Source organism: Nicotiana attenuata, chromosome 10 (genome assembly GCF_001879085.1).
Source record: "Nicotiana attenuata strain UT chromosome 10, NIATTr2, whole genome shotgun sequence".
In the NCBI taxonomy this organism is placed as follows: Eukaryota; Viridiplantae; Streptophyta; class Magnoliopsida; order Solanales; family Solanaceae; genus Nicotiana; species Nicotiana attenuata.
Window position 1 is genome coordinate 10,692,140 of NC_031998.1, and position 72,089 is coordinate 10,764,228.

Genomic DNA, 72,089 nt, shown 5'->3' on the forward strand with positions numbered 1-72,089 from the left:
TCTGAGTCAACTTGGTCAAGGGCGATGCAATGGATGAAAATCCCTGAACAAATCGGCGATAATAGCCTGCCAACCCAAGAAAGCTACGAATCTCTGTGGCTGAGGACGGTCTAGGCCAACTCTGAACCGCCTCTATCTTCTTTGGATCAACCTGAATACCCTCGCTGGACACCACGTGTCCTAATAAAGCCACTGAACTGAGCCAAAATTCACACTTGGAGAACTTTGCATAAAGCTTCTCTGCCCTCAATCTCTGCAACACAACTCGCAAATGCTCCGCGTGCTCCTCCTGACTATGCGAGTACACCAAAATATCATCAATGAAAACAATAACGAACGAATCCAGATAAGGCCGAAATACGTTGTTCATCAAATGCATGAACGTTGCTGGAGCATTAGTCAGCCCAAAAGACATAACAAGAAACTCATAGTGACCATATCTAGTCCTGAAGGCAGTCTTAAGAATATCTTAATCCCTGATCTTCAACTGGTGATAGCCCGAATGGAGATCAATCTTAGAGAACACCCTCGCTCCCTGAAGCTGGTCGAATAAATCATCTATACGAGGCAGGGGGTACTTGTTCTTCACTGTTACTTTATTCAATTGCCTGTAATCAATGCACATTCTTATTGTGCCATCCTTTTTCTTCATAAACAGAACCGGCGCACCCCACGGTGACACGCACACTAGGCCGAATGAACCCCTTGTCCAGGAGTTCCTGAAGCTGATCCTTCAACTCTTTCGACTCTGCTGGTGCATACGATATGATGGAATGGAAATGGGCTGAGTGCCCGGCACCAGGTCAATACCAAAATCAATATCCCTGTCCAGTGGCATGCCCGGCAGGTCTGCAGGAAAAACATCGGGAAACTCCCTTACAACTGAATAGAATCAATGCTAGGAGTCTCAATCCCAACATCCCTCACAAACGCCAAATATGAAAGACAACCCTTCCCAACCATACGTTGGGCCTTTAAGAAGGAAATCACTCTACTAGGAACATAATCAGTCACACCACGCCACTCGATCTCGGTACACCCGGCATAGCCAAAGTGACTATCTTGGCATGACAGTCCAGAATAGCATGGCACGGAGATAACCAATCCATGCCCAAAATAACATCAAAGTCCACCATGCTCAATAGCAATAGATCAACTCGGGTCTCCAGACCCCCAATAGTCACAACACATGACCGGTACACATGGTCTACAACAATAGTATCGCCTACCGGGGTAGATACGTGGACAGGTAAGGCAAGACACCCTCGGGACGTACCCAAATGATGAGCAAAATACGAAGACACATAAGAATAGGTGGAACCGGGATCAAATAAGATAGAGGCATCGCTGTGGCAGACTGAAATAATACCTGTAATGACAGCATCTGAAGCAATGGCATCTGCCCTGCCTGGAATGGCATAAAAATGGGCTTGGCCACCGCCTGATCGACCTCCCCCTCTGGGGCGACCCCTGGCTGCCTGACCTCCACCCCTAACTGGCTGGGCGGGTGGTGAAGTAACTGGAGCAGAAGACGAGGGCTGACCCCTCTGCTGAGATGAACTGGCAATACGACGAGGACACTGCCTCCAGATATGCCCAAACTCTCCACACTCAAATCAATTCCTAGGTGCTGGAGAAGGGGACTGAAGGGAACCCCTCGCACCGGAGTGACCAGCTGATGCGCTCGGCATAGAAGAACCCTGAGCTGACGGGGCACGAGATGAACTCTGGGCTGGAAGGGCGCTAAGTGAAGGCTGACCCTACTGAGAACCATGATAACCACGATCTGAAGATGCCCCACGATACTCTGGACGGGCCGACTAAGCGGGCTTGAAAGAACGGCCTCTACCATGCTGGAACTGGCCCCTAGACGGAGCACCACTAAAACTGCCAGAACCTCGAGGCCTCTTGGCCTCCCTCTCCTCTCTATCCTGCCGGCGAGCCGTCTCAATCTCACGAGCGATATCAACCACCTCCTCGAATGAAATACCCAAAACTCTCTCTCTAGTCATCAAAACACGGAGATGGTAATTAAGGCCATCCACAAACCTCTTGATCCTCTCACGATTTGTCGGGACCATCCAGGAGACATGACGAGCCAACTCAGAATACCTCACCTTGTACTGAGACACAGTCATATCTCCCTGACGTAGCCACTCAAACTGCCTACGCAGCTCCTCCTTGCGGGACTGCAGTACATACTTCTCCAAGAAGAGAGTGGAGAACTCCTGCCAAGTCAAAGGCGCTGCACCAACCGGCCTACGCCTCTCATATGCCTCCCACCACGTGAAGGCAGCCCCAGTAAACTGAAAGGTGGTAAATGCCACACCACTAGACTCAAGAATCCCTGCTGTACAGAGCATCCGCAGACACCTGTCAAGAAAACCTTGGGCATCCTCGCCCTCAGCACCACTCATTGTCGGAGGCTGGAGTCTACCAAACATCTCAAGACGATGCTGCTCATCCTCCGGCATAACTGGAACCCTAAACTCCTGCACTGGTGCAACCGACTGAGCTGGAGGTGCCTCTGGCGTCTGTAGTCCCTGCACTACCTGCTCAAGTGTGCGAGCAGCGGGGGTCTGGGTGCCTCCCCGGCCTGCGAAGTAGCTGCCGCTGTGGTGGCTAAAACTGCCTGAGCCAGGCCAGTGCAAACTGTCAATATCTGTGCCAAGGTCTCCTGAAGACCCGGAATCACGATGGGCACAGCTGGTGCCTGAATTGGTGCTGTTGGAGCCTGATCCGAAGCTAGGGCAGCTGGTGGATCAACAGGTGCTGCCCTCACCGCTCTGCCTCTACCACGACCACGACCGTGTCCACGGCCTCTGGTGGCCTCAGTGGGTGGTACTGGTGGTCGTCCACCTCGTCCGGTAGCGCGGATCCTCGCTATCTGCGAAAGAATAGAATACAGAAGTTTAGTTCTCGGATCAATAAAGTCGCACGACAAGAATTTCAAGAATATGGAGTTTTCCTAAAGGTTCTGCAGCCTCTCGAGGATAGTATCAGCCACTCGGGCTCACTCTCAGATCATATGGGTACCCGCACTCACTGTGGGTGTGCATACTCTGGAGGGGCCCCTTACGGCCCAAGCGCTATATTAAGCCACCTCGTGGCATCATCACTCGGCACTCGGCCTCACATCACTCGGCCTCCCATCACTCAAGCCACCTCATGGCATATAAAGTATCTCATATCACTCAGCATATCCTCACATATGGCCCTCGATCTCAATCAGTCCACAAATCATCACAAGCCCCTCGGGTATCAGTAAAACAGTAGTGCTCAGCCCAAACAACATTGGAAATGTCATTTAAGTTTAAAAATTCAAGTAAAAGTGGCTGAGTTTGTAAAGCAGTATTAATCAGTAGGACTGAGTTCAAGTAATTTGTCAAAATAGTGAGGAAACAGTGACAAAAGTCCACGAAGGATTCAAGTAGTCGGCATTAAGCCCAAATATGGCAATAAACTCAAATCATGATGATAAAAAACAAGTCTCAGTCAAATGCGCGGTAAAAACATCAATCGGGACGGACAACGCCACAATCCCCAATAGTAAACAACCCCGCGCTCGTCATTTAAGCGCCTGTTTCACCTCAATATAGCACTACGTTGTGCAAATCCGGGGTTTCAAAGCCTCAGGACATCATTTACAATCACTACTCACCTCAAGCCGGCCAAAACTCTAGCTCGCTATGCCCTTGCCTCTCAAATCGGCCTCCTCGCGCGTCGAACCTGATCAAAACCACAACGAATACGTCACAATAGTCCAAGGGAACAAAACCCAATCGAAAATAATCGAAAAACATCAAAAATCCCGAAATTTGCAAAACCCGAGCCCCGTGCCCACTTCTCGAAACTCAAAAATTTTCATATCAACGGGTTCCTTATCTTGCCACGAGTCTATTCATTCCAAGAACTCTCAAATCCGAGCTCAAATGACCCTTCAAATCCCAATTTAAAAATCTCAAAATCCCAAGCCCTAGTTCTTCCAATTTTAGCCAAGTTTCCATGAATTTCAGGGTTAATTTCACAATTAAATCATGTTTTTAGTTCATAGGACTCACCTCCAATCAATCCCAGTCGAAACCCTCTTCAATTCCTCCCAAAAAGCTCTCAAGATGCTCAACAATGGAGGAAAATAACTTAGACTCGCGGAGGAAATGTTTTTAAAAACTATTCTGCCCAGGTCCTGTAGCCCTTCATCGCGATCGCGACCTCAGCCCCGCGATCGCGAAGCACCTTTTACTTTTTCTCAGAAATTACCCTATGCGAATGCGCGTCCTCCCCCGCGATCGCGATGCTCTGACTCCTCAAGCTACGCGAACGCGTCCCAATTCACGCGAACGCGAAGAACACTTGCCTCAGGACTTCCAAACCTTATACGCGAACGCGACCTTTCTTCTGCGAACGCGAAGCACAAGCAGCTCCCACTCTGCGAACGCGGTCCCTCAGTCGCGAACGCGAAGCACAAACTCAGACCTACCCCAAAATCCTTCTACGCGATCGCGATCCTACCCACGCGATCGCGATGACCAAGAATCCTCTGCAACAGCTGCTGAATTTTCTGCAACATTTTCCAAGTTCAAAACCTCCCGTTAGCCATCCGAAATCACCCCGAGGCCCCCGGGACATCAACCAAAAGCACCAACCCATCCTAAAACATCATCCAAACTTGTTCCAATCATCAAAACACCTCAAACAACACTAAAACCATCAATCTCATCGAATTCAAGCCTAAGTTTTTCTAAAACTTACGAAACACGCATTCGATCAAAAACCTAACCAAATCACCTCCGAATGACCTGAAATTTTGCACACACATCCCAAATTACATAACGGAGCTACAGCAACTCTCGGAAATCCATTCCGACCCTCGGATCAAAATCTCACCTATCAACCGAAATTCGCCAAAATACTAACTTCGCCAATTCAAGTCTAATTCTACACCGGGCCTCCAAAACCACTTCTGATCACACTCCTAAGTGACAAATCATCCCCCGAAGCTAACCAAATCACAGGAAATCACATTCGAGCCCTCTAACATACAAGTCAACATCCGGTTGACTTTTCCAAATCAAACCTTCCTTAAAGAGACTAAGTGTCTCATTTCCTACCAAAACCTCTCCAAACCAACTCGGTCACATAAGATACAGATATTGAAGCATAAAGAAGCTGAAGTATTATTGCCAGGGAATGATACCTGAGCGGTTTGCAGAAGTATCATTGAACGTTGCTCGTCATATATCTGCAGACTTGGAGAGGATATACCGCAATATTGGGGGTCAGCCGCAGGAACATGGACCTTGATTACAGTGATGCTGGTGGATTCTACTGCAGAGATCAAAGTCTTCTTTAGTTAGCAGTCCTTTTGATTATTCTTTTGTTATCTTTGAGTTTGTAAGAGTCTTTTGTTGTTTTGAGTCTTGTTATTTTGCCTTTTATTTTAAAAAGTATGTTTGAGTCAAATCTGGTCTTGTTTAATTGTTTATCTTTATGTAATTCTTGTTTTTGAGTCTTGTATATATATATATATTGAAAAATCAATGAAAAAGATTTTGTTTAGAAAAATTCGAAAATGAACCAAAAAGATGTTTGCTTTGTAAAAAGAAATGGGCCCTGAACTACGTAATGATCTGATTCATGCGGCGACATGATATGTAGGCAACCCCCAAAAGGTTCTATCAAATATTTTTCAATGACTCTAAAATGAGGGATCAAAATAAGGCGAGTGAAACGAAAAAGCGAAAAAAAAAAGAAAAAGAAATAAGAGCGTCAATAAGCAGCAACCTTATAAGCCGGAATGAAACATGAAGCCTTCCAAAAGCATGTTAGAAATGGTGATAATGCAAGGGACATGGCATATTACGTGCGATTCATATATGTAAAATGCTTAACCCTAACACGTTTGTTGTCTCTTATATAGTAAGCTTAAGGTGGTTGGTTTGTGGTGAAACTGGCAACACATCATTACTTCACAAGATCTAAGGGAACGGCAGTAATGGATAACAGTGATGAAATCGAGTTGGTCGGTGACGATCCCCAGGGCTAGTCAGTTGAGCAAGAGTCGCAGGAAATAAGAAAGTTGAGACAGCAACTGTCAGATGTATATCAAGCTTGGGTTTCTGGTCAACCTCCACCCCAGAGTCCCTCGGAGGGAACTTCCACCGCACCACAGGCTACTCAACCACCGCTCCATGCAGCGAGCGATCACATTCTACCACCAGGGTATGTGCCAAACTACAGACTCCATGATACCCCCGGTACCTCTAATATGCGACCTCCAGTCGCACTAGTCAAGAAACACCCCTCTCGTCGTGTCTGGCGCACCGGTATATACAATCCCGCCACCACCTCCTGTGACGAGGACAAACAATGAGCCACCATCTCATGCTTATGATGGCCAATACTATTCTCCAAATATGGCTTTCAGGGTCTCGGCTCCATACAATCAAACTCCTCAATACGAGTCACCAGTGGAAAATGAAAAGCCTGCCACGACGTTTGAGCCAGATGAGATGGCTAGGAAATTGAAAAGTCTTTAACAGAATATAAAGAACATACAGGGACTAGCTGGTCTCAAAAGTGTTTCATTCAGTGATCTATGCATGTTCCCTCACATCCATTTGCCACGAGGGTTCAAGACACCAAAATTTGAGAAATATGATGGACACGGCGACCCTATCGCCCATTTGAAAAGGTATTGCAACCAGCTGAGGGGTATAGGAGGAAAAGAAGAGCTGCTGATGGCTTATTTTGGGGAAAGCCTTGTGGGGGTAGCTTCCGAGTGGTTCATTGACCAAGATATCTCTCAGTGGCATGTTTGGGATGATATGGCCCAGGTCTTCGTCAAACAATTTTAGTACAACATTGATATTGCGCCGGATCGTAATTCCTTGTCCAATATGAAGAAAAAGCCGATCGAAAGTTTTAGGGAGTATGCCATTAAGTGGAGGGAGCAAGAGGCTAGAGTCAAGCCACCAATGGATAACCATGAGTTGATCACTGTTTTTCTAGAGGCTCAAGAGCCTGATTATTTCCAAAACATAATGTCTGCAATGGGCAGACCTTTTGCAGAAGCAATCAAGATAGGGGAAATAGTCGAAAATGGCCTCAAGACTAGCAGAATTGTAAGTCAAGCTGCTCTCAAAGCCACCACCCAGGCGATCCAAAATGGCTCAGGAAGTATGGCAAATAGAAAGAAAAGAGATGAAGGGTCCATGATGACTTTGGGATCCAGAGAAGTTCAAAGAGGGGCATCACACCCTTATGTGCAAATTCAGCAGGGGCAATCCAACTACCCTCAACATTATTATCCCCCACCAATTCCTCAATACTCCGTGCACCCACCAGAGTATGCAGTGTTTAATGCTCAATCCTACACTCGGCCCCCCAATCAGCAGGTACGGGCACCAGCTCCAAGGATCCCCCGACCTCAGCAGCAAAATTTTCGGGCACCCTACAGTGCTCGTCCCAAGCAGGATTATGGTCGAGAGCAGAGGCCGGCGGAAAAATTCACTCCATTGGCTGAATCACACTCTAGTCTATTCCAAAAGTTGAAGCAAATGGGCGTGATTAGACCCATCGCTCCCCACCATATGCATCCTGATTCACATGGACTTCAAGCAAATGCTAGATGTGAATATCATTCAGGTGCCCCGGGGCATAGCACTGATGACTGTTGGACTCTGAAAAGAGCCATAGAGAGACTCATTTCTGAAAAACTGATTGTAGTGACGAATGGCGAGGACCCTTCTAATGTGACAAACAACTCGTTTCCAGCACACAATGATGTTCATTTTGTGGGAATGATCGACCGAGATCAAGAATACAAGCCGCTCGGTCGAGCAGAAATGACAGTGGGTGCAATTCAAGAAGGAACAGGTCTAGAAGTAAGCCCAAGCCGAGATATGATGTTCATTGTGAAAGGTGCCCCGAGCTCAGAAACTTTATTTGTTCCCAAGGTCTCGAGGTTGGAAGTTCGCTCCAATGATCCAAGCCCAAGGTTGTATGTACTTGGAGGCCACCCCATCACTAGGCAGAATCAGGGAGGTACGAAAGGTATAACAGAGCCAATCATAATCAAACCTGCCGTGCAACCCCCTGTGACAAACACGAAAACCACTTCTTGGAACTACAACAAAACTGTGATGACCTTGAAAGGCAAGGAAATCATAGAGGAAGTGGGGGAAACTGGAGGTTTGACTCGATCGGGGAGATGTTACTCACTAGAAGAGTTGAGAAAGGCCAAGCAAATCAGAGATGGCCAATTGCCAATAAAGAAACCAGTCACTGAAGCAGAGGCGGAAGATTTTTTGAAAAATATGAAAGTTTAGGATTACTCAATCATCGACCAGTTGAGAAAGACTCCTGCCCAAATCTCTCTACTATCTCTACTCATACATTTTAAAGAGCATGCCCGTGTACTAATCAAGATCCTAAACGAGGCACATGTCTCAGAGGAGACCACAGTGAATTAGTTAGAGAAGATGGCCAACAAATTTTTCGAGGTGAACAAAATCTCCTTTACCGATGATGAACTTCCCAAGGAGGGAGCCGGGCACAATATGGCTTTGCACTTGATGGTCAAATGTGAGGGGCATTATGTAAAGCGAGTCATGGTTGATAGAGGCTCAAGTGTAGATGTATGCCCTCTCTCTACCTTGCAAAGCATGAAGATCAATACAGACGGAATCTGAACCAGCAATGTTCGCATCCGGGCTTTTGATGGCCAGCGAGAGATACCATTTAGGAGATCAACCTCACCATGATGATTGGGCCGGTTGACTTTGAGATTGTCTTCCAAGTAGTGGACATGGTAACTTCTTATAACTTTCTTCTCGGAAGGCCATGGATCCATACGGCTCGAGCTGTGCTATCCACCTTGCATCAGATGCTCAAATTCGAAAATGACAGTCAATAAATTATTGTTCACGGGGAAGACGAGTCTTCCATATATAAATACCCATTAATCCCTTGTATTGAGGCCAAGGAAGGGTATGAGTCCATTGTCTATCAGGCTTTTGAAGTGGTTGCAGTGGACCATGTTGTGGAAGGAAAACCCATTTTGCATCCTCGTCTTTCCGCCACATCTGTAATGGTGGCCGCACTTATGCTGAGACAAGGTTATGATCCAGGAAAAGGCTTGGGGGCATCATTGCAAGGAATTTCGGAGCCTATTTCTCCGTTCACTAACCAGGGTACTTTTGCCTTAGGTTTTAGGCCAACACAAGCAGACGAAGACAAAACCAAGCACCGCAAAAGCATGGATGGGTCTTGCAACAACCTATCCCTCACATTTTCTACACTTTTGTTAAGCCACGACTCCAAGAGGGTCAAAATTACTCGGTACAGGAAAACATTGATGAAATTAGCCATGGCCGCAGCCAGATGTTTTCTGAAGTGAATATGATCCAGGCTGGTGAAGGCACTAGTGGTGCCGATATGCAACTAATTGGCCCAAAAACCATGCTCAATAACTGGGAAGCAACTCCTCTCTCCACAAGGAAGGAGTTTTGGTAGTTTGCTTTTGCAGTTTCTTTTTTGTATTTTGGGTTACTTTAAGGGTTGTAATCCAAATATCTCAGTATGATTGTTTTATTTTGATATTAACCCTTCTATCCTTTCGAATTCAATGAAATGCAGTTCAGTTTCCTATTAAGTTTTGTATCTTTTCCTTTTCCTAATTCCTATCATTTTATTTCCATTTCAGTTTTGTTAATGCCGGCTTTAATAACATGACATGCCTGTGGAATTCACGCCCAGATCTTAAAAAGTTGTCTAATATCGAAATAATGCATCAAGAGGTTGAATATGATAAAGATGAGGTTGTTGAGGAAATAAAAAGAGAGTTGGAACAATTTGAAAACAAGCCTAAGCCCAACCTCAATGAAATTGAGCCGATTAATATCAGAACTCATGAAGAAGTTAGAGAAAGGAAGATAAGCATTCACACTAAACAAAAAACCAGAGATGCCTTGATTCAACTTTTATTTGAATACAAAGATGTGTTTGCTTGGTCTTACGATGATATGCCGGGTTTAAGTGCTGATCTAGTGGTTCATAAGCTTCCTATGTATCATGGTTTTCCGCCAGTCCAACAAAAGCAACGAAAATTTAAAACAGACATTAGTGACAAAATCAAAGAGGAAATAATGAAGCAACTGAGCGCCAATGTGGTCATAGTTGTCCGATACACCACCTGGGTGGCAAATGTTGTGCATGTGCCAAAGATGGATGGAAAAACTAGAGTCTGTGTTGACTATAGGGACCTGAACCAAGCAAGTCCAAAGGATAATTTTCCTTTGCCAAATATCCACATTCTTGTATATAATTGCACAAAGCATGAGATACAATCGTTCGTGGATTGCTACGCTGGGTACCACCAAATTCTAATGGATGAGGATGATGCAGAAAAGAACGCTTTCACCACTCCATGGGGTACTTATTGTTACAGGGTCATGCCATTCGGTTTAAAGAATGCAGAAGCAACTTACATGAGGTCCATGACCACCATTTTTCACGACATGATACACAAAGAGATTGAAGTGTATGTCGATGATGTCATCATAAAATCAAAGACACAAGCTGATCACGTGTGCGATTTGAAAAAGTTCTTCGAACGGCTTCGAAGGTATGACCTTAAGCTTAATCCAGCCAAGTGTGCATTTGGGGTTCTATCTGGGAAACTCCTTGGTTTTATAGTCAGCCGGAGAGGCATTGAATTCGATCCATCTAAGATAAAGTCTATTCAAGATCTGCCACCCCCGAAGAACAAAAAGGAAGTCATGAGTTTTTTTGGGAGGTTGAACTACATCAGTAGGTTCATTTCTCAGCTCACAACCACGTGCGAGCCCATCTTTAAGTTGCTGAAAAAGGATGCCACTATCAAGTGGACGGACGATTGCCAAAAAGCTTTTGACAGGATCAAAGATTATCTATCGAAACCCCATGTACTGGTCCCACCTGAACCTGGTAGGACTTTGTTTTTATATCTATCGGTGATGGATAATTCCTTTGGATGCGTTCTGGGGCAACATGATGCAACAGGCAAAAAGGAACAGGCAATCTATTATTTGAGCAAGAAGTTCACCAATTATGAGGTTAAGTACACCCTTTTAGAAAGGACATGTGTGCCTTGACTTGGGTCGCTCAGAAGCTGAGACATTATCTTTTGGCCTACACTACATACCTCATATCCAGAATGGATCCTTTGAAGTACATCTTCCAAAAGCCAATGCCCCACTGGCAGGCTCGCAAAATGGCACATCCTGCTCACAGAGTTCGACATCGTCTATGTCACTCGCACCGCGATGAAAGCACAGGCTTGCAGATCATTTGGTAGAGAATCCAGTTGATGATGAATATAGGCCGCTTAGCACAAACTTCCCAGACGAAGAGGTCAACTCAATAGAGGAAGTAGTTCCAGACGATCACCCTGTATGGAAAATGTATTTTGATGGGGCTGTCAATATCAAGGGAATTGGGATCGGGGCAATCCTCATCTCACCTATTGGAAATCATTACCCTGCAATGGCCCGACTTTGGTTCTTCTGTACCAATAATACGGCAAAATACGATGCTTGTATCATGGGTATGAAAATGGCCATCGATCTGGATGTGCATGAACTATTGGTTATGGGAGATTCCGACTTGCTTATCCGGCAAGCCCAAGGCGAATGGGAGACTTGAGATATCAAGCTTATTCTGTACAGACAATGTATGCAAGACTCGAGCAAAAGATTCAAATCCATCGAGTTCAGGTACATTCCCAGGTTTCACAATGAGCTAGCCGATGCCTTGGCTACTTTAGCCTCGATGCTCCCTTATCCAGGCAACACTCATATTGATCCACTAGAAATCCAAGTTCAGAATCAACACGGTTACTGCAATACAATTGAGACAAAACCAGATGGTGAACCATGGTATCATGACATAAAACGGTTCCTAAAAACAAGAGAATATCCAGAGCATGCCAAGGGAGATCAAAATAGAACTATAAGGCGGCTCGCAGTGGTTTCTTCCGGAATGGGGAAATTCTGTACAAGAGGACCCCAGATTTAAACTTGTTGAGATGCATAGATGCTACAGAAGCGGAGCGGATCATGAGTGAAGTGCATTCAGGGGTACGCGTACCTCGCATGAATGGATATGTTGTGGCGAAGAAGATTCTGCGGGCAGGGAATTATTGGCTTACTATGGAGCAAGATTGCTTCATATTTGTTTGCAAGTGTCGCAAATGCCAGATTCATGTTGACCTGATTCACTCGCCTCCTTCGTAGTTGCATCCCATGTCCTCTCCTTGGCCTTTCGTTGCTTGGGGAATGGATGTTATTGGACCAATCGAGCCAAAGGCTTCAAATGGGCATAGATTCATTTTGGTTGCAATTGATTACTTCACCAAGTGGGTGGAGGCCGTCACTTTCAAAGCAGTCACCAAAAAAGCAGTGGTAGACTTTGTTCATTCCAACATCATCTATTGCTTTGGTACCCCAAAGGCCATTATCACTGACAATACAGTCAATCTAAATAGTCATTTGATGACAGAGGTATGCAAATAATTTAAAATCATGCATCGCCATTCTACCCCTTACCGGCCAAAAGCCAATGGAGCCGTTGAAGCGGCGAACAAGAACATCAAGAAGATTCTTAGGAAGATGATCCAAGGTTCCAGCCAATGGCATGAAAAGTTGCCGTTTGCTCTTTTGGGATACCGCACGACTGTTCGCACATCTATTGGTGCAACTCCGTATCTGCTTGTATATGGAACTGAAGCTGTAATATCCGCTGAAGTCGAAATTCCCTCTCTCCGAATTATTGTGGAATCAGAGATTGAAGACATTGAGTGGGTCAACACCCGATTAGAACAACTGATGTTGATTGATGAAAAATGGCTAGCAGCAGTATGTTTCGGCCAGTTATACCAGCAAAGAATGGCACGCTCTTACAATAAGAAAGTGCGCCCAAGGCAGTTTGAGGTAGGCCAGCTCGTTTTGAAACGCATCCTTCCGCACCTAGAAGCTAAAGGAAAGTTCACCCTGAACTGGCAAGGACCCTACATCATCAAGAAAGTGTTACCAAAAGGAGCCGTGCACTTGGTAGATGAAGAAGGACGGGTACCAAACATGACTATTAATGCAGATGCAGTCAAAAGATATTATGTGTGATATATACCCATTGTAGAATTTTCACGCATTGATTTTCTCAGATCAAGATGACGAATGCTATCATTTGCTCGCTATTCCAAATAGGTGTAACCCTTTTGTTAACTCTTTTGAGACGTATTTGTCTTCTTTGTTTCTGGAACCTGTATACTTGTAAAAGCAAAAAAAAGGGTCAAACAACAAATCTTCTGAGTTATTGAACTACGTCCGACCTGATTCCAAAAGGATACGTAGGTAGCCTTACCCTGGGTTCGGTCCCATCACAACAAAAAATCCATATTCCTAGTACTCCAAAACTGGGGCAGAAGTTTGTTTTATTTTATGGTTTTTCCTATATAAACGGTTCCAAAAGTTCTAATTCAGTTCAAGGTTCTTTTCGCCTTTTCCTTGTTAGGAACTTTTGATCGATCTTTGAAAATATTTGAAGTCCCTATGCCAAGGGCGTTGGGCAACCTCCTGCATGCAGTATCTTAATCAAAAAAAGAGAAGAAAAAGAAAAAGAAATGAGAGAGTCTTATCGATGAAAACCCGTACGGGCACTATAAGGCGACAGTGAGCAGAGAAATGCGAGAGTCTTATTGGTGAAAACCTAGATGGGCACCAAAGGCGACGATTAGTAGAGAAATGAGAGAGGTTAGTTAGCGAAAACCTGCAAAGGGAGCTACTAGCCGAATGAGGGTCTTCGATACTCCGACATGAGCACAACCAAGACAATTTCAAGATGATTATTTGCGATGGATTTTGAGAATTAGACAGCTCAGACGGATCAGGCGTCTAGTCCAAAATGGATGTCATGATTCATTGAAGTCGGCACATACCTCCAGATAAGTCTCCCTATTCTTTTCCACGAAAGGGACACCTTTTATTTAAGCACAGTTCTTTTTCACTTTCAATTATTATTCTGTTTTTTTTTTCCCGTAATTTTTCTTTGAGTCTCGTTCGGTGCATCAAAAGCAAAGCAGAGAAATGACTGCAAAACTAGCTACAGTTTCCCCGTAATATCGAGCACAATTTGGGGCATACATGGCATTGACGAAGGCACGACTCCATCTGTGATCTCATTTGATAAGGCGAACAAAGTGTCTCAAAGAAACTGAAAAGTTCGCCTAAGCGAGACCTACTTCATGAGAAAAGTTGATAAGCAATACGGACACAAACTGATACTGGGTGCAAGACAACTGAGTTGATTTTAAAGAAAAATTTCCTTGCCTTAGAGACAAGGGTAGCGGTACCATGGACATCTGGGTATGGAAGTGTTGGGGGCAACATTAGAAAGCCAAGGTCTCCAAAAAATGATACAGAGCAGCCGAGCATCTCGGTACCATGCTGACAGAATTGGATCTTTGACAGCAGTGGCCGTGAATCAAACTACTCAGGGCATTCAAGAATACAAACCAACCACCACTTTGAAAACTCACAAATTTTTCTTTGTTTGAAGCAGGAACAATGCAGTGCAGAATGGCGATTCTAAAAGAACGAATGTTACCAAATGTAAGCTCCTTAAAATCTCTATTTTTCTTTTATTTTCAGCACGCATCACTACTGTTCATACCTCCCGTCTCTGTAGCTTAACTCAGGTAGAATCTTTTCGCCTAGGGGGATCCAGCTCATAGTTCCATGTAAAAGTACCCTTCGCTCAGGTTGTTTTACGCAGCTAAACTCAGGTAGAATCCTTTCGCCTAGGGGGATCCAGCTCATAGTTTCGGGTAGAAGTACTCTTCGCTTAGGTTGTTTTACGCAGCTTAACTCAGGTAGAATCCTTTCGCCTAGGGGTATCCAGCTCATACTTCCGGGTAGAAGTGCTCTTCGCTCAGGGTATTTTACGTAGCTTAACTCAGGTAGAACCATTTCGTCTAGGGGGATCCAGCTCATAGTTCCGGGTAGAAGTGCTCTTCGCTCAGGGTATTTTACGTAGCTTAACTCAGGTAGAACCATTTCGCCTAGGGGGATCCAGCTCATAGTTCCAGGTAGAAGTACTCTTCACTCAGGTTGTTTTACGTAGCTTAACTCAAGTAGAATCTTTTCGCCTAAGGGGATCCAGCTCATAGTTCCGTCTAGAAGTACTCTTCACTCAGGTTGTTTTACGTAGCTTAACTCAGGTAGAACCATTTCGCCTAGGGGGATCCATCTCATAGTTCCGTGTAGAAGTACTCTTCACTCAGGTTGTTTTACGTAACTTAACTCGGGTAGAATCCTTTCGCCTAGGGGGATCCAGCTCACAGTTCCGGGTAGAAGTACTCTTCACTCAGGTTGTTTTTACGTAGCTTAACTCAGGTAGAATCTTTTCGCCTAGGGGGATCCCGCTCATATTGTCGGGTGGAAGTACTCTTCGCTCAGGTTGTTTTCATAACTTAACTCAGGTAGAACCTTTTCGCCTATAGGGATTTAGCACTTTATCAGTAATACAAGGCTCCAACACCTGGTTACATTTCTTCCTAGTAATAAAGGGCGCCAACCCCTGGTTACATTTCTCTTCAGTAATACAGGGTACCAACCCCTGGTTACATCCCTTCCTAGTGATACTGGATACCAAACCATAATGACACTCTTTTTCGGTAATACAAGGTGCTAACCCTCGGTTACGTTTCGCTTCAGTAATACAGGGTACCATCCTCCAATTCCATTCCCTTTGGTAAACGCAGGGTACTACCCCGTGGTGGCATATCTTCACATATTAGTTCATACTACGGTCTTTGTCTTCCTTTCAGTGAATTAGATAATTTACAGCTTTCTCTAGTAACTCACAAAATTTTCCTAGTGCCAGACTGGGGCAGAAAAATTTTGTTCATTTTGTTTGTCTTTGATGGCTTTGCAAGACCCTGTCGTAAAGCACATATTGTAGAGATTAAAGCTTACAATTTCAGTTCTCATCAGAAGAAAGAAGATTGTTGATCATAAGACAGTTGGAGTTAGTTTCGCTGAGGTGTCAGCAAATCGGCGCCTCAAGATTCATCTTCTCAAGTTCTGAGCAGGAAATCAAGCAATCGAGAATGAGCCATAATCTTTTCTTCAAAAAGGCATCAAGATCCAATCTAAGGTCAACACAAGAGAGTAGGTCAAGAATCAATATTTGACTCCAGAAGACACATAGATAGGAATTTTGTACTCTTTGTTTGCAGACATATGTAGTGCTCTCCTCTTTTTTCTTTTGATGTAAGAAGCGAGTAACAGTAACAGCAACAACAGCAGCAGCAACAGTCTTAACTCCAGTGTCTGGTAGTCCCAGCTACCAAAATTTCCCAGAACTACACTGACTTGATTCCTTTATAGCCAAGGATATGTAGGCAACCTCAGAAGCAAGGTTCGGTCACTTTTTTCAAAAAATGCTTTCATTAGAGTGATATGTGAGAAAAAATTAGCCATGGCGTTCACTTTTCTTTGCACGAAAACTCTTCATGTTCTCGAGCAAAGAGGGGCAGCTGTGAATACCTAATTTTTCCTCGCTTCTAATTCTCCTGCAAATACTAATATTTGGATGAGTTTTAGTTATTTGTGCATTTTTATTTGCATTTCTTTATTAAAAATAGCAAAAAAATATTTTTTACCTTTTATTTGTGTATTTTAGTTTGCATCTTTAAATTATATATACCAAAAAGATTTTTTTTCTACTTGTACATTTTTCTTTAGGAGTAAAGAAGACTATTAATTTCATTAGAGGAAAAAGGGATTGGACTAGTGTATTTTAATTAAAATTGTGCCCAAATTGGCCCAAAACTTGAGCCCAATTCGGCCATACCCGGTCCATTAGGAGGTTGGCCAAGAAAGAGCTCAAAACGACGTAGTTTTGTCTTGAAACTGCGTCGTTTCACTTAGTGACTCAGAGATCAATCTCATCCATCCATGATTTTTGATCCAATGGCCCTCATTTTGTTCTCCCATGAGGTATATAAGTCCTCTAAAATCAGAAAAATTGGCCATTTCTCCCATAACCCCAAACCTAGAGCCTTTCTTCTTTGCTCTCCTCTCTCTCCGCCACCCCCACGGTGGCTCCGCCGGCCGAAAATCGCCACCGCCGGCGGACCACCCCCAAACCACCCTAAAATTTTACCATTCGTTCCTCTCAACCTCCTCTTTCCATATCTTCAAACAAAATCCTTCAAAACCCCCTCAAATTCCACGAATTTTAGATCTAGGAAAGCCCTAGCCGCACTTTTTGTCAAATCCGTGAATATTGAGCCACCCCCTTCACCCAACACCTACATAGAAGTATATAGCTCTACAAGGGCTATCATTTAGCATTGGTATTAACCCGAAACTCCGGCGACCGAAATTCCGGCGACCCCACTGCCGCTGCCACTGCTTCTCCATTTTTTTTCTTTTTTCGACCCAAAGGCATTTGTTTCCTTTTGGAAAGACGCCAGAATCTGTTGGTTTAGCGTCTGCCAAAAAGAAACATGCGCCTCGGGGTCGGACAACCACCACTTGATATCTCTGGCATCTTCTCATGGCTCGAACAGTGTCAAATGCCCTCGATTGGTATAAATCTTACTTCTTTTTGGTCTTTTCTGATTTTTCACTTTTGCAATTAGTATTAGCTTTAAAGGTTTAATTTCCACTAATATTTCTGTTATTTATGTGCAATGAGTATTAGTTTTTAATTACATGTTACGTTAAAAATGTGAATTTTAGTTTTTCGACCTAGCCGGTCGAGTAGTTCGTTATTGTGTGTTAGTTCTGATTTTTGGTTATTCGACTTAGTCGGTCGACTATTTTGTATAGAGTTGTTAAGTTTGAATTTTCAGTTCTTCGACCTAGTCGGTCGAATAGTTAAGTATTTTTGTTTAATTTTATGAAAAACCAAAAAGATTAGTTGAATTGTTTATATAGTTAGTCGTATATTTAGTTGTTATTAATCGTGATAGTTTAGCGATGTTCGTTTAAAATCTGTTTCAAGCATTAGTTTGTGAATTAAATTGTTTGTTCTATGTTTAGTTTGCACAAATCAATTTGTTTTAATCTAGTTAGTTTGAGTTTTAGTTCTATTTGAAGTTTTGTTTCTGTTTTGTCAATTGTTAGTTGTGTGATTTGTTTTGGTTCGAAATCAATAGGGTGGTATTGATGTTGTTAAAATCTATAGATTAGATGGGTTTGATCATGAGTTAGAGTACTAGTAGCTTACTTATTATCAATAGGGGGCTGAAATGACTCTTTGCTTCTGTTACAGCAGGTTCTCAGGCTGTCCTTTCACCTTTTGGACAGCCTTTGAACAGTGTTTAGCACACAAAGTCAGTCCCTTTTTGGATAAATTTTTGGTGAACCAAAATCGGCCCTAAAAGTGGCTTTCTTTGCCTACTTAAGGGCAGCCCTTTCCGCACTTTACATACATACTCTACCATACATTTGCTAGACATTTAACACACTAAAAAAATATAATTTTAGGAGTAAAAATCAGAAGCTAAACATAAAGAAAGTAAGCTGAAATGGTGAGCTTTATGAGTGAATCTTAGAGTACAAACTTTTACAAAAGTATAAGTCTTCTTTAGAGTTCGTTTCTGTGTTTCTTCTCTAAGTTTTAAGGCTGTTTAAACACGAATTTGCTGCTTGTTTTGCTGCTGTTTCGTTGTTGTTTCCTGTTGTTTCCATTGTTGAGCTTTCGTTCTTCATTGCTATATTTATTTTTTGCGATCCCAGGTAACCCTTAAACTCTGCAATGCAATTTTTTTATAGCAATTGATGAGGATTTAAGCATACTTAGATTACTTGAAACATATGCAAGGAAATTTACTATATGGATGAATGTTTGAGGTTTTTCAATCTTGGAATCAAGCTTCGGATCATAATGTTAAGTTCATGACTTTTATTTATTTATTTATTGCCTCTTAGCATTTTCTCTGTTAACTTTTAAGTAGTATTTTATGAGAATCTTGATCATGTTGTAAAAAAAAAAATTTGTTAAAGACTTGATGAAGAATGTAAAAGACTTGTACAAATTAAATACCTGAGCTCTATATTTAATATTATTTCTTTGTTAAATTCTTGGAAGTTATTCTTTGGATCTAGATAGATCATTGAGGATATATTGCTTTTGAAGTTAATTTTCATTGACGTTTTTCTTTTGAAATTACAAATATTTAGCCTTATAATTTAGCAAAAATGTATTTTATTTTTAAGAATACATTATGAGAAATAGGTGTAGTAAAGTTTCATAATGCGCTTGCAGATAAATGCTAAAGTGAAAGGCCCACCTTAAAGTTATAGAAGTTCAATTGACCGTAAAAATCTAATTGTTTTAGAAGTTCAAAATAGCAAAATGGATTTTATTTTTTAGTAGTATTTTATGAGTCTTGATCATGTTGTAGGAAAAAAAAGAAAAAATTTTTTGTTAAAGACTTGATGAAGAATGTAACAAAACTGGCTCATTTATTTTTTTAATAAGTGGCCCATTCCCTTTTAAATCAATATTTGTCCAATCTTTAAAATAACAACTTAGCTCAACTTTACATATTTTTATTTTAGTCAAATAATCTCAATAAAAATCAGATGTTTCTTTTATTAAAATAACTTTACAACTTAGACTCCTTAATAATTACGCTAGGCAATTAGTAGGCGCGCTTTACTTCACGGACTCGTTTGCGTAGTGTGATATTATTTTTATTAAATTCATTCAATAACCTCATCCCATATCCAATAGTTAGTTAATTTTTAATTTAATTAATCCCTATAATCGCGGATTCTCTTGCGTAGCGCGATTATGACGAAAGTCAATAAATTTCGTCCCGATCACGCATTCACTGGTGTAGTGTGATCATGACATCTTATTATATTCTTTAATTTTTCTAATAATCAAGAAATAAAAGCGGACATATAAAACATGAAAATCATATAAATCATAATTTTTCCAAAATCAATTCAAGCCAAGTTTTAAGTCAATAAAGCGACCGTGCTAGAATCACGGGACTCGGGGAATGCCTTGCACCTTCTCCTCTGTCAACAGGATTCCTTACCCGGACTTTGTTTTCGCGGACCGATAAAGATAGAGTCAAACATTCCTTTGACTAGGGATTCAAATAAATGGTGACTTGGAACACCCAAAAATCAATTCCAAGTGGCGACTCTGAACAATAAAATAATCCCTATTTTAAAATTGTCACTTTAATTGGGAAAACTCTTTAACCCACAACTATCCATAACATGCTTATCTTCCTTTGGGGTTAGAAAAGGGGTGTGACAGTTGCAATTGAGTTTATCTCCTAGGATTCTATTTATTCCCGAGGGATTTCTCCGATTCCTCGCTTAGATGAAACTTAATCACTTGGTGTAGCATTAATAAGATTACATACATCCCGTGAATACATGGTCTTTCAAGGATGGCATTGTAGGCCATGTCTCTGGCTACTACTTGGAATAAATTTTCTTTGATCACCTCCTCTACAAAGTTTGTCAAGATCACTTCTCCTCTGGACATCTCGCTAGAGTTGTTGAACCCAGAGAGCAACCGTGCTTTCGGGATGATATGGTCTGTGAGCTGCATTTCTTTGACCACCGCAATTAAATAATCTTCACTGTCACTGAGCTGCAAAGATCAATAATAACTCGTCTAACATTGGTATCTATTATGCGTAGAGTAATTACCAAGCATGTGGTGAGGCATGGTGAAGACGTCCACGTCCTGGTCATTAAAAGTTATGCTTTCTCCAGATAGTGTCTATTGAGTATGATTTTCATGCAATATAGACACTGTTGTGAACTTCTTTGATGCTGTGAAAGTCACCCCATATTTTCTTCACCTCTCCGAATACAATGTTGACTATTCTCTTCGGTGACGGGACCTGTGGAGGCTCCTCATTACCTTTGTTCTACATATACGATTTCTTCCCCTTTTTGTTAATAGTTCACTGAGATACTCTTGTTTGAGAAGATGGTCTATTTCATTTTGAAGGACTCTACAGTTGGTGGCCTTATGTCTATGATCGTTGACGGAATACGCACCAGAATTTCTGACTTTATTTACTTGGGTACTTCCTCATTTTTTTGTCCATCTCACTTTATTTCACATATCTTCGAGTACCGCCGCCATTTTTGAGGTACTGGCATTGAAGTTATAGTCGGCTAACTTTGGCCTGTGGTGATAGTCACTGATTTTTGGTGCTTCTAGTTCTTTCCCTGCTTGGTGTGGTGCAACATTATTCCTTCATATTGAGCCTCTATTTTCATGATTAGGCTTGTGCCTTCGGTCACTTTCTTAATGCATGAGCCTTGAACAAGGCTTGTACCGAACTTTGGAGTCTCGGTATCTAGGATTTTCTCGCTTGCGGATTGTTTCCAGATTATGGTTGCATCCCTTGCCTCCCTAATTCCATATCTCGGGAATGTGGAGATATCTTCTTCTATTCAGAGCTTCGTGTTGTATCTGTGATACATGCCATTCCATGTTTTAGCTGGGAACTCACGAAGGCCATTTTTTAGCCTCCTTGTAGCTTCCGAACTATTTTCATTCAGGTTTCTTTTGAAGGCCATGGCTGCCTAGTTATATGGCACGGTAGGAAGCAACATCTTTTACCTTTAGAACATGTCTGTCAAGTCCTAGAGCAGCTCCATATCCCCTTGTTAGATTTTGAAAATATCCACCAGTTACCTCTCCACCTTGTGCTCCGAAATGTGCTTTGATAAAAGTATCTGCAAGTGTAGCAAAAGAACTAATAGAATTTTCCGGTAAGTGAGAGTACCAAGTTAGAGCTCCTTTGGTCAGGGTTTTTTCGAACTTGTTGACGAACATAGACTCAATTTTTTCTTTTATGAGATTGTTCCCTTTGATTCTGGTTATATAAGCCATGACATGATCGAAATGTCAAGCATTTTGAACTTCTTAGGGATTGGTAGAGGGGTCGCACTCAATTTTAACGGCTGCTAAGAGTATTTGTTTATGTCGATTCCCTTGATGATAGGTGGAACTTGTAACACCCCGGAAAATTTTGAAGCGTTTCAAGGCTATTAAGAAGATCGATGTATTCCATTACATTAATTTGAGTATGAACGAGGGCTATCGATATGAAAGATATCACTTGAACATGATAATATATGCACAAGGTGTACTAGAAATGGTTTATAGTCTAAGAAGATCACTAAGTCTAAGTCAAGTTGGAAACTATATGATGGGATAAAGTTTTAAATTTACACAAGATCCTACTTCAAACCTGCACAAATCCAAAAATATAAAGCATTATATGGTGCACAACCTATTAAATGAAAGGTCTACAAGTCTAGTTTCTAATTCTCTATCCGTTTGTCATTTGTAATTTTTTACAAGGAGTTATGATCATTTACTGAAGAGTAGCACATCAGCCACGCAACTCCACGAGTTGTGCATGGCTATGCAGCCTTGTGTGAAGCTGATTCTAGCAAGCTAGTCAAATGGAGAGTAGCTGAAGAGAAAGGGAAGCGTAGCTACGCAAGAGGTGTGCGTATCTACGTACGTCACCAGATCTATAAAAGTGGCTATTATAAGGAGAGAGAAAGAGATAGATTTTTGGACAAGGGTTTGGATTCTAGAGAGAAGAACGAGCTCTTACACCATGAATACATTTCAAAGTAAGTTTATTTGGTACGAGAATGACTATATAAAATTATTTGATGTTAACACTAATATTATTATGGATCAAATCTATAATAAATGGGTTGAATCTTCAAGAACACTAAAAAGAGGAAAAGTGAGATTCTTCCGGCAAGAGGTAATCACTTTACATGAGCTTCATATATATGACATATTGAAGATTATTTGTTTTTTTTTATGAAGTATTGTAGAAACCCTAAGAGTTGGTCTTGAAAATGATATTTTGGTCAAAGAAGAAGATGAATAGTGATGAATTGATATAAATGGCAATATTTTGAGCTTCAAATGATTCCAATAGACTTGATAACTTAATTGATGAATGAATTGAAGTGGGAATCATCATTTGGTAAGAGATACTAGTTCTTGAAATGGGTATTTATGAACTAGGATTTGTTGGAGAAGTCAATGAATAGTGACTTGGTTATGTTGGGTAAATAACATAGTATCATTATTGACCTAATTTGAGTACTAAAAGATAATAATGGAATTGAACATGCTAATGGCTAAAGCTATTGGATATTTGAGATGGTTGAAGACTTGTTGCGGACGTGAAAACCTAAATGGTTATTTATAAATTTTTTCGTATTTGTTTTAATGTAGTTGGAATATCTAATGTTATATATTAAATTATTGGATACATCCGTGCATTTTAATCAATCGGCACGTTGTAGTATTATTTGGGTATTGAAGTTTGAGGTAAGTTAAATAAAATTTACTCATGTTGAGGGATCCTCTCTAAAAGCATATTTTGAGTTAATATGTAATATTATTTATAAATGTGCATCCGTACTCGTGGAACAAGCTGGAAGGATACCATATGTTTCTAAGTTTGTTATTTATGAAGTGTCATATGATTTTATAAAAAATCTTATTTTTAAAACTTTTGAGAGCTAAAGATATATTTTCATGAAAAAGTATGTCTTTTGAAATTTGAATAATGGATTACTATTTGTTGTATATTTAAATGATTAATATTAAATTGCTAAAGACTTTAACATGAAAATGATTATTCATTTGGTTTTGTTCAAATGGTTTAGATTGGCCATGAAAATCATGATTTGACAAAGATAGATCTTTTGAGGCTATTAGACTATGAATCTATTTTTGATATGTCAAATATTTTGGGAGTTACTAGTGAAGAATACAGAGATTGATTTGATGTTGAGCTCGTTATCATGGAACTACACCTGTCAGCGTAGGGACATATTCCAAGGCTAAGCTGAGCTTTGTGAGATAAAGTCCCCCGTTGTGTGGACACCTGATCACTAGTTAAAGTAATGAGGTTAAGTTGACTTGTACGCCACTACGGGAAGTTGTAAGGATAAGTAGGGTCAACTACTTGTTGCTAGGTTGGTCCCCTAGTAGTTGCTTATTATGTGGGTGTCGCTATAGTACTCCTGATGAAAGGTAAAAGAGGAATTTCATATGCTTAGGCCTAAGGAGCCAAAAATAATTCAATGACTTAATAAAATTGAGAAAGTATTATATAACTTTTATTAAAAACTTGGATTAATATTAATATTATAAAAATTACATCATGCTTTACATTTCACTTGTCTTTTTATTTAAAATGATAAAGAACATGATTTATATAATTGTTTATCAATTTATATTAAATATTGATTGCATAATAGTTGCAAAATCTTGTCCCAGGAACTTGAGTTAGAGAGAGTCTATGACACTTATTGAGTTCAGGATGGCATATAGCCCTCATGGGCTCTTCTCTAGGGTCTCACTTACTTTACATGTTTCAGGATGAGATATGATACGTCACATGTGAAGAAGGCTAAGATGACTCTCTACCCGAGGTCTATGGTGAGGCACACTTTTTATTCCATAGTCGCTATCATGTTACTCTTATTTTCTTTAGTCGGGAATTTTTCGAAGTGCTTATTTCTATTATTTGATATCTAGGCTCCATATATAGTCATGTTGGATTGTAATAAAGAGGTTGTACATGACATCCATGAAAGGATAATTAATTTATTGATTTCATTACCTTTTTTTTTTTTTTGAAATGTTTCATGCATGGTTTTAGATATGAAAAATATTTCATGATTTGACTTGAAAATGTATATGATACTAAATGGCTTCTACAGTCAATTGGTTTTCATGTATATGGTTTGGGTGCATCATATGGGTCCACACGGATCGGATAGTGTGCCGGGAGTCGGTCATGTAAATTTGGATGTGACAAACTTGGTATCATAAGCACTAGGTTTGTAACGACCTGACTGGTAGTTTTGCTTTTTAGATCCCCATTACCCTAATTAAAACTTTTCGTATGTTCTTTTACTATTTTATGACTTGCGCGGATGGTTGGTTCGGGTTTGAAAGGATGAAATCGGAACAGTTAGTTCCGTAATAATGGCCTAAGATGGCCAAGTTTGGCTTGAGTTAACATTTTGAGTAAAAGACCTTGGAACTGGGATTTGATGGTTTTAATAGGTTCGTATGATGATTTTGGACTTGGGAGTGTCTTCGGATCGAGTTTCGAATGATCCGGGAGCTTTTCGGCGCTCAATGTTGAAAGTTAGCGCATTGAAGGTTTTCAAGTTCTTTTAATTTGGTTTGAAGTACACTTTGGTGTAATCGAGGTCTGTTTGGGATTCTGTGCTTGGAAATAGGTCCGTATGGTAATTTATGACTTGTGCGTAAAATTTAGCGTCATTCGAGTTGTCTAAGTATGTTTCGACGCGTCGGAGTTGGTTAAAATAAGTTTGAAGCTTAGAAGTTGATTAATGAGGTTTTAAGGTGTGATTCTTGATTTTCGGTGTTATTTTATGTGTTCTGAGGCTTCAAATAAGTGCGCAGTGTGTTTATGGACTTAATGGTTCATTTGGACGGGGTCCCGGGTGGCTCGAGTATGTTTCGAACCACCCGGAGCATATTTGAACTTCACTGAAAACTGCTGGTGTGCTTCACGATCGCAAAGATAGTCCCGCGATTGCAAAGAAAGAAATTGGAGGGGCGGCAAAGTCCCCTACGCAAATGCAAAGAAGGGTCTGCGATCGCGAAGGTTGGCCTGGCGGTGCTTCGTGAATGCAGAGGCCCAACCGCGATCGCAAAGAGGAAATGAAGGAGTTGGGCAGGGAGGCCTTTGGCCTCGCGAACGCGACTTGGGAATCGCGAATGTTGTGTATGTATATTCGACGTGTTCGGAGTTGGTAGAAATGATTTTGAAGCTTACAAGTAGATTTATGAGGTTTTGAGTTGTGATTCTTGATTGCCGATGTTATTTTATGTGTTCCGAAGCTTCGAGTAAGTCCGCAATATGTTTATGGTCTTAATGGTGCATTTGGATAGGGTCCCGGTGGCTCAAGTGTCTTACGGACCACCCGGAGCATGTTCGAACTTGGCTGAAAACTACTGGTGTGCTGATGTGCTTAGCGATTGCAAAGAATTAAATTGGAGGGGCAGCGGATTGCCCTAAACGAATGCAAAGAAGGTTTCAGGTATCCGAAGTTTGGCTTGGCAGTGCTTCATGAACGCGGAGAGCCAACTGCAATCGCGAAGAGGAAATTGAGGAGCTGGGCAGGGAGGCCTTTGGCCTTCGCGAATGCAACTTGGGGGCCGCGAATGCGGAAGGCCGGGCAGCAATGCATCGCGAACGCGACCACCTGGACGCAAACACGAAGAAGGTTTTTGGGCAGTGGAAATTTTTGCCTTCACGATCACGGGTCCTTCTTCGCGATAGCGAAGAAGGGATCACTGGGAAAACTTGAATTTATTACGGGACTTTGTCTCTTTTCTCTCATTTTTATTTTCATCAACATCAAAAGGTAAGTGATCCCTATCAACTTTTGAGTTAAATACACGGAGTATGAGTAGATTTAACATGAAATTAAGGGAAAATTTGTGGGATTTTCTTGGAACAAAGGGTTTGGTAAAAAATAACATTTGATCACGAAATTGATTATGGAATTGGGAATAAATTATATATTTGAGTTTGTAAGGTCATGGGTATGTCACGACCCAAACCCCGATCCGGTCGTGATGGAGTCTCTCGTGGAGACAAGGCCGGCCAACCAACCCAAATTGCCTTTTCAATAGTTATTATTAATAAACAGTTTTAGCATAACTAAATAACCACAGTCTAAACAAAAGATTTCTTTATTAAGTGCGGAATACAACCCAAACACAGCCCAAACCGGGGTGTCACCAGTCACGAGCATCTATTGGAGGGTAAATACAACTACAAGGACTGAATTAACAAAACAGGAATGATGAACATAAGGGAGAAAAGCGGTGCTGCAAACGCTGGCAGCCACCTCGCTAAACTCCGTCAACACTGCCTCCGATTTGCCAAAACCCGCTACCGGGTGAACAAATAAATACCTGCATCTGCACACGAGGTGCAGGGAGTAATAAAGGTAAATAACAACTGAGCAGTAAGAAATCACGCAAAGCAACCAACATGCTGTATAGAAGCAGTGTAAAACCCTTTGAGAAAAGCAGTGAAGCTATGAAATCTTTAGAAAATATCTTAGCTTAGTTTAATCCTCTTTTGAAAAACGACTTTTTCAACAGTTACGCAATGATTGCAAAACAGTTAGTGCCGATAAGCACAGAAAATCCGCCCCTCGGGCACAAATACCACAGTATAACAGGTAAAATGACAAGTAAATATGAAAGATGAACACATAAAGGTTCGCCCCTCGGGCAATATCTCAGAACAGTACCAGCCCCTCAGGCTCACTCTCATAACACTCTCAGCCCCTCGGGCTCTCTCTCTCAGATCACTCTAAGAATAGTATCATATAATAACCGCTGCGGCGCGCAGCCCGATCCATATGTCGTCGACGGCGCTCACTGGGATGTGCAGACTCCGGGTGGGGCCCCTTACGGCCCAAGCGCAATATCAAGCCACCTCGTGGCATCATCTCTCGGCACTCGGCCTCACATCACTCGGCACTCGGCCTCACATCACTCAAGCCACCTCGTGGCATATAAATGTATCTCAGGCCCTCGGCCTCATATCACTCAGCATATCCTCACATATGGCCCTCGGCCTCACTCAGTCCGAAAATCATCACAAGCCCCTCGGGCATTAGTAAAACAGTAGTCCTCAGCCAAAACATCATTAGAAATATCATTTAAGTTCAAATCTGAGTAAAAGTGGCTGAGTTTGTAAAACAGTGGATATCAACAGGACTGAGTTCAAGTAATAAGTCCAATCAGTGAGGAAATAGTGATAAAAATCCCCGAAGGGTTCAAATAGCTGGCACGAAGCCCAAATATGGCAATCAGCCCAAGTCATGATGATAACAAACAAGTTTTAGTCAAATACGCGGTAAATTTATCAATCGGGACGGACCAAGTCACAATCCCCAACGGTGCTCTACCCCACGCTCGCTATCCGGCGTGCAAGTCACCTCAATATAGCACTACGATGTGCAATCCGGGGTTTCAAACCCTCAGGATATCATTTACAATCATTACTCACCTCGAACCGGCGAAATCTCTAGCTCGCGATGCCTTTGCCCCTCAAATCGGCCTCCACGCGCGTCTAATCTATCCAAAATCAGAACGAATACATCACAATATGCTAAGGGAACAAAGCCCAAGCTAAAACAATCAATAACGGGCACAAATCCCGAAATTACCAAAACCCGAGCCCCGGGCCCACTTCTTGAAACTCAGAAATTTTTACATCAACGGGTTCCTTATCACTCCACGAGTCTAAGCATATAAAGAACACCAAAATCGGAGTCCAAATGACCCCTCAAATCCCAGATTAAAAATCCAAAATTCCAAGCCCTGGTTCTTCCAGTTTTGTTCAAGTTTCCATGAATTTCTAGATTAATTTCACAATAGAATCACATTTTAGGTTCAAAATCTTACCTCCAATCAATTCTCCTTGAATCCCTCTTTAATTCCCTTCAAAAATCTCTCAAGATGAGCAGCAATGGTTGAAAATAGACTTACATTCGCGAACAAGATGCCTTTAAAAACATTCTGCCCAGGCATAATTTCTTCTATGCGATCGCGGGAAAATCTTCGCGATCGCGAAACACAAAGCCTCACCCAAAATTAACCCTATGCGAATGCAATGAAACCCGTGCGATCGCAATGCTCCGCAATATAACTCTATGCAATCGCGGACACTCCTCCGCGTTCGCAATAAACAAAACCATCCAGGACCCCAGGTCCAATTTACTCTATGCGAACGCAGCACTCACTACGCGTTCGCGAAGACCAACCTCCCCAAACTATGCTATCGCATGCCAAACTCTGCGAACGCAAAGCACAAATGGACAGCCTCATCAAAACCTCCTATGCGATCTCATGGCACCCTACGCGGTCGCAGAGAACAAAGTTCTGCAACACCTGAGCTGAAAATCTACAACTTTTTAACTTAGAAAATGGTCCGATTAACCTCCCGAAACTCACCCGAGGCCCCCAGGACCTCAACCAAAAGCACCAACACACCCTAAAACCTCACTCAAACTTGTTCCAATCATCAAACACCTCAAACAACACCACACCCACCAATTCACATCGAATTCAAGCTTAAGTTTTCTAAAAACTTCCGAAACACGCTTTTGATCAAAAACCCAACCAAACCACGTCCGAATGACCTGTAATTTTACACACACATCCCAAATGACATAACGAAGCTACAGCAACTCTCAGAATTCTATTCCTACCCTCGGATCAAAATCTCACCTACCAACCGGAAATCGCCAAAATATCAACTTCGCCAATTCAAGCCTAATTCTACTCCGGACCTCCAAAACTAATTTCGATCACACTCCTAAGTCATGAATCACCTCCCGAAGCTAACCGAACCATCGGAACTCATATCCGAGCCCTCTAATACATAAGTCAACATTCGGTTGACTTTTCCAACTCAAGCTTCCTTAAAAGAGACTAAGTGTCTCAAACCTTATCAAAAATTATTCCGGACTCGATCCGACCAACCCGATACCACAAAACACGGATAACAAAGCATAAAGAAGCAGAAATGGGGAAAACGGAGCGGTAACTCTTGAGACGACTAGCCGGGCCGTCACAGGGAAACATTTATCTTTGAAAATTTTTAGAATCAGGGCACGTGGGCCCGAGGGTAATTTTTATGGACTTCTCGGATTTGGTTGGTAAATTAGTTTAATTTCTAAATCATGTAGTTTTGAGCATATATTTATTTATTTATATGACTTTTGATTAGTTTCGGAGTCCTCGGTGTCGTTTGAGGAGATACAGTGAGGTTGAAGAGCCTGATTGAGGACTTGGAATCGAGGTAAGTCTCTTGCCTAACCTTGTAAGAGGGAACTTATCCCCTTAGGTGTATTAACTGTTGGGTGCTACTTGTTGTCGGGAGCTATGTACGCACGAGGTGACGAGAGTCCGTACGTAGCTATATTCATGATATGCCCGGGTATACTTAGATTCACATTATGCCTTAATTTTGCTATTTATATCTATCATATGTATTGATTTCCTTGATTATGTCTGAGATTGAGGATTAGAATAAAGATACGGATTTAGCCTCTTACTTTGGAAAAATTAGAAAATATTTGATGAACTATTGATCTGTGTCTTCTCGACTCGCATGTACTTTCGCAAGTGAGGTAAAAAAGTTCTCTACTCCTATGGGATCAGGTCGTTCGCCTCGGCAGTATATTAAATTATTCTTACGTGATCGGGCCATTTTCCTCGGTTGTGTATTAAATTACTCTTATGTGTTCGGACTGTTCAGATGGGCAGTATGGTAATATTGTTCTTATGAGATCGGGTCGTTCGCCTCGGTAGTACCGAGTACTACTATTTCTATGGGATCGGGTCGTTCTCCTTGGCTTCTTACTTAATACTTGAGACTGGATTTGGTTTGGTAACAGTTGAGTTAGCGCCTTCAAGGCCGGTTATGACATGTTAGTGATTTGATACAGATTCATGTGGGGAATTACTGTAATTGTTTTTATCTGTTTCGTTGCTACTTGTTGTACATTCTTCATGTCTACTTTATGTATTTCTATTACTGTTTGACCACTAGTAAGTCTCAAGTCGACCCCTCGTCACTACTTCTTTGACGTTAGACTAGACACTTACTGGGTGCGCATTTTTTTACGAACTCATGCTACACTTTTTTACTTAATGTCCAGGTACTGATATAGGTACTACCAGTGGTCACACGGGTGTGTAGCCGCACGTCTACAGAGACTTAGTGGTGAGCTGCTTGCCTTGCTTCGATCTGTAGCATCGGAGTCTCCCTCTACCTTGTTTATTATTTCTGTCTATTACCCTTCAGATAGTAGTTGTATTAGTTTTGTATATTCTCTAGATTGCTCATGCACTTGTGGCACCGGGTTTTGGAGGCTTCTAGCATTTATGTACTGTTGTACTGATCATTACTATCACTATGGTTATGTATTTCTCATGGTGGTATTTTTGAGAAAAGAGTATGTACGTTTGCAAGAGATCTTACTTATTTCGTTCTTTTAAAAAGAAAATTTTATTTTAAAATTTAAAAAGGGATAACTAAATTGGAGGTTCACTGGTGGGCTTGCCTAACTGCGGCGTTAGGCTCCATCACGACCTATTACGGGTTTTGGGGTCGTGACAGTTTGTTCTAAGTCGAGTCCTAGGGAGCCTATAGAACTGTGTAAAATAGAGTCCCTCTTGTTAGTGTGTCACTAGTCACACTTATATCGGGGAGGCTACAAGGACATTTAGGGGGTTTCACTTTCTTCTCACTATAAATTATGCATTTTTCCTGAGGTGAGAGATATGATTCTCAGCCAGTGTTGATTATCTAACATGGCATATATAGAAGTATCAAGCACGAAGTTCAGGGTTCAAGAAGATACGTGCTGCTTGAGAATTAATTGGGAAGTATTATATTGTTCATAAATGGAATAATGGGTTAAGGTCCAGAACTGATTCAAAACTAACATAGTCAAGATGTATAAATGTGATGATAAGAATTATCAGTCGAATACTGAGAACTCGTGAAAAATAAAATGAGGTAACCATGTTAGTTGGTACTGTCAGAATGGTGTCAGATTTTATGAAAGATTGTACTGAATGATGAAAAATTAAGGCCCTAAATAGGAATTCAAATTGTATATCATGGTATTGAGATAACCATTTGGTATGACACTCACCATTTACTAGTACAACAAAGGTACAGAGAAGGAAACACAATGATTCCACCTAAATGTGAAGGTTATACCTTAAATTATCATGATGAGATGTCGGGGAATGACAAGAACTGAATTGTAAGAGAATGTGAATCTACAAAGTTCGTAGCTAGCACCTTGTGACTCATAAGAACAAAGACGTACTTGGAATAATTTCAAGAATGACCGAAAGCATCTTTTAAAAAAAGTGGATATAAGGAAACCTTCAAGATTTTCAGAAATGTGAACAAGTCAAGACGCAAGAGATGGCCCTCACTCTCACTAGAGATTGGGAGACTTTCGATATGATAAAGGTCATATGTATTGTAGTATCACATGTGAGGAAGTGAATTACAGGAAATATAGTGCCACGTGTGTGCACAAGTTTAGGATATTCGAGTCATGTCATAAGTAAAAGAAGGGAAGGCGAACTTTAAATGCCTCCAGATAACAAATGTAGTACAAATGGAAGTCAACCTTCAATGATACCAAGGTATGCGAGAATAAGGTAGGTAGACTTCTATATGTAAGAAAAAATATATTAAGGCATAATATACACAAATATGTAACTTGGAAAGGTACAAAAATTAATATAGCTTGCCAATAAAGGTAAAATGATGTACAATAACAAAGTTTGTTTAGTTGAGGCATGCCTTATTTTGTATTTTTGAACTTGTATGGAATTGAGAACTTCAAAAAGTAAGCGCTAAAGCGCTTCTACATGTGTCGACTAGGTCGGTTGACCTTTGATTGATAGACTCTTATGATTTAAGAGGAATAAACGTTTGAAATGATTTATGGGGCGAAATTAGAGCTTCATGCAGGTTGTAAATATTACAGGTGCAACTTGAGACTCGAAAGCTTGAAAATGGTAATGGTACGTACGTGAAGTTAAGGAATTATAAATGATCCAAGACTATGTAATGATGCATCACGAATCCCTAACATATTATGGACGGGAAAGAGGTTGAAGATACTATGGAGGTACAAAAAAATTACCATAGGAATATCAATTATATACGTGAACTAGATTCCATGAATAGTTGAGAAACAAGTAAGTATATATTAATTGCACGAGGCATGATGACGTGAAGATGTTATTGACTATAATAAGGAAAATCTATGCTATGATGAGATGAAGATAGATTGTATGTTTCTTATATTTAGTATCATGAGAATAATGTATATTATAGACAGTTGTATGAATATTATGCGGGTTTAGCTTGAGGGTGTCCTACTTATTAAAATACATAAGCATGAACTGAAAGGTCTAAGGCAGTCATACTTGCTAGAAAGGTATTTCAGCATAGATTAAAGGGTATAATGTCATAAAAGGATTCTGAAGGTAAAACCGACTTGAAAGGTGTAGTGCTAATTGCATCGTTGTTATAGAGGCGAGAAAGGATGGCACTTACAACATGAGTTACGGCTAGAAGTACCATGATACTTTAGTATGGGAAAGAATAAGATAAACTTTAACAGAAATAACCATTCTACACTATTTTTAGAACAATAAGCCATACAAGTGTAATGACGAAATAAAATTGAGGCTCGATGGAAAATTAAATGGTGAAATGCGATTTTGAGTTGGGAAATAAACAACTGGTAGTAGCATGTGAACATGTATATGATCAGATGGAAGTTACCTACGAGATAAGAATTTAATAAAGTCTTTGAGTGACAGGTTTGAGCTTAAAATTTGGTTTCACGCCGAAGTGGGGAGCGTCAGAGAGGTAAAAGTCACCTTAAAGGTGATGAATGGGAAACAGAGAAACATTAGTCATAAAAGCAAGATGAAGGGAAAACCTTCAGTAAGATTCATGATGAAATGGGTAAAATTACAATAAAGTGATGGAATAGGGATCATATGTTTATCATGAGCAATAGTTACTGTGTTTGACATTGGGGTTATTAAAAAGTATTGCTTAATAGTCAATAATTTAATGGGCTACTCGAGTAGATCTCTGCAACTTAGGAATATGTGACACTTGAATTAAATTCAAGCATTGAAAGATAAAAGCTATAAATACGAGATGGAAAATGGAAGAATCAACGAAATTTGTGCTCCGGTGTGTTCCTAAGCCCTCTTTTCCTTCGAGAATTGTCTAAAATATCACTAATCACGTTTAGGGAGTATTTATAGGCTAGGGTCAGAATCTGCGCGTCCAAAATCGAGTAAGAAACATTTAATGCGCAGACTGGAGAGGAACCAAGCCTTTACCTCACGGGGCCTGGCCTGTGGTTGTCACGACCCAAATTTCAACATATCGTGATGACGCCTATCACAGTACTAGGCAAGCCGACAATCACAAATAACTATGCATTTTAAATTAAAAACATGATGTAATAAGTTTAATAGTGAAAAATCTCATAATAATCGACAAGAATAATTGCGACTCAAATACAAAATTCCCAAAATTCGTGTGTCACCGAGTACATGAGCTACTAAATGTCAACATAGTCAAATCTTCTAATACAACTGTCTGGGAAGATAGAACAGTGGTAAATAAACTGGAAAGAAGGAGAGTCAAGGTCTGCGGATGTCAAAGTAGCTACCTCGAAAGTCTCCAAGCAGATAATGCTCCAAGTCTAGCAACCACCAGGTCCAGATGTACCTGGATCTGTACACGAAGTGCAAAATATAGTATGAGTACAACCGACCCAATATACTCAATAAGTAACAAGTCTAACCTTAGGCGGAAAGCAGTGATGAGCTTAGAAAGGTACAATCCAAATCCATATAATAACAGTACATGTATAATAGGGAAATGACAGTAATACTCAGAGAAATCTCATATTCAGTTTATACACAATAGAAAATGTAGACACGCTTTCAAATTCAAAAATTAAGCTCAATACTGGTAAAATATGCCAAGTATAGCTAGCATGAGGAATGTTACATATCTACATCTACATAAACAAATATGCATGTCAAATGCAATGAATCATAATGATACTCCCATGTACTCACGCTCTCAGAGTACTCAATTTGACTATCTCAACTCTCACTCATCACACTCAATCACTCAGCATTGTACGGTACCTGCGCTTACTACTGGTATGTCAGACTCCGGAGGGACGGATCCTACCTAAGCGCTAATAAAACATGTCGCGACATGCAGCCCGATCCCATCATGAATCAATAAAACCCGCTGCATCATGCTGCCCATCCCATCATGAATAGGTAAAACCTACTACGGCGTGTAGCCCGATCCAATCAATATCACTCACAATCAAGCCCTCGGCCTCAACTTAGTCATCAATCTCTCTAGTCTTTCGGGCTCACAAATCTCATGCCAATCAGCCCAAACAATGATACATGTTGTAACAATAAATGATAAACAGAGACTGAGATATGATATGCGAATGATCAATGTGATTGAGTACATAATTGTAATTTAGGCAAATAACTCAACAACAGAAATGACCTCGGTGGGTCCCAACAGTACAAACATATAGCCTAAATGTGAGTTCTAACATGGATCATAGCTCAATTTCTCTAACACATAGGGATTACATGAATCACAACAAGATTTGATAACTACACATTACCCCGAAAACAACTGAGTCACAATTACTACGGTGCAGGCCCACATACCCATCACATAGCATGTGCATCACCTTAACACCAACTACATAACACGTAGTTCAGGGATTCATATCCTCAGTACCAAATTTAGAAGTGTTGCTTACCTTAAATTGCGCAAATCCCTACTCCAACAAGCCCTTGCCTCGCGAATCGGCCTCCGAACGACTCAAATCTAGTCACAAGCAACTTAATACAACCAATACAAGCTGTAGAAATCGATTCCATACGATAAAGCTAAGTTCTTTAACCAAAGTCAAAAACTCAACCCAAAAAGTCAACCCCAGACTCACATCTCAGAACCGACAAAATTTACAAAATCCGAACACGCATTCAACAACGAGTCCAACCATACCAAAATCATCCAATTCCGACCACAAATGGACACAAAAATCCCCAAATTTCACCTCAAAAACACCAAATCTATGGGGGAAATTCACTAGGTATTCAATATTAATAGATAACACGATCAAAAGTTGCTTACCTCTTGAAATCTAGTGAAAACCCCATCAAGGATCGCCTTAATCCGAGCTCTCAAATTCCATAAATGAAGAATACTCTTACCCTCATCTTTATGTAACCTGCCAGGTATTTTGCACCTACGAGTCCTTTCACTACTTCTGTAGTCAAAACTCGGCTTCTGCGGAAGTCACTTATAGCCCGACTAACTGTTTCTATGGTCCCTTGCCCGCACCTATGGGTGCGGTTCTGCTCAAAACCCTCCGCTTTTACGGACCTGCCCTTCAAGCCCCTCTTCCCCTTCTGCGACCATTCTTCCGCATCTGCGACCTAGCAGGTGCGGAATCTCCCTCGCACCTGCGCAACCACTCCAACTCGCCCAGAACCACATCTGCGACCCCTTGGCCGCTTCTACGGCTCTACACCTGCGGCCCATTTCTCGCAGGTGCAGTTCCACCAGACTTGATCACACCAGCTCTAACACAAGTCCAAAATGCAATCCGTTTTCAATCTGAATCACACCCAAGGCCCCTGGGACCCCATCCAAACATACCAACAAGTACTAAAACACGAAACAAACTTATTCGAGGTCTCAATTTACATCAAACAACATCAAATACACGAATCGCACCGTAATTCAAGCCTAATGAAACTAATGGATTTCCAACTTCTACAATCGATGCCGAAACCTATCAAACCAACTTTGATTGACCTCAAAATTTGCATACAAGTCATAAATGACATACAGACCTATTCCAACTTCCAGAACCGAAATGCGAGCACGGTACCAACAATACTTTCACCAAAGTTATATTCTTTGACCTCAACTTTCGAACCTACTGATCCAAAATGGCCATCGACTCTCCATTTTAAGTCAAATCCCATCTAACTGAACCATGCTGAAGTCCAAAACATGAGATGGATCACCGAAATACTTTTGGAGCGTGGAAACATGAAACACTGGGTGAACACTCGATAGAATAGGTGGCAATGCAAGTTTGTAAGCAACCTCTCCAATCCTCTCAAGCATCTCAAAAGGGACAATATACTGAGGGCTCAACTTTCCCTTCTTCCCGAACCTCATAACACCCTTTATGGGTGAAAATCTGAGCAATACCTTCTCCCCCACCATGAAAGCAACATCGCGAACCTTCCGATCATCGTAACTCTTCTGTCTAGATTGCGCCGTGCGAAGCCGATCCTGAATCAACTTAACCTTTTCCAAAGCATCCTTAACTATGTTAGTACCCAATAGCCTAGCCTTACCCGGCTCAAACCAACCAACCGGAGACCGAGACTGCCTCCCAAACAAAGCCTCATATGGAGCCATCTGAACACTTGATTGGTAGATGTTGATGTAAGAAAACTCTACAAGCGGTAGAAACCGATCCTAAGAACCCCTTAAATCCATGATACAAGTGCGTAGCATATCCTCCAATAGCTGAATGGTGCGCTCGGACTGTCTGTCCGTCTGAGGGTGGAATGTTGTACTTAACTGCTCTCCAAAACTGCAATGTGAACTGCGTAACCCGATATGAAATAATGGATCACTGGCACACCGTAAAGGCAATCAATCTCGCGGATATAGATCTCAATCAACCGCTCCGAAGAATAGGTAGTCCCAGCTAGAATGAAATGTTCGGACTTAGTCAGCCGGTCCACAATCACCCAAATAGCCTCACATTTCTTCAAAGTCCACGGGGAGCCCAACTACGAAGTCCATGGTGATACGCTCCCATTTCCACTCAGTAATCTCAAGCCTCTGAAGCAACCCGCACGGCCTCTAATGCTCCTACTTCACCTGCTGACAATTCAAGCATCGAGCTACAAACTCCACTATGTCTTTCTTCATTCTTCTTCACCAATAGTGCTGCCTCAAGTCCTGATACATCTTTGAGGCACCCGGATAAATGGAATACAACAAAATGTGGGCCTCCTTAAGAATCAACTCACGTAGCCAATCCACATTGGGCATACAAATCTAGCCTGCATCTGTAACACCCCATCACCTCCAATAAAAACCTCCTTGGCATCACTGTGCTGGACCGTGTCCTTAAGAACAAGACATGGGGGTCGTCATGTTGATGCTCTTTGATGCGATCATATAAAGAAGACCGAGAAACCACGCAAGTTAGAACCCGACTAGGCTCCAAACATCTAACCCAATGAACTGATTGGCCAAGGCCTGAACATCTGATGCAAGCAAACTCTCACCAACAGGAATATATGCAAGGCTACCCATACTCACCGCCTTTCTACTCAAGGCATCGGCCACCACATTGTCCTTCCCGGGATGATACAAAATGGTAATATCATAGTCTTTTAATAGCTCTAACCATCTCCACTTCCTCAAATTAGATCATTTTGGTTGAACAAGTGCTGAAGACTCTGATGATCTTTAAATACCTCACAAGACACACCGTGGAGATAGTGCCTCCAAATCTTCAATGCATGAACGATGGTTACCAACTCCAAATCATGAACGGGGTAGTTCTTCTCATGAGGCTTCAACTGGCGTAAAGCATAAGCAATCAATCTATCATCTTGCATCATGAAACACCATATACCAATCCGAGAAACATCACAATATACTGTATAAGAACCCGATACTGAAAGCAAAACTAGAGTTGTAGTTGTGGTCAAGGCAGTCTTGAGCTTCTAAAATCTCTCCTCAAACTCACCAACTACCTGAATAAAGAAACCTTCTAGGTCAACCTGGTCAAAGGCTCTACAATGGACGAGAAACCATCCATGAAGCGATGATAATATCCGGCCAACCCAAGAAAACTCCAAATCTCTGTAGCTAAAGACGATCTGGGCCAATTTTGAACCGCCTCAATATTCTTAGGATCCATCTTGATCCCCTTGTTGGACACCACGTGCCCTAAGAACGCCACTGAACTGATCCAAAACTCACACTTGAAGAACTTAGCGTAAAGCTTCTCCTCACTAAACGTCAGTAGTACAATCCTTAGATGTTGTGCGTACTCCTCCTAGCTACGTGAGTACACCAGAATATCTTCAATAAATACTGTGACAAACAAATCAAGATATGGCTGGAACACACTGTTCATCAGATGCATGAATGCTGCTTGGGTATTAGTCAGCCCAAAAGGCATCACAAGGAACTCGTAGTGACCATAGCAGGTCCTAAATGCCGACTTCAGAATATTAAAGTCTTGAATCTTCAACTAGTGATAAATCAATCTTAGAGAACACCCTAGCTCCTTGAAGCTGTTCAAATAAGTCAACAATGCGCGACAAAGGATACTTGTTCTTAACTATAACTTTGTTCAGCTGTCTATAGTCAATGCGCATCCGCATAGTACCATCCTTCTTCTTCACAAACAGAACCGGTGCACCCCAAGGCGACACACTAGGCCTAATGAACCTCTTATCAAGAAGCTGCTGAAGTTGCTCTTTCAATTCCTTCAACTATGTTGGTGCCATACGATACGGAGGAATAGATATGGGCTGAGTGCCCGGCACCATGTCAATACCAAAATCAATGTCCCTATCGGATGGAATGCCCGGCAGGTCTGCATGAAACACATCCGAAAAGTCTTGCACTGCTGGAACAAATACAATGGTAGGGGCAGCACCAACATCCCTCACAAAAGCCAAATATGACAAACACCCCTTCCCAACCATCCGTTGGGCCTTCAGATATGAAATAAACCTACTGGGAATATAGTCCAGAGAACCTCTCCACTCGATCCTAGGCAGACCCCACATCACCATGTCATGATCTTAGCATGACAATACAGAATAGTATGACATGCAGACAACCAACCCATGCCCAGAATCATGCTAAAATCAACCATACTAAGCAATAAGTGATCAACTCTCATCTCAAATCCCCCAATGGTCACCACACATGACTGATACACATGGTCCATAATAATTGAATTGCCCACTGGCATAGATACATGAACATGCAAAACTAATCACTCGCGAGGCATATCCAAATAACGAGCAAAATACGATGATACATATGAATAAGTGGAACCAGGGTCAAATAATATAGAAGCATCACTGTGGCATACTGAGATAATACATGTGATCATTGCGTCTGAAGCAACGGCCTATGGCCTGGCAGGGAAAGCATAGCATCAAGCCTGACTGCCACCAGATTGGCCTCCCCCTTTAGGGAGACCTCTAGCTGCCTGAGCCCTACCCTGAGCTGGCTGAGCGGGTGGTGAAGTAACTGGTGTAAAAGTTATAGCCTGGTCCCTGTACTGAACTGGACCTCCCAAAAGATGGGGAAAATACCTCTTCACATGACCAAACTCTCCACATTCAAAGCAACCCCACTCCCACAATGGTAGCAGGTAATGAATCGGGCCTCGAGAACCAGAATAGCTACTAGAAGGACCTGGCACAAATGAACCCTGAACTGATGGATCACGAGATAAACTCTGAACTGGGAGGGCACTGAGAGATGACTGACTCGGATGAGCACTGTATTAACCATGGCTAGCTGATGCACCACGATGAACCGGACGAGCTATCTGAGCGGGCCTATAAGGACGACCCCTATTATGGTCGGACTGTCCTAAAAAACACTGTTGAAACCACCCGAACCACGAGGCCTCTTGGCCTACCTCTCCTTACGCTCCTGACTACGGACCTGCTCTAGCTGCCTATCAATATCAACCACCTCATAAAACATAGCACCTGATGCAATCTTACGAGTCATGACAAAGCGCAGTCCATAGTTGAGGCCATAAATGAACCTCCTAGTCCTCTCCCTCTTTGTGGGAACCAACCAGATCACGTGACGAGCCAACTCTGGAATCTCATCTCATACTGGGTCATGGACATACTCTCCTGGCGTAGCTGCTCAAACTGGCTACGCAACTCCTCCCTGCGGATCTGTGGAACAAACTTCTCTAAAAAAAGAACTGAGAACTCATGACACATAAGTGGTGCAGCGCCGGCTGGCCTGCTCAACGCATAGGCCTCCCACCATCTGAAGGCTGTCCCCGATAGCTGAAAATTAGTAAAAGAGATCTCACTAGTCTCCAGAATACCCGCCGTTGATAACTAGGGATTTTGATACATTTTATACTCCTCCTTACTTATGTTTTGATTAGAAATTTGTACAAAATAGTCAAAAAAGGCTCACAAGTTGTGCTTGATTGCAGGTTTGATCAACAAGGTGACAAGATGTCAAAGGTCAGCTCAAAAAGGAGTGAAACTTGCACAAATACCAAGACAAGACAAAGCTCAGGCAAAACAGGGCCAGTGCGGCCGCACACCATTCTGTGCTGTCTGCACAAGTGAGATTAAGAGAAGGTGTTTTCCAGGCCAACATGCAATGGGGCTGCATGAGATTTAATGCGGTCCGCATTGGAGTTACTGCGGCCGCACTCGATTTAGCGCGGTCCGCAGAGCCAAAGATCAGAGAGGTGCCAATTCTGAAGATTGAAGCCAATGCGGTCCGTGCTCCATTTCATGCGGACCGCACTAGAAGCCACCGCGGCCGCACACCATTCTGTGCGGTTCGTGTTTCCTAAGTTCAGAGAGCTGGAATTTTGTGTTCAGAGCCCTAGTGCGGCCGCACACCATTTTGTGCGGTCCGCACTAACCCCGAAGGGGTATTTTGTCCAGACTTTTCAGCTTAGTATAAATAGCTTTTTTTCCATTTTTAGGTTAAGCAGATAGTAAGTACTGAAGGCTGCGCTCGTGGGTTCGAATATTTTAGTTGTTTAGAGTAATTTTAGCTTCATTTCAACATTGAATCTTCAAGTTTAATTTAGTAATTTATTAATATGAGTTTTTCTTCATCTATTTCTTTGTTTCTTTCTCTAATTATGAGTAGCTAGACCCATCAGCTAGGGTTGTGGCTCAACCCTAGTGTGGTTAATTGATGGGTCTTGTATTTTAGAGCTTGATTGACTATGGGTGTTTGATATTTGGGCTAATTCCATGTTTAATTGCTAAATTAGTGGTTGCAAACACTAGTTTGTGTTTAGTTGACTTTTGCTCTTCTTGAGAAAGAGAGCCTAAGTCTCTAGAATTAGTCCAACAAGGAATTGAGGTGTACTCAAGAGAATTGATATCCCCAATTAAAGGGTTAAACCGAGAGATCGTAATACCCGACTTGATCCTCAATTACTTGTGCAAATTTGCATACCCAATTGGTCTTGAGAAAGTCAATTCGGGCAAAATCACTCGAACTACCGAGAGGTATAGAGTGAGTAGAATCAAGCAATGGTTATATCATACTCCCCAATTGTGTCAATCTAGCTTTAGACTCAAGATTCCGTCAATTGACCACCTAGGCGAAAGTCACTACCCTAGTGCCCTTTAATCATTTGAACAACTTGCAATAGTTTAATCCTAGCTTATAGTAGTTTAATTGAGCATTGTAGTTTATAGAATTAGAATCATAACTAAAACCCAAACACGTGTAGAAGTGCAATTTGGAGCAAACACACAACTCCACTTTAGATAGACACCCAACTCCAATATCTAGCTCTCTGTGGAATTCGATCCCGACCCTAAGTCGAGTAAAAGCTGCTTGCATCGGAGTCAGCATTCTTTTTCATCATCTGTTCAAACATCATTTCAATTCTACCCATTTCGTTGTTGGAAGAACAAGGACCCTGGGATGGAAAAGGTGGTGGGTTTCTCGGTTATTGGTACATTGGGGGCCTTTGAAAGCCTTGCCCCTGATTTCCTTGGTTATTGTTCCATTTATTGTTGCCTTGTTGTTGGTTACCCCAATTGCCCTGGGATCTCCACTGTTGTTGTTGGTTAGAAGAATTTCCTCTTTGGCCTTGGTAATTATTCACATATTGCACTTCTTCGTTCTGCCCATCATAACAATCATCTTGGAATCCACCACAATCATTATCAAATTGATCCGAATTCCCTTGGTTCTGTTGACCTCTTTGTCTTCTATTGTTCAAAAGCATGTTAACACCCTCCATGGCATTTACTTGGCGAGGATTCTGAACTTGTTGCAACTGTGCCTTTGCTAATTGGTTCATTGTTGTTGTAAGTTCTGCTATGGCCTGTCCATGGTCATGTAGTTCTTTGTGCAAATGAGTGACCGTGGGATCACCCTGTGGCACATTGGCTCTACTTTGCCAAGCGGAGGATGTGTCAGCCATCTCGTCAAGAATAGCACAAGCTTCATCATAAGGCAGCTTCATGAAATTTCCCCCAGCCAATTGATTCACTATGCACTGATTCGTTGTATTGATGCCCCGATAGAAGGTCTGTTGTATCATTGCCTCTGTCATATCATTGATGGGGAATTCCTTCACCATCGTTCTATATCGCTCCCAAATCTCGTGTAATGGTTCGGTGGGCTCCTGCTTGAAGGCTAAGATCTCATCCCGTAGTGCTGCCATGTGTCCCGGTGAGAAAAATTTGGCAATAAACTTATCCGCCAACTCATCTCAAGTTGTGATGGAATGGTTGGGAAGTCGCTAAAGCCAATCCAATGCTTCCCTCTAAGTGAGAATGGGAAAAGCCTCACATCCTCTGACACATTGGTTTGCTTGGTCCCCCAACAGGTATCCATGAACCCCTTGAGATGTTTGTAAGCATTCTGAGTGGGAGCACCAGTGAAGTACCCTCGCTGCTCCAACAATGTCAGCATCGCGTTGGTTATTTGAAAATTTCCTGCCCAGATCCGGGGCGGAACAATTGCACTTGCATAGCCTTGGTTGGGAAGAACTCTAGGAGCCACTCTTGGAGGTGGCGGAGGAGGGTCTGGAATATTCTCATTTGCATTGGCCCGGCGGCCTCTAAGTTGTCCTTGAGGTGCAAGAGGCACCTCTTCATCTCCATTGTCATCAACCTCCTCCCCCGCAATCACGTTTCCAAGAGGGTGCTCTCAAAGAGATTCTAGACAACCAAAAGAAAATCCTCGAAACCAGAAGGTGCTCAGTACTGTTGTTGATTCACATAGCAAGGCTCTTAAGGAGCTTGCTAAGGAGCACAAGAAGTTGGGAAAGACACGGGCCTTCAAGGAGTCCGTGAAGGAGCTGAGGATTGATGTTGACAAGTTGAAGGCAGACCAGCTGCCTTTGGATTTACTACTTTAGGACCCTGCACCAGCAGCTCATCCCCAGCCAGAGCAGTCTCAAAGGCCTCCCAAGAGGAGGAGGAGGACTCCCCGAGCGGACGATGCAGTCATCCAGTTGGCAGACCCACCGGAGGCCTCCTCCAGTCAGCCACAGGATGCACCTTAGGAGCCTGTCCAGGTCCAGGCCCAGGTCTCAGCAGCAGAGCAGCAGGCCACAGGGAACCAGTCTGAGGTTCCCGAGCACAGTGAGGACCCAGGGACCACCCAGGAGCCCATGCAGACAGACAGTCCATAGCGAGTCTCTATATCCTTTTCCCTTTTTCTTTTTGGTGCTTATTTGGTTTAGTTAGCATTAGGGACAATGCCAGCTTTCATTTGAGGGGGTAGGCCCTACTTTTTTGGATTTGGATGATTGTATATATTTGACAATTTTTATGCTTTCTTGATTTTTCATCTTTGGTTTGTATATAATTTCAACATTTCATCACATTTCTCGCACTTTTGTTTTACTTGGGTCTGTATATAAAGTTATGTTACATTGTACATATTCATCCCATCTATTGTATATTCGATCAAATCCCCTCTTGTATATATTCATTCCACTTTCCGCAATTTTTCGTTCTTAGCTTCTTATTTATGTTCGTAGCTTCTTGTTTTGAACGTTTGTAATAAGCCTTTGGTTTTCTTAATGCCACGGTTCTTTCCAAAGGTGGAGTCTGTGTGAACCGGGTGGCTCTTCCCAATGATAGATGGCGTGACAACCTTCTTAAGGGTTTGAGTCTATTTTTCTTTTCTTTTTGGCTTTTTAGTAGTTAGTGGTTAAGGGTACCTCAAGCAAAGCTTCATTTGGGCCTAGCACATTTGCCTTTGATCTCATGGTGAAAAATAAATTGTTGTGTTTAGGATGGTGAAAGTCGTGACCCTGAGACTCTTGTGTTGACCGATAATCATCAAGTGGTTTTTCGGGACCATTGTGTGCTCAAATCTTACCTTAGGTCGTTGTGGGCCCCCGACTCTGTGTCTTTAGCAATCCCATAGCGTTTGTGGTGAGAAATTGCATTGCAAGTCCAATTCCCGAGCCATTAGTCTAGAACTTGCCTGAATGTTTGTTGAGGCAAAATCCTAAGTGAATTTTGACTTAAGACATGATTATAGGCTCCCTTGATCCAAATGATAGCTTAAACACTTTCATAGCCTACCCAAGATAAAATCCCTAGTCAACCCTTTTGAGCCTTAAACCTTTTTCCTTCAAGAACCATAATACAGGCCTTTACCCGTTCTAAAAGATACCCTCTCTTGGCACCCGATCTTTCCTTAGCACATGGAAAAAGTATAAGTTTGGGGGGGGAGACGAGGATTGCAACAAAGTGGTAAAAAGGTACAAAATGAAGAAAAGGAAAGAAATGAAAAAGAAAGAAAAGCAAAAGACAAAAAGAATACTCAATGTGGAAAAGAATAAAAAAGGGATTCAAGAAAAGCAAAGAATGAAAGGTGTGAAAATTTAAGAAAGGAAAAAAGATTTGAAATGTATAAAAAAGAGTGACAATGTGTCTCTCTTACCCCCTTTGAAAGAAGTGAAAAAGACTCAAAGAGTCAAGTGAAATCTGTGCAGAAATGGAACAAAAGAAGTGCGTTAAGGGAAGATGGAACCTACTTAGACCAAACATTGCCTACCCGGAACCAAAAGCCTTCACTATGTCTCCACAAAAACCCTATATGATCTCTAGTTGAATGAAGCTTACATTAGTGGTGACTTACATAAGGGGCAAGCATATGGTACTTAGTGCCGGACTTGTGACTTTTCTTTGAGAGGGATGACTGAATTTCCATTAACCTCGTTTGAGTGCCACTATTCTAAAGGTGAGGTTTGCTTAGGGAGAGTCGAGGATGTGTGAGCTTGGGTTCCACAATGAATAAAGTAATAGAAAGAGTCCTTTGATGTGTTGAGTCAACTCTTTATGCTCTTGTGTCATACTTGATCCATGGTGTTTTAAAAGAGTAAATGTTGTTAATGATTCATGTGTATTGAGAGCAATTGTTAGCCCCAATTGATGCTAGAGGAGGTCACTTTAGGATAGCTGAATTGTCTTGGATTTTCTCTTATGGAGTGGGTCTTATTTTGTTTGCTTGAGGACAAGCAAAAGCTTAAGTTTGGGGGAGTTGATAACTAGGGATTTTGACACATATTATACTCCTCCTTGCTTATGTTTTGATTAGAAATTTGTACAAAATAGTCCCAAAAGGCTCACAAGTTGTGCTTGATTGCAGGTTTGAACAACAAAGTGACAAGATGTCAAAGGTCAGCTCAAAAAGGAGTGAAACTTGCACAAGTACCAAGACAAGACAAAGCTTAGGCAGAACAGGTCCAGTGCGGCCGCACAGCATTCTGTGCGGTCTGCACAAGTGAGATTCAGAGAAGGTGTTTTCCAGGCCAACAGGCAATACGGCCGCATGAGATATAATGCGGTCCGCATTGGAGTTACTGCGGCCGCACTCGATTTAGTGCGGTCCGCAGAGCCAAAGATCAGAGAGGTGCCAGTTTTGAAGATTGAAGCCAATGTGGTCCACGCTCCATTTCATGCGGACCGCACTAGAAGCCACCGCGGCCGCACACCATTCTGTGCGGTCTGCATTGCCTGAGTTCAGAGAGCTAGAATTTTGTGTTCAGATCCCTAGTGCGGCCTCACACCATTTTGTACGGTCTGCACTAACCCCGCAGGGGTATTTTTGTCCAGACTTTTCAGCTTAGTATAAATCGCTTATTTTCCATATTTAGGTTAAGCAGATAGTAAGTACTGAAGGCTGCGCTCGTGGGTTCGAATATTTTAGCTATTTTGAGTAATTTTAGCTTCATTTCAACATTGAATCTTCAAGTTTAATTTAGTAATTAATTAATATGAGTTTTTCTTCATCTATTTCGTTGTTTCTTTCTCTAATTATGAGTAGCTAGACCCATCAGCTAGGGTTGTGGCTCAACCCTAGTGTGGGTAATTGATGGGTCTTGTATTTTAGAGCTTGATTGACTATGGGTGTTTGATATTTGGGCTAATTCCATGTTTAATTGCTAAATTAGTGGTTGCAAACACTAGTTTGTGTTTAGTTGACTTTTGCTCTTCTTGAGAAAGAGAGCCTAAGTCTCGAGAATTAGTCCAACAAGGAATTGGGGTGTACTCAAGAGAATTGATAGCCCCAATTAAAGGGTTAAACCGAGAGATCGTAATACCCGACTTGATCCTCAATTGCTTGTGCAAATTCGCATACCCAATTGGTCTTGAGAAAGTCAATTCGGGCAAAATCACTCGAACTACCGAGAGGTATAGAGTGAGTAGAATCGAGCAATGGTTATATCATACTCTCCAATTGTGTCAATCTAGCTTTAGACTTAAGATTCCGTCAATTGGCCACCTAGGCGAAAGTCACTACCCTAGTGCCCTTTAATCATTTGAACAACTTGCAATAGTTTAATCCTAGCTTATAGTAGTTTAATTGAGCATTGTAGTTTATAGAATTAGAATCATAATTAAAACCCAAAAATGTGTAGAAGTGCAATTTGGAGCAAATACACAACTCCACTTTAGATAGACACCCAACTCCAATATCTAGCTCTCTGTTGAATTCGATCCCGACCGTAAATCGGGTGAAAGCTGCTTCGACCTCTCTCGCTACTTAATAGTAGTGCAGGGTTGGCCGCAATCAGCCGTGCGAAGAATCCGCTGGCACCTGTCTATGAAGTCCTGAGTGAAGATTATCAGTTTTTACAATTCAGGCAGAGAAATATAAGCATTCTGAGTTACTTTCAATAGGAACAGAGATATATACTATTAGACACACCCATCTCAGTTATGCCCTATGAAAGCTAACAGATATAGTTTAAGATACGGATGGGATATCATGATCAAGCTGGGGTTAGAGTAACCCAAAATGGATGATGGATTGTTAGCGTTAGCTGATATTTCTGAAGGATATTGCAAATGTGGTAATAGTTCTCCTTATGAGACACCTAGATGGTGCACTCTAGATGTGAGGCCCCATAAAATTCTTCCTAAAAACCCGAAAATTAGTGGTGCCAAGTCAAATTTACGTGTTATAATAGTAGGAAACTCGCAAGCTCGCCGCGATTCGGACTTTTTGGATTGAGCTGTGCATTAAAAAGTTTAAGGAAAATGTGTTGCAGAAGAATGCATTTATGCGGCCGCATAATCACTCTGCAGACCGCATATTGGTCGTAGAGTGAGGCAGAAAACTTGGCCAATTTGGAGGCCAGTTATGCGGCCAAATTATGCGATCGCATAATCGCTTTACGGGCAGCATATCCATCGCATAATCGTCTTAAAATTTTTCAAAGGGAAGTTCTGCGGTGCATTATGCGACCACATAACAGGTATGCGGACAGCATACAGGTCGCACACCCAGAAAGAAAAATTCCAGCCCCTGAGGGCTTTTTTTGCGGTCACTTTGCGGGCCGCATGTCCATTATGCGATCGCATATGCGACCGCAGATCCAAGTTGGGGCTCCAAATTTCTAATTTTTAAACCCGGCCCCAGATCGTTAAAACATATGTTATAGCTCATTTTAAGCATATTTCTGGTATCTTAGAGTGAGAGGAAGGGGTCTTAGAGTGAGAGGGTGATCTTCATCAAGCTACCCCATCGATTCTTGCTAAATCCTTGAAGATTATCAAGAAGGTTCTCACATCAATGGTAAGAATCTATGCCCTAACTCTTAGTTTCGAAAATTTAGTAAAAGGAGGATAATTGGAAAGACAAATCTTGGGTGTAGGGGTGGATATCTTATATGCATGTGTTCTTAAAGAATGTGGGGAGGTTGTGAGCTAGGAATGGGTTGAGGGATGGTAGAATTTTTCATAAAAAGGGCCTTAAAACCTTACTACACACATAGTGTTGATAGAATGCTCTAGTAGACTAGAAATTATGGTCATTCTCCTGATTTTGGGTTCAATTTTGCTATATTGCAAAAATAGATTGAGGTTGCTAATTCCGGAACATCTTAAAGTTTTAAGAGGCTCAATTGAGGTATGTATGGCTTAACCTCTTTTTTCTTGGAATCGAAATCCCCTAGTGTTCGTGTAATCGGTGTAAGTCCCCAAATTGATCATACTTGAATTACCTATCACAAATGTGTCATGTGGAATCATATGTGGGCAATATTTGTACTAAATGCTTGTTATGCCATAGTCTCCTTTGTGAATATGTTCACAAATGTGGAATATATATTGAGAAAGGCTAAGAATTCATGTCAAAGAAATTGAATAAAGATTGTTGTGTCAATTTGTATGAAAAGCCTCTATGGGCTTAAAATTTCCAAGCATTTCCTTGGTGTGTGAAAATGCCTTACGTGATAGGCCTTATTGTTACTGGTGATAATGTTATTGACTATGTAAAAAGGGAAACTTGAATTATGAAATGCGGCCAAGTGCCAAGAATGACTTAATAAGTAAAGCAATTCGTGCCAACGTATCGAAATATGGAATTGTGGATTTGGTTGATGTCTCAAGGGAGATGGCCTAGCAGATCGGGCTGTGGTCGGATGCCATGCCGCACACATGGTGGTGACTGTGCTGGAAATGACTGATTTGGAATTATGGATTTTGTTGACGTGTTAAAAGATATGACCTAGCCGATCGGGTCGAGATCGGACTGCGTGTAAGAACACGCTGGTATTGTGGATTGTGGCACATGGCACTAAGATTATCAACTTAATAAGATGGAAATTTAACCGGAGACTTTGTAATCCTTACTTGATGTTTTTTCGTATTTGTTTGAAAGCTCTTGTTGTACATCATGACTGATTCCTCTATGTTTAAATGTTCATTCTATTAAAATGGTGTTTTAGCTTTATATACCAGTACTATTCGACAGTAGTAACGTCCCTTTTACCGGGGGCGCTACATCTTTTAATGGATGTAGGTGGTTCTATAGCCGACAGTATTGATCGCAGCTAGCGGTGCTTTGCCTTCACCTTCCCAGCAGTCTTGGTAAGCTCCATTTCATCCCGGGCCATGAAATGCATCTTTTGCTTATATGATTTTCATGTTTTGAGGTATAGCCGGGGCCTTGTTGTCGGCACTTTCATAGCACTTCCTTTTGTATCTACTTAGAGGCTCCGTAGACATTGTGTGGGTTGTACAGGGGTATTGGGAAGGTCAACAGACTATCTATTGTGTTTTGGACCCGTTTTCCACTAGATCTTAAACTATATGTATTTTGGGAACTTAATAGTGATGTAACTAATGAAATGGCTTAGTAATGTGCATATATATATATATATATATATATATATGACCTCCTATTGTCTAATTAATAAAAGTACATCTTCTCTCGGTCATAAGTGAGTTGGGTAGAAAGTGTCTAATAGGCTTGCTCGACCGAGTTCACTCGGTTGAGTGCCGGTCGCGCTCCCCGAGGTTGGGGCGTGACACTAGAATAGTACAGTTAGATATGAATACTGGAAGGGATAAATATTTACCTTAGTATGGCTCTCATCCCTAGTAAAGAGAGAATGTTAGGCGACCCGAAGAGCTAGTGAGATGGTGCAGGGGGAGCTAAAAGCAAAAGAATATTTTGTTAAAGTTTTCAGAATAAGGTGATAGACAGAAATACTAGCAGGAGAATAAGAATAGAGTAAATAAAGCATTATGACTAAGATGCGATAAATGGGTTATAACAGTAAATCAAAATATGACAGGATGACAGAGTCTATAGTCAAGTGAAGGAAAAGACAAGAGGAGACAGGCCTTGAGACAATAAAAGTATAAGCACTAAAGGCATATCCTCATTTCGAGAAATGAGGTTGTGAGTCCAACGTGATTACAGAAGGAAAAGTTAGACCCCTGGAGTAATAGAAATTAGTATGGGATAGTAAAAAAGATTAAAAAAATCGAACATGAATTAAGGGTCGAAGGAATCGATAATAGTCGGCATCGTGAGAATCTAAGAGATCGTGTTCTGACAATAATAGAATGGACAATAGAAGAATAATCTTTAAAGGTCATTTAGAAAGACGCTTCCCTAAGCAAGCACTGTGAGTAGAGTTAAGCTTAAGGGACTAAGTGTGCCAGTTACACTAGGTGTTACCATCGTGCGTAAGGTATTCAATTGTCCTTGGTACATAAGGGTTACCGCAAAGCGAGTAAGATGTTAGTGAAGATGTGAAAAGATGCCAAAGATGATGAGGTAACTATGGAATAGTAAAGGAAGAATGTGGTAAAAAGGCGAAGGGAATGAGATCGCATTTATTCAGATCCTATAGATATGTTACGACTCCAAAATATTATGCAAGCACGACGCTGGTAAGAGGCTGTAAGGGTTCCCGACAAAGATGTTAATTGGTAAATAAGTGAGAAGGGATACTTGATATATAAGGAGCCAATTCAAGAGGTAAGTTAAGACAAAGAAAATAACCCAAGATACATTACTCGGAATATAGATATGAGAATGGACCAATGAATAGTTAGTAGTAAATTCAGGAAGAGTCTAGTTATGGCTAGACAAGAAGATACTGATAAATCAACAACATAGGGAATTCAGTATCACAGATATGACGACATCGTGATCCTTAAGAAATATTCTGATAGGATTTGGGTAGTTAAAGGTACTGTATAAGTGTTACGGAAAAAAAGTGCCACTAGAGAGACAATCAAAATTTCAGTTCAGAAGCAACCCTGCAAGCAGAAGGGCACGGAGGTAAGTAACTAAGGATAATTATAGGTGAGTAAGAACATCAAAAATTCATTCGGGTACACGATATAATAAGCTCGCAGCTTTACAAGATTCAGAGGGTCTCCCCAAAGTACTACAACAAAAGACTAGCTGAGGAAATAAGGAAGAAGGCTTCGACCTAAGCATAGTAAACTGAAGAAGAGTTAGAGACGGCGTGATATCTCACTTGAGGTTCCAGAATAACATAAGAAAATCTATGGTGCTAGCAAGTTAAAGGAAGGTTGTGAGTAGTATAAATAAATAACGTGTAGGTCACAAGCTAAAGTATGGTAGGGCGACAAGGTTTTAGGTATATATGAGTAAGGATAAGAAAATATGAGTGAGAAGGTGACAAGAATAGGTAAGTCGACGGGATTAAACCCATCACAACAAGAGAGCCGATGGTTTGCGTAAGTTATAAAAAGCTCAGTATAGCCTGAATGAACAGAGGAGTTTAAGACTAGGAGCATTTAGAAGAGATTGAATGAGTCCCTAGTGGTAGAATAAGGGTGTAATTGTGATAAATAAGAGGATGGCGTTTATGCCTTTGATTGGGCAATCACTCAAAGAAAAGGGATTTGATGAATTGTACAGAACTAAAATACCTCCATAAGGTGAATCACATTGGGATGCTATGAAATAAAGTTGTTAAAGTATAGTATTGTCCCTAAGTGGATCAGGCAAATAACTCCAGATGTTCCCCGATGAGATGTGAGCCCTATTGACAATATATTACATAAGAGGTTTCAAGTTATCAGTGGTAGATTATAGAACAACATTAAGGTGAGTCAACAATAGATGGATGAAAGTTCCAAAGTATGAGATGAGATTAGGCTATCATTCTTAATATAAACAGTAATGAGGAAGCATTAAGGGACTTAGATTTATATATATAGGATAAGCAGCGAGAGAGTAACCTGGAGTTGGGTAGCAGACCATGGTAATAATAGACCGAAGTAAGTGTTTTTGGTATAGTATAAGATACCTAGATGTAGTAAAGCAATAAGCATAGATAACTGAGGCTATGAAACAAGATATAGCAATAGTCGTAAATTCAACAACTACCGAGCGAAGAACTTCAGTACACCTATAGATGCCAAAGGGACAGCTTGTCAAAGTCTTGTATATGTTCCCAAAGTGAGGCCTAGAGATTGGCTAAAAGCTAGATGAAAAAGGAGAGAAGAGTCGCACAGGGTCACATACAAGGACAAAGTCGTACGGGCTACATGACAGAAGGTAGCAACAGTTACGAGATTGGATGAATTCCGACAAGTCGTGGTGTGAGAAAGAGGCCTAAAAGGGGGAATGCCCTGGCATTTGGATTTATTCACAAAATAGTTGCCTAGATGGTAAGGAAAGTATTAAAATACTCGTAAGAGCTATGGATTATGAGATTGATAAGCGCATCAGTCAACATTCGAGGACGAATGTTCCAAAGAGGGGAATGATGTTACAGCCCATGTTTTCGTACGTAAGAATACGTCGTAAGTCAATTGATGTAAGCTTAGAAATGAAATCATCTTTGAAATGTTTACAAAGTAAATAATCATGTTACCGTGGAAGTTACAAATATTTAAGATCATGAATACCAAGTACCAGGAGGGTTGGAAGGCTTAGAAGCTAAATGAATTGAAGAAAACAAGTTTCGTCAAAAGTCGACAAGGTTGGAATGTTATAACATGTAATTTTGGGGTGAGACTACGGTGCTTAAATGATAAGGAGGTTATGTTATGAGTTATTTTAGTCGTATGATAGCTGTGTGTTATGTTTTGAAGTCAAGCGAGTTGTGGAACTAAAGTTGGCAAAGGTCATCACACGTTACATTCATAAATATGCTGAAAATTAGGTCAAATGTAGCTGTCCTTTTCTACAAATATACATAGAATTATAGGGTGATCGACCTACCAAATTGAAGATCTAAAAGTCTAGTTTTAAACGCATTTACCTTCTGTCGATACAACATTGGAGTAGAGAGATATTCGCATTTTTACGAGACTGCACAAGGAGCTCCCATGGGACCCACAAAGTCGGTGTAAAACTCCACCTTGTATTTAAGTCAATTCTAAATCGTTTCAACTCATTTTTATTGTCCAAACAGTTCCTAAACCTTCCTAATTTCTCTCCAAGAGTTCCTCCATGATTCTAGAGAGAAAACCAAAGATAAAAATATGAATCCAATGCTAGAAATCCCGTGGTGCTTGTTAGATCATTGTTCTTCACCTTGTGGCTGTTTTGGAGGATTCTTCAAAGTGAAGTAGCCTCAGGTTTCGTGTTGTTCTTATTGATTAAGGTAATAATCAGTACCTCCTTCATATATATTAGATTTTCAAGGAGAACTACAAGTGTTTACACACCAACTTGAACACCAAAAGTTTATTCAAGAAGAGAATACAACACCTATAGAGTTGTGGTGTTATTGAGGATAGTTGTGGGCTGTTCTTGGCTGAAATTTAGTATTGTTTCTACTAGTTAAGGTGAGTATAACATCCTACTACATGTGCTTGAAGTTTTTTGTGTGTTGGTTGCATTATTTGAGCAAAATACTATTAGAGGAGACTTGAAATAGTTTGAGATGTTATTGTTTTTAATGGACTATTTTGGAAAGGTTGTTTCCATAAACTATATATGGTTGGAAATCCTTTAAAAAGTATTGCTTATTATACTGGATATATTACTAAGTTCAAAAATGAATGATAATGGAGTTGAAGGGTGCTAAAGGGATTCAATCCGAGCTTGCCGCTCGTTGTGATATGTTGATGACTTGTTAATGAAATATTTTGGATCTCCTTATTCTATGGTAGATTGAGTTGAGTTGTTTGTAGAATTTCTTGGAAGGTATTAACTACTCAACAGATTTAACCTATGTTAAGGCTATCCCTTCTTTTCTTTTGGCATGATCCATATGATACAAACGAAACGAGCAAATGCGCAACTTTCATAAATGACTCTATTCATAGAAGTACTAGGGGTGTCTATGTTCTTGATTCCCCATGTGTCCTATTATCATATCATCTGTTCATGAGTCTTAAAAAATATGTAAGATGATAATATTTATTTGTGATATTAACCGAATGCATATTGATCTATGATATTCTGAGAGATCTTATTGACTTACTTCATTATGCATTGCATTCATTTATACATGTATATTGACCCATAACCATATGAAATTATATACGCGTATATTATATGTATATGGGGTATGGGGAAAGGTTATGGCGTTATATACGCACCACCACCTGATCAGCTGGCAGACGTTGATGATTTCACCCACTGAGGCCGAGATGATATGATGTGATGCCCTCAGAGGCTTGATGATGTTATATACGCATATACCTATACATGATATGACGTTTATATGCATTTGCTTGACATTATAAATGTTTCACGATTCACAGAGCTATTCAGACTTACAGGTTGAGTCCTTTACTCCATGTTTCTTTCATGACTTTTATATACTGTTTTCCATGACTTACATACTCGATACTTTATTTATAATGACGTACCTTCTACCTAGGGACGCTGCGTTTCATGCCCGCAGGTCCCGATAGACGGGTTGATAGTCCTCCTTGTAGGCTATCAGCTCAACGGAAGGTGCTGGTGCACTCCACTTGCTCCGGAGTTACCTATTTGGTCAGTATGATTTAAAAATGTATTGATTGGTATGGCGAGGCCCTGTCCTGACCTTTATGATGTTTATGTACTCTTAGAGGCTTGTATACAGATGTCATGTATATGGATACTTGTATGGACTTGTCGGCCTATGTTTGAATGTACAAATCATGTCGGCCCTATAGGCCCGTATGTCACATGTATATGTTTCTATATCATGTTAGGTCGTCCTATGTCTAGTATTCCCTTATATTTTATTCTGGTTATCTCATGACGGACCTTCTGTCATTTACCCATAATGGTATGATAAGAAAGATACGTTACGTTGGTACTCAGTTGAATAAGGCACCGGGTGACCATCACGACCCTCCGATTTAGTTGTGACATATTGTTCTAGCCGTTGTACGAGTTGTACCTTGGCCTCTACCGCGGCCTTCTGCCCGATCCGGTAGCACGTGTCCTCACCATCTGTGAGAGAATAGAATATAAGAAGTTTAGTTTCCAGAATCAACAAATCCGCACGACAAGAATACAAGAAAGTGAAGTTTCCCTTATGGTTTGGTAGCCTGTCGAAGATAAGTACAGACGTCTCCGTACCAATCCGCAAGACTCTACTAAACCTGCTCATGACTCGTGAGACCTATGTAACTTACGCTTTGATACCAACTTGTCACGACCATAATCTCAACATGTCGTGATGGAACCTATCACAGTACTAGGCAAGCCAACAATCATAAATAACTACGCATTTTAAATAATAAGTTTAACAGTGAAATATCTCATAATAATCTGTAAGAATAACTACGACCCAAATACAAAATTCCCAAAATCCGGGTGTCACCAAGTACATGAGCTACTAAATATCAACACAGTCAAAATTTCTAATACAATTGTCTCGAAAGATAGAACAGTGCTAAATAAACTAAAAAGAAGGAGAGTCGAGGTCTACGAATGCTAAAGTAGCTACGTCAAAAGTCTCTAAGCAGATAATGCTCCAAGTCTAGCAACCACCGGGTCTGGATGTACTTGGATCTGCACACGAAATGCAAAGTGTAATATGAGTACAACCGACCCAATGTACTCAATAAGTAACAGGACTAACCTTGGGCGGAAAGCAAAGACGAGCTCAGAAAGGTACAGTCCAAATCCAGATAATAATAGTACAGGTTTAACAGGGAAATGACAGTAATACCCAGAGAAATCTCATAATCAGTTTATACACAATACGAAAATATAGACATGCTTTCAAATTCAACAATTAAGCTCAATACCGGTAAAATATGCCAACTATAGCTAGCATGAGGAATGTTACATCTCTACGTCTACATAAACAAATATGCATGTCAAATGCAATGCATCACAATGATACTCCCATGTACTCACGCTCTTAGTGTACTCAATTTGACTGTCTCAACTCTCACTCATCACACTCAATACTCAGCATTGTACGGTACCTGCGCTCACTATTGGTATGTCAAACTCCGAAGGGGCAGATCTTGCCCAAGCGCTAATAAAACCCGCTGCGGCGTCCAGCCCGATCCCATCAATATCTCACACAATCATGCCCTCGGCCTCAACTCAATCATCAATCTTTCCAGTCTCTCGGTCCCACAAATCTCATGCCAGTCAGCCCAAACAATGAAACATGATGTAACAATAAATGATAATATAGACTGAGATGTGATATGCAAATGATGAATGTGACTGAGTATATAATTGCAATTTAGGCAAATAACTCAATAGTAGAAATGACCTCGGTGGGACCCAATAGTACAAGCCTATAGCTTAAACATGATTTCTAACATAGATCACAACTCAATTTCTCTAACACATAGGGATTACATGAATAACAACAAGATTTGATAACTACACAGTACCACAGAAACAACCGTGTCACAATACACGCACGTCACCTAGCATGTGAGTCACCTCAACACCAACTACATAACACGTAGTTGAGGGTTTCATACCCTCAGTACCAAGTTTGAAAGTGTTGCTTACCTCACATCGCACAAATCCCTACTCCAACAAGCCCTTGCCTCCTGAATAGACCTCCAAATGACTCGAATCTAGACACAAACAACTTAATACAATCAATACAAGCTATAGAAATTGATTCCATACGATAAAGCTAAGTTCTTTAGCCAAAGTCAAAAAAGTTAACCCAAAACGTCAACCACGGGCCCACGTCCCGGAGCCCGACAAAATTTACAAAATCCGAACATCCATTCAACAACGAGTCCAACCATACCAAAATCATCCAATTCTGACCACAAATCGACACTCAAATCCCCAAATCTTACTCTCCAATACATGGGTAAAGAATCCCCAAATTTCACCTCAAAAACACCATATATATGGGGGAAATTCAATAGGTATTAAATATTAATAGATAAAAATGATAAAGGTTGCTTACCTCTTGAAATCTAGTGAACAATCCTTTAAAAATCGCCACAATCTGAGCTCACAAAGTCCAAAAATGAATAAAATACTCTTACCCTCTTCTTTATGTAATCTACCGGGCATTTTGCACCTGCGAGCCCTTTCACCGCTTCTGCGGTCAAAACACTACTTTTGCGGTCTCTTGCCCGCAGCTGCAGGCCCGCTTATGCGCAAAACCCTCCGTTTTTGCGGACCTGCCCTTCAAGGCCCTCTTTCGCTTCTGCGACCACTCTTCCGCATCTATGACCTCGAAGGTGCGGAATCTCCCTCACACTTGGGCAACCACTCCAACTTGCCCAGAACCGCATCTGCAACTCCTTGGCCGCTTCTGCGGCTCTGCACCTATGGCCTATTTCTCGCAGGTGCGGTTGCACCAAACCTGATAACACCAACTCTAACACAAGTCCGAAATACAATCTGTTTTCAATCTGAATCACACCTGAGGCCACCCGGACCCCGTCCAACACATACCAACAAGTCCTAAAACATGATACAAACTTAGTCGAGGCCTCAAACAACACCAAAAAAATGAATCGCACCCCAATTCAAGCCTAATGAAACTAATTGATTTCCAACTTCTACAATCGATGTCGAAACCTATCAAATCAACTCCGATCGACCTCAAATTTTGCACACAAGTCATAAATGACACAACGGACCTATTCAAACTTCCGGAACCAAAATCTGAGCCTGGTAACGACATAGTCAACTCTCAGTCAAACTTCTCAACTCTCCAAACTTCAACTTTTTCAACTTTCATCAATTCAAGCCAAAATCATTTACGGGCCTCCAAATAATTATCCGAATACACTCTTAAGTACAAAATCACCATACGGAGCTATCAGAACCATCGAAACTCCATTCCGGAGTCGTTTACACATAAGTCTACATCTAGTCAACTCTTTCAACTTATGCTTCCAACCTTGGGACTAAGTGTCTCAATTCATTTTGAAACATCCGAAACCAAATCAACCACCCCGACAAGTCACATAACAATAAACAAACATAGAATAAGCAATAAATAGGGGGACGGGGTTACAATACTCAAAACGAGTGGCCGGGTCATTACAGTGGCGCACTGGAAACCTCGCAGCTTGAGGCTGGGCGCGAGCTGTTGGTTGACAGGAGCCAGGCATCGCCTGCTCTAGTGCTCGGTTCTTAGCTTCGTTCGATTTTTGCCTTTTCGTGCTTTTTTATTGAATTCTTGGCATCCTTGTGTGCAACCTTCACTCATCTTCATATTCCAATGATTCTACACATAAAAATAACTTGATTAAACTCAAACATAGCACATATTAACATTAAACACCAAAATCTAAGGTAATCAATGCACTAAAAAAATATACATTTATAGCCACACACCATCAACTCTGGTCAAACCTATGAACTCTTCAAACCTTTAAATTGCCAACTTTCGAAGAATAGAACCAAAACCTTCTAGGAACCTCCAAATTCTAATTCGACATATGCCTAAGTCCAAAATCACTATAAGAATCTGTAGGAACCATCAAATCACTAATCTGAGGTTGTCTATTCAAAAGTTAAATCTAGGTCAACTCTAGCAACTTAAGCTTCCCAAAATAGAACCAAGTGTTCTAATTCACTTTCAAGCCTTCTTAAAACCAAATCAACCATCCCCACAAGTCACAAAATAACAAATAAGCATACGGAAAACATAAAATAGGGAAATAGGGTTTAAATACACAAGACGACCGGCTAGTTCGTCACAATATTAAATTGCTAAAGAATTTAATAAGAAAAAATTATTCATTTGATTTTGTTCAAATGGTCTGGAATGGCTAAGAAAATCATAATTTGATAAAAATAGATCTTTTGAGACTATTAGGCTATGAATCTATTTTTGATACGTACCATGAAACTACACGTGTCAATGTAGGGACACATTCCAAGGCGAAGATGAGGTTTGTGGGATAAAGCCCACTGTTGTGAGAATAAATAATCACTACGTAAAGTAATGAGGTTAATTTGACTCATACGACACTACGAAAAGTTGTCCGGATAAGTAAGGTCAAATGCTTGTTTCTAGGTTGATCACCTAGTAGTTATTCATTATGTCGGTGTCGGTAAGGTACTCCCCGTAAAAGGTAAAACAGGACTTTCTTATGCTTAGGCCTAAGGAGCCAAAAATAATTTCAATGACTTAATTAAACTGAACTGGTTTTATATGATTTTTATTAAAAACTTGGATTGATATAAATGTTATAAAAAATTATATCATAGTTTACATTTCACTTGTCTTTTTATTTAAATTGATAAAGAGCATGATTTATATAATTGTTTATTACTTTATGTTAAATATCGATTGCATAGTTTCTGTAAAATTTTGTCCCAAGAACTTGAGTTAGAGAGAGTCTATGATATTTATTAAGTACCATGATAGTGTAATCAGCCATTAAGGGCAATTCTCTAGGTGTCACTTACTTTACATGTTTCAGGATGAGGTATGATACATGATGTACGGACAGGGCTAAAATGACTCTACCCGAGGTATATGGTGAGGAATTACTTCTATTTTGTTGTCGTTGTCATGACTTCTTATTTTCTTTAGTTGAAAATTTTCCCAAGTGCTTATTTCTATTCTTTGATATAGAGGCTTCATAGATAGTCATGTTGGTTTGTAATAAAGGAGTTGTGCACGACATACATTAAAGGATAATTAATTTATTAATTTATTATTTTCATTACAATTTTAAATGTTTCGTGTATGATTTTGGCTATGAAAAATACTTCTTGATTTGATTTGAAAATGTATATGATTTTTAAATGGTTTCCACGGTTAATTGATTCTTATGTATATGGTTTGGGTGCATTATATGTATTGGTTAGCTCGGGTCGGATCGTGTTTTGGGTATCGATCACGTAAATTTGGGTCATGACAGAACTCCTGGGATCTGCTCGATCCTCTTGTTCTGCTCCTTGGCCTTTTGTTGTAAGGTTAGAATTAAATTTTGTAACTTACTATTTTAGAATATACCTGAACCTCCGGCCTCTGTATCATTCGGAAGTCCCCCCCCTCCCCTCCCCTTGTTGTATTCATTAGTTTCGAGTTAGGGATTTCCATGTCGACATGAACCCTTGGAGGCGGGTTGGTGTTACAACATTTGCTCCGCTTGTCAGCTCCCTTAACGCTTCTCCAGTCTAGCATTCAGTTGCTTTTGCTGCATCATGAAATCATTCCCCGTCTCCTCCAGCTCGCGTTGTTCATTACCCTGCTAGTAGATCTTGCAGGGGAATTTTCCTTCGAACGAGATGGTTAGGTCCCAGTGTAATGATCACTGGGGATTCGGGTTCCTCTAGTTTGTTCCGCTAGTTGAGCAGTTGGGTGCACGGGTTGATTATAGATCCCAGATATGGTGTTTTTTTTATAAATAATTAATCAATGAGTGAGTATAAAAAAAACTTAAAGGAAGCCATACATCATTAGATCAAATGTTCAATTGCAAAGGGCCACGGTAGGCGCTAAATTGTTAAACCCAAAAATTGATTCTAGAACAAATAATTAAATTTTTATTTTAAGACCACCACCAAACAGATTAATCCAAAGTGCGTGTAGTAAATCTAAGGATAATAATGATAAATAGAACGATGATTAAGATAAAAGAAATCTTATTGATCATTGGCCTCTGAAGTGGATGTGTAGAAATGGAGTATAATCCCAGTAAGAAAGAGAGAGAATCGTACAAATGAATAAGATAAGAATACAATGAATATTCGTAAAATATTACGTGTAACGAGATATTCTTTACAAATGAATAGAGTAAGGTATTTATATCCTAGAGGGGATAAGACTATTCCGAGTTCTTAGCCTGCACGCCAGGTGTGCGGTTAGAGGGTGGCGAGATCCTCTCCAACGATTATTATGGTTGCACAATATATGGAGGCCATGATCTCAGGGAGGATATGGGTGCAACTGAATTCGACATGGAAAGTATTTGACCTACTTCGGATACGTGTTCCTCTGGTTGTTCTTGTTTCGAGTTAAGCGGCGATCCCGGTCACGGCACCTTTGCTCCCATATCTAGATTTTCATGCTCATGGATCAAGAACCACTTCCACCACATGTCACTATTTTGTTGTGTCGCGTCATAAAACCAAGTTTTACTATCACGACCCGAAATTTCCCACTTCGGGACTGTGATGGCACCTAACGTTCATTTTCTAGGCAATCAAATGTTGGGTTTTGGATGTATTTAATTAATATATTAAATACTTAAAAGAGGGTGAATGGGAAATGGAGGGAAATAAAATTTTTGAGTGAAATTTTAAGTTCCCCCCCTTGGCAAATGGGCATTGTCCCATATTGGAAGAGGAAGAGATTTTTTATGGGTATATAAGCAATTGCTCTTCTTCTAGCTCTTAAAGAGTTGAGAAGAAGGCAAGCCTCGCGCCGTCGTCGTCGTCGCTCGCTCGGCTTCGACTTCGGCTACGGCTACGGCTTCAGCTTCGGATTCGGATAGCTACCCTTTTTATTTTCCCTCTTTATTGTTGAGTAAATGGTCATTTATGTAATGGCATTTATGTTGTGGGCGTTAGATCGGAAGAGCGTCNNTATTCCGGACCACATGGAAATGGTTCCGGCCGGGACAGACTATGCCAATGTGCACCGGCCTGGATATTGCACATTCTATGAGTACCCGTTCTTGATCGGTTACAATCTTCCAATCTACCCTCTGATGGAGGAGCTTTGCCATTTTTATAATGTGTGTCCGGCCCAGCTCACTCCTTATACCTTGAAGGTGTGCCGTATTATGACCACTTATGCGGCCAGGGCTGAATGCACCGTTGGCACCAATATGCATACATTGTGATAGTCAAGCGGCAATTGGAAGGGCTGGGAGCGTTATGTATAACGGTAAGTCTCGCCATATACGACGAAGACAAGTGATAATGTGTCGGATCCACTTACAAAAGGCCTAACTAGAGAGGTAGTTGAGAAGTCATCAAGGGGAATGGGACTGTGGCCGAGAACAAGTCATAGTGGCGGTAACTCTACCTAGAAGACTGGAGATCCCAAGATCTAGGGACGGTTCAACATTGTCAACTAAACTTTTGGTCCATTCTCGTGATGAGACAATGTTCAGTACCAAGGATAAAGCATCTAAATTTGATACGGGGTATATCAAATAGTGTATCTATGGGATGACACGTTTAGGAATCACCTATGTAAGTGTGAAGTGTTAGCCGCTTCAAGGAGAACATTGTAAGGCCAGTTCTCTACGTACTTATGAAACCAGGCGGTGTTCATGGCTGAAACGAACACAACAATGAGAACCAAAGACGGTTAAGGGTTGTTTGTGTGACTTGTGGTTGTCTAGGTATACACTAAAGTTCGACGGTTCTAAGATATCAAATCTATCGATTGATCGAGTATATCCGACATAAGTTCACTACGGAAAGTTCAAAGGGAAATCTACTTATCCAGATGCAATTAATCCTTACTTGCGAATCACACAGTTTTTCATGCATACTTCCGTGATATAGCCATTCCCCATTCATGTGGGGGATTGTTGGGTTTTGGATGTATTTAATTAATATATTAAATACTTAAAAGAGGGTGAATGAGAAATGGAGGGAAATAAAATTTTTGAGTGAAATTTTAAGTTCCCCCCCCCCTCCCGGCAAATGGGCATTGTCCCATATTGGAAGAGGAAGAGGTTTTTTATGGGTATATAAGCAATTGCTCTTCTTCTAGCTCTTAAAGAGTTGAGAAGAAGGCAAGCCTCGCGCCGTCGCCGTCGTCGTCGTCACTCGCTCGGCTTCGGCTTCGGCTTCGGCTTCGGCTACGGCTACGGCTACGGCTTCGGCTTCGGCTTCGGCTTCGGATTCGGATTTGGATTTGGATTTGGATTTGGATTTGGTCAAATGATCGATTGATTGATTAACTTTCTGGACCAAATTTATTTGTTAATAGTAAAATATTAACAGAAATGTTATTAAATATTTGTTTTAATAATAAAATATTAATATTAAATATTAAGACCTTCTTGTACACGTCCTCGAGGGCAGCATTCATGGCAATCATCACTACTTTCTCCCGAGGGCATGGTATGGCTTTGTTCTTGGTCTTGTTTAATAGATGTCGAGTGCCGCTTTTCCCCGTCCGAGAATCTCCATCTGCTCTAAGTGGGCGCGAGCTAGAATCCTTATGTCAGCTTGCTTGTTCAAAAGACTGTCTCTTTACCCCTTGCATCTTCATCTTTTCGAAAGCCCAGACCATTCTTCTGGATCTGCATTAGTCCTATTTCAGGTGCAAAGCCTCTTCAATAAAGACCTCTTTTTTTTCTTTCTCCCCCATTTCTCATTTTGTTGATTGAAAGAGAATAAGCGCTATCCATTGAGTAAAGAGAGGGTTTTCGGTCGGTTCCCGTTCGCCTTCCCCCTTAATATTAAATCCAATCCGTTTTTCTGTTTTGGTAACAGAAAAGTAACTGCCCTCTTCAATTTTCCCTCTTTATTTTCCCTCTTTATTGTTGAGTAAATGGCCATTTATGTAATGGCATTTATGTTGTGGGCGTTTTGCATAAACAGCCATTCTGAAGAGTTGCACCTCTTTAGATTTCAGCCCAACTTTGGCTATAAATACAACACTATTCTGCTAAGAATTTCACTACGATTTTCTGAGTTTCTTCTCCTTCTTCTGCATACTTTTAGCATCAAACAAAGCAAAAAGTGAGTGTGATATGCTACCGAACTTTGTGTTTGCTGAAACGCTGGGGTTTGAAGTACCACTACACCAGTGTGTAATTCGTTCTATCCTGGGAGGAAATAATCCATAACCTTGGGTACTAGGAGGGGATTAAATTCCTTAAGGAAACACTGTGAATTCAGTGGGCTCGAATTGGTTTTATGTCATTTCTGTTTATGTTCATTTCTGTTTATATTCATTTATATTTCCAGAATTATTTTACAAATACAGTCTACTAACATCCAACATTAGAACACAATAATCATTTTAAAACCAATTCGAAAACAATTTATAAGAGAAAACTATAGAGTTTAAAGAAGATATAATAAATTCAAATGCTGACTTAACAAAATCCCGGAATCTGGTGTCACAAGTACATGAGCATTCTAATAGTGCTACAATCAAAGTCTAAATGAATGTACAACTATTTGAAGCAAAAAAAATAAACAGTGGAACTAATAGATAGAGAAGAGGGCTTCAGGGCTGCGAACGTCGTACAGCTATACCTCAAGTCTGTACAAGTCTCCGCTAACTGTTGCTGGGGCCAACACCAGATGTGCACAAGAAGTGCAGAAGTGTAGCATGAGTACAACTACCCCATGTACTATATAAGTGCAGAACCTAACTTTGACGAGGTAGTGACGAGGCTATAACAAGGAACTTACTAAAAAGCTATACGAATAAAATAAAATAACAACAAAACTGAGAAAGCAAGTATAACATAGAAACTGGAACACAAATTACATAACAGACAGCCCTAGAATAACACTTTTGCTCAACTTCTTAAAACAACACGGTACAGTAACAATGTCAAACACAATAAATCTTCTACGTTGCAACGTGCAACCTGATCCATAATTTTATATAAATATCAATTCTTCTCCGTTGCGGCATGCAATCTGATACACAAATATATATAAAAAAATACCGTTACGACATGCAACCAAATCCCAAATAGTAATACCAATATCCGTTGCGATATGCAATCCGATCCCAAACAGTATTATCAATATCCATTGTAGCGTGCAATCCCGACCAAAACAATTACAAATTATACGTATAAACTACAACTAACTACGGCATATCACAAAATAAAATGCAATAAAAGATTTACATAATTAAAGACATAAGAGGATAAATCTAATAACACACGAGGTAAAAAGGAAAGTAGAGACAGTCAATAAATAAATACATGGATACAATGAGACAATTAACAATTAAGGCATGTGACGGATAACGACATGAATTTAACACGCAAGGGCAAGTCGTAGTTAAAGCATTTAACAAGTAATAATATGGATCAAATAAAGACATGAAATAATTGAAAACAATAAGTAAATGTCCCAACCCGCATGCTTAAACTGTGACTATGCATATACACTCTTCACCTTGCATATACGCCGTCCGAACGCATAAATCAAGTAGCAAGTAAGACAATAAAATCCGAATCCCTTAAGTCAAGGTTAGGCACAACATTTACATCTTTCTGCAACCAAATCAACACTTAACCACGACCTTTTCTTTAGAATTAGCCTCCAAACCAATCAAATCTAACCAAGTATAGTTAAAATAATTCAATATAAGCTTTAGAAACCACCCACAAGTGAAAACGATTCGATATTTCATGAAATTGGAAAAAGTCAACCCTGGACCCGCTTCGTCGTAACCAAAGATTTGGACCAAAAGCCGACTATCCATTCACCCCGATCCCAGTTATGTAATTTATTTTGAAATCCGAGCTTAATTTGAAGTATAATCTCAATTTTATAAAATTTCCAAATTCTACCAAATCCCTAATTTCTACCATGAAAATCCTAAATTTGATGTAAAAATGCATGAAAAGTAATGGGGAATTAAAAGAAAATGGATTAAAGTTGCTTACCAATAAATTTGGGACGAAAAGGTTCTTCAAAAATCACCTCTAGAGTGTTTAGGGTTGAGAAATGATGTAAAATGAGCCAAGTCCCAATTTTCCCATCTTTAACCCAGCTACGGGTGTCGCATTTGCGAAGTCTTGTTCACAAATGCGATGCCCGCAAATGACTGTCACAACACCTCAATGTTGCATTTGCGACCAAATGTTAGCATTTGTGAACCACTACCCTATCGCAATTGCGGAACCACCTTCGCAACTGCAAAGTCCTCTCCCCTAAGGCCTAAGTCGCAAAAGTGACAGATTTGCCGCAAAAGTGGAGACTCAGGTTCGTATTTGCAACGTACAACACCCCCAGCCCAAAATCGCATTTGCGATTCCAACTTCGCAAAAGAGGGACTCGCAATTGCGAACATGTGCTCGTAATTGCGAGACCTGCAATCAGGCACCAGCAATTATTGGACACCAGCAGCCTTCAAATCATCCAAACTCACCGATAGCACTCTCGAAACTCACCGGAACCCTCCGGGATGCAAACCAAACATGCACACAAGTATATTAATATCATATAAACTTGATATCTACCTCAAATCATCAAAATAACATCAAATAACAAGAATCGATCATCAAAACTCAAGATTTAAACTTGAAAGCTTATTTTTCACAATCTTTCACAAAATGCGCCGAAACTAGCTCGGGTCACCCACGACCCCAACCAAATGTGCTTACAAGTCCAAAAATTTCATACGAACCTGTCGGAATCGTCAAAACACAAATCCAAAGTCGTTTACCAGAATGTTGACCGTGGTCAAGTCAAATGCCATTTTAAGCCAAAAATCACTTTTTCTTCAAATTTTTACATAAAACTTTTTGGAAAAAGACACAGACCATGCACGCAAATCAAGAAATATCAAATTAAGCTAATAGAGGTCCGAGATACGGAAATAAAGGCTATTAATCAAAATGACCTATCGGGTCATCACATTCTCCACCTCTAAATGAACCGTTCGTCCTCGAACAGACATAGAAAATTACCTCGATTGGTAAAAGGTGGAGGTATATACTCCGCATATCGGATTCGGACTCCCACGTAGATGCCTCGATCGGATGACCTCTCCATAGCATCATGGACCAAATCAGTGCCCAACAAGTTAGCCTCTCTAGGCTGAAACCAACCAGTCGGCGAACGACATCGCCTCCCATATAAGGCCTCATACAGCGATATCTGAATACTAGACTGGTAACTGTTATTGAAGGCGAACTCTGAGAGAGATAAGAACTGGTCCCATGAACCTCCGAAATCCATAACACAAGCGCACAACATGTCCTCCATGATCTGAATAGTGCGCTCGGACTGTTCGTACGTTTGAGGATGAAGCGATATGCTCAGCTCGACCCGCGTGCCCAACTCACACTGCACAGCTCTCCAAAAATGCAATGTGAACTGTGTGCCACGATTATAAATGATGGAAATGGGCACGCCGTGTAGGCGGATAATCTCCTGGATGTAAATTTGAGCCAACTACTTTGAAGAATAGGAAGTCGCCACCGGAATGAAGTGCGCAGACGTAGTCAACCGGTCCACAATAACCCATACTACATCATATTTCTTCACAGGACGTGGTAAGCCTACCAAAGAACACATAGCAATGCACTCCCACTTCCACTCTCGTAACTCCAATCTCTAAGTCAATCCACCCGGTTTCCGATGTTCATACTTCACCTGTTGACAATTCAAACACTGAGATACATAAGCAATGATGTCTTTCTTCATTCTTCACCACCAATATTATTGTTACAAGTCACGGTACATCTTCGTGACACTTGGGTGAATAGAATAGCATGAACTGTGATCGTCCTTAAGGATCAACTCTCCCAACCCATCAACATTTGGAACACAAATCCGTCCCTAAAGCTACATAACACCATCATCTCCGATCAAAACCTCCTTAGCACCACCCCACCGCACTGTATCGTTCAACACCAACAAGTGAGGATCATCAAACTGGCGAGCCTTGATACACTCCAACAACGATGACTGTGCTACAACACAAGCAAGAACATGGCTAGGCTCCGAAACATCCAACCTCAAAAACTGATTGGATAAACCTGAACATCCATGGCTAGTGGCCAATCTACTACCGATAAGTATGTCAAACTACCAATACTCTCTGTCTTCCTACTCAATGCACCAGTCACTATATTGTTGTTCCTGGATGATATAATATGGTGATATCATAGTATTTCACAACGCTAACCATCTTTGCTACTGCAAATTAAGGTCTTTCTGCTTGAACAGGTGCCGGCGACTCAGATGGTCGGTCGATAAATGATAAAAAATGTATGAGTTTGGGTATAGATTCATATCATTTTGTATGTGCGTTGCGGGATATTACATATTTATAAACATAAAATATGCTCATTACATGTTTATTGTGTGTAGGAATGAGTTTGGATAGAAGTTGGTAAAAATCAGATGATTTGATGCAAAAAGAAGTCGAGAGGCAAGAGCTGGAGCGTGCCACAATTGGTGCATTGCATGAAGATAGGTGCGAAATGGAATAGGAAGTGAATTAAAACGAATGAAGTATGGCACTTTGGCACTCATCCCGCCATGCGAAAGAAACAAAGAAGAAAAAAATAGCTAGGAGTGTGCCTAGGGGATAAACTATAGCCCGGAGCGTGCCTAGGGGATAAACGACCTGGAATTCTCCACCTCGGGGCCGTGATGGCGACTAACGTCCACTTGCTAGGCAAGCCAACATTAGAACACAATAATAATTTTAGAAACAATTCGAAAGCAGTTTAACAAAACTATAGAGTTTAAAGTAGATATAATAATTCAAACGCTGATTTAACAAAACCTCAGAATCTGCTGTCACAAGTACATGAGCAATCTAACAGTGCTACAACCAAAGTCTGAATAAAAGTACAACTGTTTGAAACAAAAAATAAATAGTTGAACTAGTAGATAGAGAAGGGGGCTTCAGGGAAGTGAACGTCGTGCGCTATACCTCAAGTCTCTATGATCAGCTAACCCAAGCAAGTCTCTGCTAACTGCTGCTGGGTCAACACCAGAATCTACACAAGAAGTGCAGAAGTGTAGTATAAGTACAACAAACCCCATGTACTCTGTAAGTGTCGGTCCTAACCTCGACGAGGTTGTGACGAGGCTATAACAAGGCACTCACTAAAAACCTGTACGGATATAATAAAATAACAACAAAACATAGAAAGCAAGAATAACATCGAAACTGGAACAGAAATTACATAACAGAGGGCCACAAATTAACACTTTTGCTCAACTTCCTAAAACAACATGGTACAGTAACAATAGTTAAACAGAATAAAATAAGTCTTCTCCGTTGCGGCGTGCAACCTGATCCACAAATATATAAATATCAATTGTTCTCCGTTGCGACCCGCAACCCGATCCACAAATATATATATATATATATATATATATATATATATATATATATATATATATATATATATATATATATATATATATATATATACCAATATCTGTTGCAATATGCAATTCGATCCCAAATAGTATTATCAATATCTGTTGTGGCGCGCAACCCGATCCACACATGATACTGTTGCGGTGCAACCCAATCTCATATAATAATAAATTAAAATATAAACTACAACCAACTACGGCGTATCACAAAATAAAGGATTTACATAATTAAAGACATAAGCGGATAAACATAGCTATCTAATAACATACGAGTTAAAAAGCAAGACAGACAGTCAATAAATAAATATACTAATACAAAGAAAAAATTAACAATTAGAGCATGTGACGGATACAGATGTGAATTTAACACGTAAAGGAGAGTAGAAGTTAAATCATTTAACAAGTAATAACATGGATCAAATAAAGACATGAAATAATTAAAAACAATAAGTAAATGTCCCAACCGGCATGCTTAACCGGTGATTACGCATATACACTCGTCACCTTTTATATATGTCATTTCCATACATAAATCAAGTAGCAAGTAAGCCAATCAAATCCTAATTCGCTCAAGTCAAGGTTAGACACAACACTTACCTCTTTCCTCAGTCAAATCAACACTCAACCACGACCTTTCCTTTAGAATTAGCCTCCAAATCAATCAAATCTAACTAAATATAGTTCAAATGATTCAATATAAGCTTTAGAAACCACCCACAAGTGAAAAGATTCGATCTTTAATGAAATCGAAAAAATGTCCACAAAAGTCAACCCCGTGCTCGCTTTGTCAAAATCCATTACCCATTCACTGCCGAGCCCGGTTATGTGATTTGTTTGGACATCCAACCTCAATTTGAGGTCTGAATTTTAATTTTATAAAGTCTCCAATTTCTACCCAAATCTCTAATTTCAACCATAAATACCCTATATTTTATTTTAAAAACTCATGAAAAGTAATGGGGAATTGAATGAAAATGGATTAAAGTTCTTATCAATGATTTGAGATGAAAGAGTTCTACAAAAATCGCCTCTAGAGTGTTTAGGGTTGAGAAATGGTGTAAAATGAATTAAGTCCCGATTTTTGTATCTTTTACCCAGCAGCGAGTGTCGCATTTGAGAAGTTTTATTCGCAAATGCTATGCCCGCAAATACGAGACCATGATCGCATTTGCGATCACTGTCACAGCACCTCAGATGTCGCATTTGCGACCAAATGTTCGCATTTGAGAACCACTACCAAATCACAATTGTGGAACCACCTTCGCGTTTGCGAAGTCCTCTCACCCGGGGCCTGAGTCGCAAAAGCGATAGATTTGTCGCAAAAGAGAAGACTCGGGTTCGCATTTGCGACGTATACTTTGTATTTGCAAAGAGTACCACTTTGTATTCTGCTCAAAAACACTTTTTTTCTTTTAAAAATTTGGCCAAACATCTTAATTTGGAAAAAAGATACTTTTGGTTATAAATAAAAAATTTGGCCAAAAAAAACTTAGGCCAAACAGCCTATTAGGAATAATAGAAAAACTTTCGAATGATTACGGTCAAACCAAATTGTCAAATGAGGCGTGACTCAAATTGTTAGTTCAATTTTCTTATTCACTAAAAGAGGGAAGAGGAGATCAAATTGCAATATTAAACTAAGGCTACGGCTCTTCTTCTTTTTCTGTGATTAGTTTCTAACACTATTAAATTTTTTCTTGTTCATGAATTGTCACATCTTTAGCTTATTAATACACAAATGCATAGTGACTCTTCATTAACCTTTTTTTTTAATATCCGAAAAAAAGTGCATGATAACTAGATGCATTTTATTTGTAAAATAATAATTTTTTCCACTATGATATTATTTGCTTTTTGAACTTGAATTTTTTGAATAATAATGAAATTAATGCTTCGAGATAAAGAAAAGGATGAGAGAGAGAAAAAAAATATTCTAATAATGGAGGAGACATTTACCACTTCCTTATCCAACTTGTCTTCCCCATGCTATGAAAATTATTCTGTCACCCTCCAACCTTATGATGCCTTCCCCACTTAATTTTTTATGCTCATCATAAAGTCTCCTTCCTACATTACAAAAACTATTGCAACCCTACTACTTATAAAATTGTGATCATGTCAAAGGTATTAGATTTGAGTTTTGATGGAAAAAAAATTATTTGGGAGTGATTTTTCCATGAGTAGGTTCTCCCAGCTCGAATCTAAATTAATTAAGCTAGTAAATCAATCACATCAACTACTTAAGATATAGGATTATCCATGAGCAATATTGACTAATGGTCACAATTTGTTAGTTTGTATCTAATTTGGATTTGAAATTTAATATAAAAAAATATTATTAACAGATATA

At 40.6% G+C, this 72,089-nt stretch overlaps 1 protein-coding gene across 1 annotated transcript; it reads left to right on the forward strand.

Moving 5' to 3' along the window:
- LOC109233575 lies at positions 6,900–8,330 on the forward strand. The gene has a single exon (XM_019399460.1). The coding sequence runs from the start codon at positions 6,900–6,902 to the stop codon at positions 8,328–8,330; it is 1,431 nt and encodes a 476-aa protein (XP_019255005.1).

Excerpts from the sequence above, each read along its gene's own strand:
- LOC109233575 (XM_019399460.1), top strand. The coding sequence starts at position 6,900 with ATGAAGAAAAAGCCGATCGAAAGTTTTAGGGAGTATGCCATTAAGTGG.